A 72,089-nucleotide genomic window follows, 5' to 3' on the forward strand; every position below is an offset into this window, starting at 1 on the left:
TCACCTAATGATGTGATCCCGTTAATCAAATAACAACTCTTTGTTCATGGTTAGGAAACATAACCATCTTTGATTAACGAGCTAGTCAAGTAGAGGCATACTAGTGACAATCTGTTTGTCTATGTATTCACATATGTATTATGTTTCCGGTTAATACAATTCTAGCATGAATAATAAACATTTATCATGATATAAGGAAATAAATAATAACTTTATTATTGCCTCTAGGGCATATTTCCTTCAGTCTCCCACTTGCACTAGAGTCAATAATCTAGATTACACAGTAATGATTCTAACACCCATGGAGCCTTGGTGCTGATCATGTTTTGCTCGTGGAAGAGGCTTAGTCAACTGGTCTGCAACATTCAGATCCGTATGTATCTTGCAAATCTCTATGTCTCCCACCTGGACTAGATCCCGGATGGAATTGAAGCGTCTCTTGATGTGCTTGGTTCTCTTGTGAAATCTGGATTCCTTTGCCAAGGCAATTGCACCAGTATTGTCACAAAAGATTTTCATTGGACCCGATGCACTAGGTATGACACCTAGATCGGATATGAACTCCTTCATCCAGACTCCTTCATTTGCTGCTTCCGAAGCAGCTATGTACTCCGCTTCACATGTAGATCCCGCTACAACGCTTTGTTTAGAACTGCACCAACTGACAGCTCCACCGTTTAATGTAAACACGTATCCGGTTTGCGATTTAGAATCGTCCGGATCAGTGTCAAAGCTTGCATCAACGTAACCTTTTACGATGAGCTCTTTGTCACCTCCATATATGAGAAACATATCCTTAGTCCTTTTCAGGTATTTCAGGATGTTCTTGACCGCTGTCCAGTGATCCACTCCTGGATCACTTTGGTACCTCCCTGCTAGACTTATAGCAAGGCACACATCAGGTTTGGTACACAACATTGCATACATGATAGAGCCTATGGCTGAAGCATAGGGAACACCTTTCATTTTCTCTCTATCTTCTGCAGTGGTCGGGCATTGAGTCTTACTCAACTTCACACCTTGTAACACAGGCAAGAACCCTTTCTTTGCTTGATCCATTTTGAACTTCTTCAAAATTTTGTCAAGGTATGTGCTTTGTGAAAGTCCAATTAAGCGTCTTGATCTATCTCTATAGATCTTAATGCCTAATATGTAAGCAGCTTCACCGAGGTCTTTCATTGAAAAACTCTTATTCAAGTATCCCTTTATGCTATCTAGAAATTCTATATCATTTCCAATTAGTAATATGTCATCCACATATAATATCAGAAATGTTGGGTAACGTAGCAGAAAATAAAAAATTTCCTACTCGTTTCACCAAGATCATCTAGGAGTTCATCTAGCAACGAGTGAATAGATGCATCTACATACCTTGTAGATCGCGAGTGGAAGCGTTCAAAGAACGGGGATGATGTAGTCGAACACGACGTGATCCAAATCACCGGAGATCCTAGCACCGAACGGACGGCACCTCCGCGTTCAACACACGTACGGAAACAGCCACGTCTCCTCCTTCTTGATCCAGCAAGGGAGGGAGGAGAGGTTGAGGGAGATGGCACCAGCAGCAGCACGACGGCGTGGTGTTGATGGAGCTGCAGTACTCCGGCAGAGCTTCGCTAAGCAATAAGGAGGTGGAGGAGGTGTTGGGGAGGGAGAAGGAGGCAACCAAAGGCCAAGGACTCAAGGTATGAAGTCCCTCCTCTCCCCCACTATATATAGGGGTGCCAAGGGGGGGTGGCCGGCCCTAGGAGATCCAATCTCCTAGGGGGTGCGGCGGCCAAGGGGGGTTTCCCTCCCCCCAAGGCACCTAGGAGGTGCCTTACCCTCCTAGGACTCTTTCCCCCTTAAACCCTAGGCGCATGGGCCTATGTGGGGCTGGTGCCCTTGGCCCAAACAGGCCAAGGCGCACCCCCTACAGCCCATGTGGCCCCCGGGGATGGGTGGCCCCACCCGGTGGGCCCCCGGGACCCCTCCGGTGGTCCCGGTACAATACCGATAACCCCGAAACTTGTCCCGATGCCCGAAACAGGACTTCCCATATATAAATCTTTACCTCCGGACCATTCCGGAACTCCTCGTGACGTCCGGGATCTCATCCGGGACTCCGAACAACATTCGGGTTACTGCATATACATATCCCTACAACCCTAGCGTAACTGAACCTTAAGTGTGTAGACCCTACGGGTTCGGGAGACATGTAGACATGACCGAGATCGCTCTCCGGTCAATAACCAACAGCGGGATCTGGATACCCATGTTGGCTCCCACATGCTCCACGATGATCTCATTGGATGAACCACGATGTCGAGGATTTAATCAACCCCGTATGCAATTCCCTTTGTCAATCGATATGTTACTTGCCCGAGATTCGATCGTCGGTATCCCAATACCTCGTTCAATCTTGTTACCGGCAAGTCACTTTACTCGTACCGTAATGCATGATCCCGTGACCAAACACTTGGTCACTTTGAGCTCATTATGATGATGCATTACTGAGTGGGCCCAGTGATATCTCTCCGTCATACGGAGTGACAAATCCCAGTCTCGATCCATATAAAACAATAGATACTTTCGGAGATACCTGTAGTGCACCTTTATAGTCACCCAGTTACGTTGTGACGTTTGATACACCCAAAGCACTCCTACGGTATCCAGGAGTTATACGATCTCATGGTCGAAGGAAGAGATACTTTGACATTGCAAAAACTCTAGCAAACGGACTATACGATCTTGTGCTATGTTTAGGATTGGGTCTTGTCCATCACATCATTATCCTAATGATGTGATCCCGTTATCAATGACATCCAATGTCCATAGCCAGGAAACCATGACTATCTATTGATCAATGAGCTAGTCAACTAGAGGCTTACTAGGGACATGTTGGTGTCTGTTATTCACACATGTATTACGATTTCCGGATAACACAATTATAGCATGAATAAAGACAATTATCATGAACAAAGAAATATAATAATAATGCTTTTATTATTGCCTCTAGGGCATATTTCCAACAGTCTCCCACTTGCACTAGAGTCAATAATCTAGTTACATTGTGATGAATCGAACACCCATGGAATTCTGGTGTTGATCATGTTTTGCTCTTGGGAGAGGTTTAGTCAACGGATCTGCTACATTCAGGTCCGTATGTACTTTACAAATCTCTATGTCTCCATCTTGAACATTTTCACGGATGGAGTTGAAGCGACGCTTGATGTGCCTTGTCTTCTTGTGAAACCTGGGCTCCTTGGCAAGTGCAATAGCTCCAGTGTTGTCACAGAAGAGCTTGATCGGCCCCGACGCATTGGGTATGACTCCTAGGTCGGTGATGAACTCCTTCACCCATATTGCTTCATGTGCTGCCTCTGAGGCTGCCATGTACTCCACTTCACATGTAGATCCCGCCACGACGCTCTGCTTGCAACTGCACCAGCTTACTGCCCCACCATTCAAAATATACACGTATCCGGTTTGTGACTTAGAGTCATCCAGATCTGTGTCGAAGCTAGCGTCGACGTAACCTTTTACGACGAGCTCTTCGTCACCTCCATAAACGAGAAACATTTCCTTAGTCCTTTTCAGGTACTTCAGGATATTCTTGACCGCTGTCCAGTGTTCCTTGCCGGGATTACTTTGGTACCTTCCTACCAAACTTACGGCAAGTTTACATCAGGTCTGGTACACAGCATGGCATACATAATAGAACCTATGGCTGAGGCATAGGGGATGACACTCATCTCTTCTATCTCTGCTGCCGTGGTCGGACATTGAGCTGAGCTCAATTTCACACCTTGCAAAACAGGCAAGAACCCTTTCTTGGACTGATCCATTTTGAACTTCTTCAAAATCTTATCAAGATATGTGCTTTGTGAAAGACCTATGAGGCGTCTTGATCTATCCCTATAGATCTTGATGCCTAATATATAAGCAGCTTCTCCAAGGTCCTTCATTGAAAAACTCTTATTCAAGTAGGCCTTAATGCTGTCCAAAAGTTCTATATCATTTCCCATCAAAAGTATGTCATCTACATATAGTATGAGAAATGCTATAGAGCTCCCACTCACTTTCTTGTAAACACAGGCTTCTCCATAAGTCTGTGTAAACCCAAACGCTTTGATCATCTCATCAAAACGAATGTTCCAACTCCGAGATGCTTGCACCAGCCCATAAATCGAGCGTTGGAGCTTGCACACCTTGTCAGCATTTTTAGGATCGACAAAACCTTCCGGCTGCATCATATACAATTCTTCCTTAAGGAAACCATTAAGGAATGCCGTTTTGACATCCATTTGCCAAATTTCATAATCATAAAATGCGGCTATTGCTAACATGATTCGGACGGACTTCAGCTTCGCTACCGGTGAGAAAGTCTCATCGTAGTCAACCCCTTGAACTTGTCGATAACCCTTAGCGACAAGCCGAGCTTTATAGATGGTCACATTACCATTCGCGTCTGTCTTCTTCTTAAAGATCCATTTATTTTCTATGGCTCGCCGTTCTACGGGCAAGTCAGTCAAAGTCCATACTTCGTTTTCATACATGGATCCTATCTCGGATTTCATGGCTTCTAGCCATTTGTCGGAATCCGGACCCGCCATCGCTTCTTCATAGTTCGAAGGTTCACCGTTGTCTAACAACATGATTTCCAAGACAGGGTTGCCGTACCACTCTGGTGCGGAACGTGTCCTCGTGGACCTTCGAATTTCAGTAGGAGCTTGATCTGAAGTATCTTGATCATTATCATTAACTTCCTCTCTAGTCGGTGCAGGCACCTCAGGAACATTTTCTTGAGTTGCGCCATTTTCTGGTTCAAGAGGTAATACTTCATCAAGCTCTACTTTCCTCCCACTTACTTCTTTTGAGAGAAACTCTTTCTCCAGAAAGGACCCATTCTTGGCAACAAAGATCTTGCCTTCGGATCTGAGGTAGAAGATATACCCAACAGTTTCTTTAGGGTATCCTATGAAGACGCATTTTTCCGATTTGGGTTCGAGCTTTTCAGGTTGAAGTTTCCTGACATAAGCATCGCATCCCCAAATTTTTAGAAATGACAGCTTAGGTTTCTTCCCAAACCATAATTCATACGGTGTCGTCTCAACGGATTTCGACGGGGCCCTATTTAAAGTGAATGCGGCAGTCTCTAAAGCATAGCCCCAAAAAGATAGTGGTAAATCGGCAAGAGACATCATAGATCGCACCATATCTAATAGAGTGTGATTACGACGTTCGGACACACCATTACGCTGAGGTGTTCCAGGCGGCGTGAGTTGTGAAACTATTCCACATTTTCTTAAGTGTGTACCAAACTCGTGACTCAAGTATTCTCCTCCATGATCTGATCGTAGAAACTTGATTTTCCTGTCATGTTGATTCTCAACTTCACTCTGAAATTCCTTGAACTTTTCAAAGGTCTCAGACTTGTGTTTCATTAAGTAGACATACCCATATCTACTCAAGTCATCAGTGAGGGTGAGAACATAACGATAGCCACCGCGAGCCTCAACACTCATTGGACCGCACACATCAGTATGTATGATTTCCAATAAGTTGGTTGCTCTCTCCATTGTTCCTGAGAATGGAGTCTTGGTCATTTTACCCATGAGGCATGGTTCGCACGTGTCAAATGATTCGTAATCAAGAGACTCTAAAAGTCCATCAGCATGGAGCTTCTTCATGCGTTTGACACCTATGTGACCGAGGTGGCAGTGCCACAAGTATGTGGGACTATCACTATCAATCTTACATCTTTTGGTACTTACACTATGAATATGTGTAGCATTACGCTCGAGATTCATAAAGAATAAACCATTCACCATCGGAGCATGACCATAAAACATATCTCTCATATAAATAGAACAACCATTATTCTCGGATTTAAATGAGTAGCCATCTCGAATTAAACGAGATCCTGATACAATGTTCATGCTCAAACTTGGCACAAAATAACAATTATTGAGGTTCAAAACTAATCCCGTAGGTAAATGTAGAGGTAGCGTGCCGACGGCGATCACATCGACCTTGGAACCATTCCCGACGTGCATCGTCACCTCGTCCTTCGCCAGTCTCCGTTTATTCCGCAGCTCCTGTTGTGTGTTACAAATATGAGCAACGGCACCGGTATCAAATACCCAGGAGTTACTACGATTACTGGTAAGGTACACATCAATTACATGTATATCAAATATACCTTTGGTTTTGCCGGCCTTCTTGTCCGCTAAGTATTTGGGGCAGTTCCGCTTCCAGTGACCACTTTCCTTGCAATAAAAACACTCAGTCTCGGGCTTGGGTCCATTCTTTGGCTTCTTCCCGGCAGCTTGCTTGCTGGGCGTGGCAACTACCTTGCCGTCTTTCTTGAAGTTCTTTTTACCCTTGCCCTTCTTGAACTTAGTGGTTTTATTGACCATCAACACTTGATGTTCCTTTCTGACTTCTACCTCTGCTGATTTCAGCATAGCAAATACTTCAGGAATGGTCTTTTCCATCCCCTGCATATTGAAGTTCATCACAAAGCTCTTGTAGCTCGGTGGAAGCGACTGGAGGATTCTGTCAATGACCGCATCATCCGGGAGATTAACTCCCAGCTGAGTCAAGCGGTTATGCAACCCAGACATAGTGAGTATGTGCTCACTGACAGAACTGTTTTCCTCCATCTTACAGCTGAAGAATTTGTCGGAGACTTCATATCTCTCGACCCGGGCATGAGCTTGGAAAACCATTTTCAGCTCTTCGAACATCTCATATGCTCCATGTCTCTCAAAACGCTTTTGGAGCCCCGGCTCTAGGCTGTAAAGCATGCCGCACTGAACGAGGGAGTAGTCATCGGAACGTGCCTGCCAAGCGTTCATAATGTCTTGTTCCGCAGGGAGAACGGGTGCGTCACCAAGCGGTGCTTGTAGGACATAATCTTTCTTGGCAGCTATGAGGATGATCCTCAGGTTCCGGACCCAGTCCGTATAGTTGCTGCCATCGTCTTTCAGTTTGGTTTTCTCTAGGAACGCGTTGAAGTTGAGGACTACGTTGGCCATTTGATCTACAAGACATATTGTAAAAATTTAGACTAAGTTCATGATAATTAAGTTCATCTAATCAAATTATAATGAACTCCCACTCAGATTTGACATCCCTTTGGTCATCTAAGTGTTACACGATCCGAGTCGACTAGGCCGTGTCCGATCATCACGTGAGACGGACTAGTCATCGTCGGTGAACATTCTCATGTAGATCGTATCTTCCATACGACTCGTGTTCGACCTTTCGGTTTCCGTGTTCCGAGGCCATGTCTGTACATGCTAGGCTCGTCAAGTTAACCCTAAGTGTTTTCGCTGTGTAAAACTGTCTTACACCCGTTGTATGTGAACGTAAGAATCTATCACACCCGATCATCACGTGGTGCTTCGAAACGACGAACTGTAGCAACGGTGCACAGTTAGGGGAGAACACTTCTTGAAATTTTGTAAGGGATCATCTTATTTACTACCGTCGTTCTAAGTAAACAAGATGCATAAAACATAATAAACATCACATGCAATTATATAAAGTAGTGACATGATATGGCCAATATCATATAGCTCCTTTGATCTTCATCTTCGGGGCTCCATGATCATCTTGTCACCGGCATGACACCATGATCTCCATCATCATGATCTCCATCATCGTGTCTTCATGAAGTTGTCACGCCAACGACTACTTCTACTTCTATGACTAACGCGTTTAGTAATAAAGTAAAGTAGTTTACATGGCGTTCTTTAATGACACACAGGTCATACAAAAAATAAAGACAACTCCTATGGCTCCTGCCGGTTGTCATACTCATCGACATGCAAGTCGTGATTCCTATTACAATAGCATGAACATCTCATACATGACATATAGATCATTCATCATTCATCACAACTTTGGCCATATCATATCACAAAGCACTTGCTGCAAAAACAAGTTAGACGTCCTCTAATTGTTGTTTGCAAGTTTTACGTGGCTGAAGTAGGGTTCTAGCAAGAACGTTTTCTTACCTACGTGAAACCACAACGTGATTTGTCAACTTCTATTTACCCTTCATAAGGACCCTTTTCATCGAATCCGCTTCAACTAAAGTGGGAGAGACAGACACCCGCCAGCCACCTTATGCAACTTGTGCATGTTAGTCGGTGGAACCGGTCTCACGTAAGCGTACGTGTAAGGTTGGTCCGGGCCGCTTCATCCCACAATGCCGCTGAAGCAAGATAAGACTAGTAGCGGCAAGAAAGTTGACAAATCTACGCCCACAACCAATTGTGTTCTACTCGTGCAAGAAGAACTACGCATAGACCTAGCTCTGATACCACTGTTGGGTAACGTAGCAGAAAATAAAAATTTTCCTACTCGTTTCACCAAGATCATCTAGGAGTTCATCTAGCAATGAGTGAATAGATGCATCTACATACCTTGTAGATCGCGAGCGGAAGCGTTCAAAGAACGGGGATGATGTAGTCGAACACGACGTGATCCAAATCACCGGAGATCCTAGCACCGAACGGACGGCACCTCCGCGTTCAACACACGTACGGAAACAGCCACGTCTCCTCCTTCTTGATCCAGCAAGGGAGGGAGGAGAGGTTGAGGGAGATGGCACCAGCAGCAGCACGACGGCATGGTGTTGATGGAGCTGCAGTACTCCGGCAGAGCTTCGCTAAGCAATAAGGAGGTGGAGGAGGTGTTGGGGAGGGAGAAGGAGGCAACCAAAGGCCAAGGACTCAAGGTATGAAGTCCCTCCTCTCCCCCACTATATATAGGGGTGCCAAGGGGGGGTGGCCGGCCCTAGGAGATCCAATCTCCTAGGGGGTGCGGCGGCCAAGGGGGGTTTCCCTCCCCCCCAAGGCACCTAGGAGGTGCCTTACCCTCCTAGGACTCTTTCCCCCTTAAACCCTAGGCGCATGGGCCTATGTGGGGCTGGTGCCCTTGGCCCAAGCAGGCCAAGGCGCACCCCCTACAGCCCATGTGGCCCCGGGGATGGGTGGCCCCACCCGGTGGGCCCCCGGGACCCCTCCGGTGGTCCCGGTACAATACCGATAACCCCGAAACTTGTCCCGATGCCCGAAACAGGACTTCCCATATATAAATCTTTACCTCCGGACCATTCCGGAACTCCTCGTGACGTCCGGGATCTCATCCGGGACTCCGAACAACATTCGGGTTACTGCATATACATATCCCTACAACCCTAGCGTAACTGAACCTTAAGTGTGTAGACCCTACGGGTTCGGGAGACATGTAGACATGACCGAGATCGCTCTCCGGTCAATAACCAACAGCGGGATCTGGATACCCATGTTGGCTCCCACATGCTCCACGATGATCTCATCGGATGAACCACGATGTCGAGGATTTAATCAACCCCGTATGCAATTCCCTTTGTCAATCGATATGTTACTTGCCCGAGATTCGATTGTCGGTATCCCAATACCTCGTTCAATCTTGTTACCGGCAAGTCACTTTACTCGTACCGTAATGCATGATCCCGTGACCAAACACTTGGTCACTTTGAGCTCATTATGATGATGCATTACTGAGTGGGCCCAGTGATATCTCTCCGTCATACGGAGTGACAAATCCCAGTCTCGATCCATATAAAACAATAGATACTTTCGGAGATACCTGTAGTGCACCTTTATAGTCACCCAGTTACGTTGTGACGTTTGATACACCCAAAGCACTCCTACGGTATCCAGGAGTTATACGATCTCATGGTCGAAGGAAGAGATACTTTGACATTGCAAAAACTCTAGCAAACGAACTATACGATCTTGTGCTATGTTTAGGATTGGGTCTTGTCCATCACATCATTATCCTAATGATGTGATCCCGTTATCAATGACATCCAATGTCCATAGCCAGGAAACCATGACTATCTATTGATCAACGAGCTAGTCAACTAGAGGCTTACTAGGGACATGTTGGTGTCTGTTATTCACACATGTATTACGATTTCCGGATAACACAATTATAGCATGAATAAAGACAATTATCATGAACAAAGAAATATAATAATAATGCTTTTATTATTGCCTCTAGGGCATATTTCCAACAAGAAATGCTACAGAGCTCCCACTCACTTTCTTGTAAATACAGACTTCTCCAAAAGTCTGTATAAAACCAAATGCTTTGATCACACTATCAAAGCGTTTATTCCAACTCCGAGAGGCTTGCACCAGTCCATAAATGGATCGCTGGAGCTTGCACACTTTGTTAGCTCCCTTTGGATCGACAAAACCTTCTGGTTGCATCATATACAACTCTTCTTCCAGAAATCCATTCAGGAATGCAGTTTTGACATCCATCTGCCAAATTTCATAATCATAAAATGCGGCAATTGCTAACATGATTCGGACAGACTTAAGCATCGCTACGGGTGAGAAGGTCTCATCGTAGTTAATCCCTTGAACTTGCCGAAAACCTTTTGCGACAAGTCGAGCTTTGTAGACAGTAATATTACCGTCAGCGTCAGTCTTCTTCTTGAAGATCCATTTATTCTCAATTGCTTGCCGATCATCGGGCAAGTAAACCAAAGTCCATACTTTGTTCTCATACATGGATCCCATCTCAGATTTCATGGCTTCAAGCCATTTTGCGGAATCTGGGCTCACCATCGCTTCTTCATAGTTCGTAGGTTCATCATGATCTAGTAGCATGACTTCCAGAACAGGATTACCGTACCACTCTGGTGCGGATCTCACTCTGGTTGATCTACGAGGTTCAGTAGTATCTTGTTCTGAAGTTTCATGATTATCATCATTAGCTTCCTCACTAACTGGTGTAGGTGTCACTGAAACAGTTTTCTGTGATGCACTACTTTCCAATAAGCGAGCAGGTACAGTTACCTCGTCAAGTTCTACTTTCCTCCCACTCACTTCTTTCGAGAGAAACTCCTTCTCCAAAAAGTTTCCGAATTTAGCAACAAAAGTCTTGCCTTCGGATCTGTGATAGAAGGTGTATCCAATAGTCTCCTTTGGATATCCTATGAAGACACATTTCTCCGATTTGGGTTCGAGCTTATCAGGTTGAAGCTTTTTCACATAAGCATCGCAGCCCCAAACATTCAGAAACGACAACTTTGGTTTCTTGCCAAACCATAGTTCATAAGGCGTCGTCTCAAGGGATTTTGATGGTGCCCTATTTAACGTGAATGCGGCCGTCTCTAGAGCGTATCCCCAAAATGATAGCGGTAAATCAGTAAGAGACATCATAGATCGCACCATATCTAGTAAAGTACGATTACGACGTTCGGACACACCATTACGCTGTGGTGTTCCGAGTGGCGTGAGTTGCGAAACTATTCCACAATTTTTCAAATGTACACCAAACTCGTAACTCAAATATTCTCCTCCACGATCAGATCGTAGGAATTTTATTTTCTTGTTACGATGATTTTCTACTTCACTCTGAAATTCTTTGAACTTTTCAAACGTTTCAGACTTATGTTTCATTAAATAGATATACCCATATCTGCTTAAGTCATCTGTGAAGGTGAGAAAATGACGATATCCGCCACGAGCCTCAATATTCATCGGACCACATACATCTGTATGTATGATTTCCAACAAATCTGTTGCTCTCTCCATAGTACCGGAGAATGGTGTTTTAGCCATCTTGCCCATGAGGCACGGTTCGCAAGTACCAAGTGATTCATAATCAAGTGGTTCCAAAAGTCCATCAGTATGGAGTTTCTTCATGCGCTTTACACCGATATGATCTAAATGGCAGTGCCACAAATAAGTTGCACTATCATTATCAACTCTGCATCTTTTGGCTTCAACACTATGAATATGTGTGTCACTACTATCGAGATTCAATAAAAATAGACCACTCTTTAAGGGTGCATGACCATAAAAGATATTACTCATATAAATAGAACAACCATTATTCTCAGGTTTAAATGAATAACCGTCTCGCATCAAACAAGATCCAGATATAATGTTCATGCTTAACGCTGGCACCAAATAACAATTATTTAGGTCTAATATTAACCCCGAAGGTAGATGTAGAGGTAGCGTGCCGACTGCGATCACATCGACTTTGGAACCGTTTCCCACGCGCATCGTCACCTCGTCCTTAGCCAATCTTCGCTTAATCCGTAGTCCTTGTTTCGAGTTGCAAATATTAGCAACAGAACCAGTATTAAATACCCAGGTGCTACTGCGAGCATTAGTAAGGTACACATCAATAACATGTATATCACATATACCTTTGTTCACCTTGCCATCCTTCTTATCCGCCAAATACTTGGGGCAGTTCCGCTTCCAATGACCAGTCTGCTTGCAGTAGAAGCACTCAGTTTCAGGCTTAGGTCCAGGTTTGAGTTTCTTCTCTTGACTAGCAACTTGCTTGTTGTTCTTTTTGAAGTTTCCCTTTTTCTTCCCTTTGCCCTTTTTCTTGAAACCAGTGGTCTTGTTAACCATCAACACTTGATGCTCCTTCTTGATTTCTACCTCCGCAGCTTTCAGCATTGCGAAGAGCTCGGGAATAGTCTTATTCATCCCTTGCATATTATAGTTCATCACGAAGCTCTTGTAGCTTGGTGGCAGTGATTGGAGAATTCTGTCAATGACGCAATCATCTGGAAGATTAACTCCCAATTAAATCAAGTGATTATTATACCCAGACATTTTGAGTATATGCTCACTGACAGAACTGTTCTCCTCCATCTTGCAGCTATAGAACTTATTGGAGACTTCATATCTCTCAATCCGGGCATTTGCTTGAAATATTAACTTCAACTCCTGGAACATCTCATATGCTCCATGACGTTCAAAACGTCGTTGAAGTCCTGATTCTAAGCCGTAAAGCATGGCCCACTGAACTATCGAGTAGTCATCAGCTTTGCTCTGCCAGACGTTCATAACATCTGGTGTTGCTCCAGCAGCAGGCCTGGCACCCAGCGGTGCTTCCAGGACGTAATTCTTCTGTGTAGCAATGAGGATAATCCTCAAGTTACGGACCCAGTCCGTGTAATTTCTACCATCATCTTTCAACTTTGCTTTCTCAAGGAACGCATTAAAATTCAACGGAACAACAGCACGAGCCATCTATCTACAATCAAGCATAAACAAGCAAGATACTATCAGGTACTAAGTTTCATGATAAATTTAGGTTCAATTAATTTACTTAAAGAACTCCCACTTAGATAGATATCCCTCTAATCCTCTAAGTAATTACGTGATCCAAATCAACTAAACCATGTCCGATCATCACGTGAGATGGAGTAGTTTCATTAGTGAACATCACTATGTTGATCATATCTACTATATGATTCACGCTCGACCTTTCGGTCTTCGTGTTCCGAGGCCATATCTATATATGCTTGGCTTGTCAAGTATAACCTGAGTATTCTGCGTGTGCAACTGTTTTGCACCCGTTGTATTTGAATGTAGAGCCTATCACACCCGATCATCACGTGGTGTCTCAGCACGAAGAACTTTCGCAACGGTGCATACTCAGGGAGAACACTTCTTGATAATTAGTGAGAGATCATCTTATAATGCTACCGTCAATCAAAGCAAGATAAGATGCATAAAAGATAAACATCACATGCAATCAATATAAGTGATATGATATGGCCATCATCATCTTGTGCTTGTGATCTTCATCTTCGAAGCACCGTCGTGATCACCATCGTCACCGGCGCGACACCTTGATCTCCATCGTAGCATCGTTTTCGTCTCGCCAATCTTATGCTCCCACGACTATCGCTACCGCTTAGTGATAAAGTAAAGCATTACAGCGTGATTGCATTGCATACAATAAAGCGACAACCATATGGCTCCTGCCAGTTGCCGATAACTCGGTTACAAAACATGATCATCTCATACAATAAAATTTAGCATCATGTCTTGACCATATCACATCACAACATGCCCTGCAAAAACAAGTTAGACGTCCTCTACTTTGTTGTTGCAAGTTTTACGTGGCTGCTACGGGCTTAAGCAAGAACCAATTTTACCTACGCATCAAAATACACAACGATAGTTTGTCAAGTTGGTGCTGTTTTAACCTTCGCAAGGACCGGGCGTAGCCACACTCGGTTCAACTAAAGTTGGAGAAAATGTCACCCGCAAGCCACCTATGTGCAAAGCACGTTGGGAGAACCGGTCTCCCGTAAGCGTACACGTAATGTCGGTCTGGGCCGCTTCGTCCAACAATACCGCCGAACCAAAGTATGACATGCTGGTAAGCAGTATAACTTATATCGCCCACAACTCACTTGTGTTCTACTCGTGCATATAACATCAACATATAAAACCTAGGCTCGGATGCCACTGTTGGGGAACGTAGTAATTTCAAAAAATTTCCTACGCACACGCAAGATCATGGTGATGCATAGCAACGAGAGGGGGAGAGTGTGATCTATGTACCCTTGTAGATCGACAACGGAAGCGTTTGGTTGATGTAGTCGTACGTCTCCACGGCCCGACCGATCAAGCACCAAAACTACGGCACCTCCGAGTTCTAGCACACGTTCAGCTCGATGACGATCCCCGGACTCCGATCCAGCAAAGTGTCGGGGAAGAGTTCCGTCAGCACGACGGCGTGGTGACGGTCTTGATGTACTACCATCGCAGGGCTTCGCCTAAGCACCGCTACAATATTATCGAGGACTATGGTGGAAGGGGGCACCGCACACGGCTAAGAATATGATCACATGGATCAACTTGTGTGTCAAGGGGTGCCTATTGCCTCCGTATATAAAGGATCCAAGGGGGGGTGCGGCCGGCCCTAGTAGGAGGCGCGCAGGAGGAGTCCTACTCCTACCGGGAGTAGGACTCCCCTCCCTTTCCTTGTCTAATTAGGAGAGGGGGAAGGAAGGGAGAGAGGAGAGGGGGGCGCCGCCCCTCCCTCCTTGTCCAATTCGGACTAGGGGGAGAGGGGGCGCGCGGCCTGCCCTGGCAGCCCCTCCTCTTCTCCACTTTAGGCCCATGAGGCCCATTAACCCCCCGGGGGGTTCCGGTAACCCCCCGGTGCTCCGGTTTTATCCAAAACTTCCCCGGAACACTTCCGGTGTCCGAATATAGCCGTCCAATATATCAATCTTTATGTCTCGACCATTTAGAGACTCCTCGTCATGTCCGTGATCACATCCGGGACTCCAAACTAACTTCGGTACATCAAAACTCATAAACTCATAATATAACTGTCATCAAAACCTTAAGCGTGCGGACCCTACGGGTTCGAGAACAATCTAGACATGACCGAGACACGTCTCCGGTCAATAACCAATAGCGGAACCTGGATGCTCATATTGGCTCCTACATATTCTACGAAGATCTTTATCGGTCAGACCGCATAACAACATACGTTGTTCCCTTTGTCATCGGTATGTTACTTGCCCGAGATTCGATCGTTGGTATCTCAATACCTAGTTCAATCTCGTTACCGGCAAGTCTCTTTACTCGTTCCGTAATACATCATATCGCAACTAACTCATTAGTTGCAATGCTTGCAAGGCTTATGTGATGTGTATTACCGAGAGGGCCCAGAGATACCTCTCCGACAATCGGAGTGACAAATCCTAATCTTGAAATATGCCAACCCAACATGTACCTTTGGAGACACCTGTAGAGCACCTTTATAATCACCCATTTACGTTGGGACGTTTGGTAGCACACAAAGTGTTCCTCCGGCAAACGGGAGTTGCATAATCTCATAGTCATAGGAACATGTATAAGTCATGAAGAAAGCAATAGCAACATACTAAACGATCGGGTGCTAAGCTAATGGAATGGGTCATGTCAATCAGATCATTCACCTAATGATGTAATCCCGTTAATCAAATAACAACTCTTTGTTCATGGTTAGGAAACATAACCATCTTTGATTAACGAGCTAGTCAAGTAGAGGCATACTAGTGACACTCTGTTTGTCTATGTATTCACACATGTATTATGTTTTCGGTTAATACAATTCTAGCATGAATAATAAACATTTATCATGATATAAGGAAATAAATAATAACTTTATTATTGCCTCTAGGGCATATTTCCTTCAGTGATAACTTAGGGGCAACTTACCTGACGGCGAATCCAGTGTTTCATGCTCGGGCCAAACACATTGAGATTGATTTCCATTTTGTGAGAACGAGTAGCTGTTGGTAAACTGGAAGTCAGGTTCATCTCAACTGATGATCAGCTAGCGGATGTATTTACTAAACCCGCTACTCGACAGATGCTAGACCGCTTTAGAACCAATCTGAATCTTGTATGTAGTTCAGATTGAGGGGGCATGTAAAATATGGTCTAGCATATTATACATGTACACATATTTGTATACATATGTAACTGTATTTTGATCATCTATATATTAAGACGTGAGGCTGGATGTTAGCCACCCACGCAAAACCCTAAACCTACCTCTTCAACTGGTTACCCTTGACGAAAACACTTTCATGACACATCATTTATCGTTATGGAAGTTGGCACTTTCGTGATGAGTATTTTCATGGAACACTTCTACGACAACACATGTACGTCTATCTTGATTGTATCATAAAATCGTTGTACATGCATGACATAAAACATGTCCTATTGTGACAAACTCGTATCATCACAGAAGTGTTTTTTTGTAGTGCGGAGACGTCCTCAGAAATACCGACAGGTATAATGGTTGATTTGTCAGCCATTTGTAAAAAAAATTCAATAGGTGTCAACTTACTCAAATCAGCCTCAGGTATTTTCCTTTTATTACTAACAATAACTTTTATATATATAGCATAAGGATGCATTTTCATAGCATCAATCAAAGGTACTTGCAGAAATAAAGGTCTAAGAAATTCAACAAAACGATTGAAAGCATCTTCATCTTTAGTTTTCAAGGCTTTACTAGGAAAAGGCGTAGGTTTTTGAATATATGGTTTTCTTTTTTTTACCATGTTTTCTAGCAACAAAGTCTTTTTTATTATATATTTTATTCTTAGGTGGTGGGTTATCAAGCTCAACTTCAGGTTCTATTTCTATTTCATTATCAGATTCTTTATGTGGAGTATCAACATGATCATCATTATCATTATCACTACCTCATCTGGCACTACTAACCCCAACTCCTGGCAACTACCCACACAAATCGTACCAAAACTTGCTTGTTTGTCAGCATAAAACTTGCCTGCTGGTCAGTAAAAACATCTACCTCATGTGGCACTCCTAACCCCAACTCCTGACAACTACCCATACAAACTATACCAAAACTTGCTTGATTGTCAACATAAAACTTGTCTGTTGGTCAGCAAAAACATCTACCGCATCTGGCACTCCTAACCCCAACTCCTGGCAAACCCACACAAACCGTACTAAAACTTGCCTAATTGCCAGCATAAAACTTGCTTGCTTACCAGCATGACCATAAAAAGGCACTTCAAATAAATCTACAGCATGGGACGCACCCCCTCGCCCTCGCCCCTCTTCGTACAGAGCAATCCCACATTCATCATCGCATCACCAGGCCAAAAACACGCCACTGCATACCCTACATCGACCAACTCCCTCCTCGTCAACTCATCGATAGAACCCTACCTTGACCACGCCATCACGCGAAATGGAAATCCTAATGGAACGAATTGAATAAACGAGCACCACTGCGTACCCTAACCAGCACGGGAAGAACACGGACCCCCCTCCCCCCACCCACCAAATTGCGTACAAAATTTAGAGTGAAAACGAGGGGAGTTGGGAGGCGAGTTTATCAACGCACCGCCGAACCATCTCCTCGCAAGCCGAGAACGACGCCGACCTCACTTGGCCTCGCCCTCTTCGAGACGCTTCGCCCTAGGCAGACGTTTCGACCGCTTCCGGACGCTTCGCCTCGACCAGGTGTCACCTGGGCGCGATCGGTGATCGATCTGACGGCTCACGAAGGGTGTGCTCACAACACCCAGAAAATGCAACTGCACTAATTAGAATTTAGGTTCTATAATGTGCTGACAGTCGGTCCGTACATATGTGCTGCATAACACCCCCATCCCGGCCATTCCATGGAATCCTCGTTTGGATACGGCCTTAAGGTTAAAAATTATCCATATTACAGAGAACAAGGCACATTCAGGGATTAGGCACGGGGTTCGTTTGCGTCGAGCTTTACAATCTAAGGGTTTAAAATAGGCTTCACTCCTTCTACTCGGGCTCAAATAGAGACCCTCTCAGCCTAATAAAAAATACTCTAAATTTTATGAATATGAGAGTCGCAGGGAAGATCGATCGATCAACGAATTTTGTGCTCCTTGGGACTAGGCGTACGTGTTGGTTGGGACACAAATCGAGAAACACATTAACACGGGAAGCAGTAGCGCGCTGGCGATCGAAAAGGCTCTCGGGATGCTGGATGGATTTATTAATTTATTATTAGCGAGACGAGTGACACAAGATATATACCGGCCGGCCGGCGAGGAAGATACTACCATGAGACGAGACCGGCTTGTAGTACAGGAGTACTGTTGTTCAACGGACTTGTAGCCGGCAAGAATGGCGCCACCGTCCACACGCGCGGCGCTCGAGAACCTGACGCTGGCGGACGCCGATGCACTCGACTGCGGTGTCTGCTGCCTCCCGCTCAAGCCGCCCATCTTCCAGGTACGTACTCGCACGCACGCACGCGCCGACCCCCGTCCGTCTCTCCTTCTGCCCGAGCACTAATCGTACGTCGTAACAAGATAAATCTGCCTGCCATGTCTCCGGCCCTGCAGTGCGGGGTGGGGCACGCGCTGTGCGAGCAGTGTCGCGGTAAGCTGGCCTCGGCGCGGACCTGCCACGTGTGTCGCGCCCCGATGGCCGACGGCTACCGCCGGAACCACGACTTGGAGCGGCTGGTGGAGCCCATCCGCGCGCCCTGCCCCAACGCCGCCTACGGACGCGCCGCCAGACCGGTCTACTACGACGGGCCCCGCCACCTCGAAGACTGCCTCCACGCGCCGTGCCACTGCCCCGAGGAGGCCTGCGGCTTCGTCGGCTCGACGGAGATGCTGCTGGCCCACTTCGCCGGAGAACACGAGTGGCCGTGCACCACCGGCGCCCGCGCCGGGGAGTCCTTCTCCGTGGACCTCGAGGACGGCTTCAACGTCGTCATCGTCGGGGACGGCGCCAGGGAGCTGCTGTTCCTGGTGATGGTGTCGCCCGTGTCCCTCGGACGCGCCGTCTCCGCTGTATGCGTGTGCCCCCGAACTGACGGCGGCGACGAGATCTTCTACGGGGTCGAGCTCGAGTTCGAAAGATTAGGCGGCTGGTATGGTGAGCGCCTGAAATCTTTCTTCAACGTGGAATGCACGAATCTCTCCAGTGGCCTACCCGATCCCGACCACCGCTTCCAGTTCCTCCTGCCCAATTCTGTCAAGCCATATGAGGCAGAAACTATCAACATCCAAGCCTGCATTTACACCCAGATACAGTAATGATCCGTTGCTGCCTACTACGTACTAGCTAGTGTTACGAATCGCACTTGGTCGTCGGGCTGCATTGCATGCCAACGCTGTGTTTCATCCATGGTGAACCATTCGAAGTATTTGATTGATATTCCCGTCATTCGAGTCCTACCAATCAAAATGCTATGAAGTATGTTGTCTTTTCACCAGCTCAATCTTTTTATACTTCCTCTGTTCCAAAATATACGTCGTTTTAGCAAGCTGTTTTAGCTTGCTAAAACGACTTATATTATGAAACGGAGGGAGTATGAAGTAAAGCAAGTGCAAAGACATCCGATGAACCGGATGGTACATGCACTTGGGTGAACTGGATGTGTATGTTGCTCTATCAAAGGAGACACGTTTCCAACCACGGCACATTCAACTTAATTCATCATATAGACACTGACGCCACGGGTTAAAAACAGGGCATCATACTCGTACACACGTCAAACTGCCGAAACATAGAGAAATATATCCATTAACACACTGAATTTATTTGCATAGACATGGAACAAATCACGACACAACCACCAGTACCAGTAAATGTCAATGATTTTTGCAAGGTTTCACTGCAACGGTTCCGTTCATGATACAAGGGGACAACTGGCATCCTGAATATGCAGATTCTTCTCAACAACAGGCACGGAAATCAATGGACTAAAGACGCAGATTTATGTTCATAAACACTTAAATAACTGAGCGAGTACACGGATGTAGGCCGCCAAATGCTGGTAACGCCGCCAAGGCAAATGCACCTTGGGACGACTGTGTATGCACATACAGGGAAGCTTCAGAAATTGCGCTTGCACCGAGGCTGCAGATATGGGAGAGCCTGTGTCAGTCGTCTGCGGTATGTTGCTTGCATCCCCTGGGACCAAAATGCTGCGACGTCTTGAGGACAACCTTCCGGCACAGAGCACAGAAGTGTCGTTGGCATGCCCAGCAGTAGAGATGGTTGTTGTTTCCGATCTGCACCAAGTTACCAAAGCAAATAGAGAATCATGAGGAATGGCGGGGTATTGTGCAACATGGTAAGAACAATGATATTACGATCTGAGGTCGTTAAGATCTATGAATTCACACCCGTAAATGAATATCTGTGAATTCACTAGGAGTGTGTGGGGAATGGTTATAGCCTGACATCTGTTGACTGAAGCAAAAAAAAAAGGTAAACTGACCTAAACATCATGCTGATTTAATTACTAGTCATGGCTCAGAAGTTATTTGCAACTGAATCGGAACAAACAGTTAAACAAAGTAATCATGACTAGAGGTGAAAGCACCACCACGGGAGTAAAAATCCTGAATGGCAACTTTTTTAACTGTTTCTTGACGCAAAAGTAACCACAAGTATGTGAAATAGCACATTTTGGTTTCTTGACGCAAAAGGCAGGCAATTGCATCATTCTCATTATTACTAGAGATGCTGGTCCTGAGATACCTTTACAGATAAAGGATTTTGACAGTACCTTTGGAATTGGGTTGCGGCAAGTGGGACATGGGTAACCATATTCTCCTTCGAAGATTTCAGCCTGCGCTTGCGCAACTACTTGGCGTTGTTGCCTTTGATTCATTTGCATTTCCCATCTATCAATTTCCTCCTGATCAAATACCACACAATCACCCCTGGAAGCAACAACATGATTATTTGTCAAGTAACAGCTATGCCAATGAACATAATTAGATATTACTGAAAGAGAACATACTTGAAATGATCGTATCCACTGATTGCAGCATTACACTGGTAGCAGAAGAACCGCCCGCAGTTCCAACAGGTCATCTTATTGCATCCTTCTATCTTAGATATAGCCATCTTGCATCGTGGACACTGTTTTGCATCCTTCAAAATTTCCTTGATGCTGCGTACTTCATCCATAACCTTCTGGATATCTCCCTTAACTTGCCCAGACTTTTGACGTCTCTGTGTGAAATAAAAGTTAGGATGCCAATAAACACATGTGACTCTCCGGGAAGAATACAGTCTCATTGTTACCGAAGTTGGTCAAAATGTAAATTCTCTTCAACATAATCATCCAGTGGATGGATAAATAAAAACACATGTACATCATACTTGCAGACACCTAGCCATGAAGTGCGGTAATAACTGTTTAAAAAGATGGTCAAAACGCATTCAGTCTTATCACGATAAAATATGTTGGCAACTCAGACAATCATACTTATCTATCAAGCCTACAAGTAGAACACCATATAACCTCTTAGATTCGGGACTGATATTTAGATCCATATTGGAAAGCAATCACTTTAGAAACTTTCCATGTGAGTCACTAGTGGATACGATATCCCCAGATCCTCTTAACTGCACCCAAGGCCTATCAGCTTCCAATAGCCACCATACATGCCTTACCATAGTCACTAATCTCCATCCTACCAGGTCTCACCATTGGCCAGAATGTAGTAAATCAGTAATTTCTTGGCATGAACTTGTATCTCGTCCTTTGTTGAAATGGTTATACTAATCTATATTCAGGTCTTATACACTGTCCTAGAATGGAAACCAATGATTTAAGAACAGAAGAGACAGGATTAAAGCCTCAGCTTAGGGTAAAACATCTACTTCATCATGTATTGCTCGAATCAACACCTCGTTGCATGCCAGGATCCAAGAGGTACTGATTCTAGACGCTTCTAGTAAATTACTCCCTCTGTTCCCTAATATAAGACCTTTTATAGCTATTTCAAAATATTGACTATATACATACTAAAATGAGTGAACATGCATACTAAAATGTGCCTAGATACATACGAATCAAGGAAAAGCTAAAAGGTCTTATATTAGGGAACGGAGGGAGTACATGTCAGTATCTATTGAGAAATTGCTGCTAGTGTTAGTAAACATTTTCTATTAGTTCATGCTCAGGGACCGTGGGACATGATTTGCCAACCTTGGCCTACTGAGCCATATTCCGTTCCTAAATGTAATGTGAATTATTTTGTGCACGTTAAACAAGTCATAGGTTAAAAGGTGAATTTGAGACAATAGTACCCCTAACTAATTCGGTAATAAAAAAAACTAATTCAGTCATACATGCCATGATCCATGCATGGCATTCATATCTCCAATAATTCCCGATGGCCATATGGCACGCAACATGGAAAAAATAAATCGGAAAGATACTCCATGTAATTAACTTGCAAAAGCAAGCAGAATTGGCCCTTGCAAAAAAAGGAAGCAGAATTGGAGTAACTACTCCATGTACAACAACAACAACAACAACAACAACAATATGGAATTTTAGTCCAATATGGAATTTTAGTAAAAAGTAAATACTCCTACACCTTATATAATGGAACGAAGGGAGTATTTGCTAAATGTATGCATGTGAGATACAGTCCACCCACCTCCAAAATAATAAGTTTTTCTTCTGGAGATAAACATTCCACCCCAACATGACGGCGCTCTCTACAAAGTGTGCAGAAGCTGAATAAACAACTTGAGCACACAGCTTCATCACCTACATCTTCCAAGCAAGCAGTTTGACATCTCGGACAATAAACTACATCAGCCATGGCGTCAAGAGTTCTCTGAAGAAGCAATCCTTCCCAACGTTCAAACTCGTCTTCCCCCAGCAGCCTTTTCAATATATTGGGAGGAACAACACCTTCACATTTTGTATCAGGACACAGCAGCTTCACTACAGTTCCCTCCTTGACATGCATTTTGCAATATGTTTGCATGCATTTCTGGCAAAAGAAATGGTGGCATGGAAGTTTGATGAAATCGACACCTGATGAGGTAACAGATTAGACTCAGAAATATGGGTGCCCTTAATTCAAATAACACGGACAAACAAAAATGTAAATGGAGAACATCCAAGCTGGAGATGATGCATCACGAAGACCTCAGTATCGTGATTCTAAAGTTTACAATTTTACAAACAAGACAATTTCACACAGAACAAGGACAAATTGTTATCTCAAATGAGAACCTCTAACATGGCATCTAGATAATTATGTTACGGTTACCGTATCTAGTCATTTTCTTGTCAGAAAAAAAGGATAGTTTGGGAACCAAACTGTACTGAGTAGTAATACCTAGCCAAGAGAAGTTCCAAGGCGGCAATATAAAACAATTGTGGCAAGTATAACACATCACAAGACTCCTACAGCACTAGTGCAAACAGTTACTTGAAAATGGAAGAAAGAGTTACCAGGAAGCTCGCTGAAACAAATCATGCAGTCATGGATACCATGCAAAAAGGCTTCATGACGCTTATCATCATTGTATCTAATAATCCTTGGAATTGTCAAATCAGGTGGAGCATCATCTGGACAAGCACGGTTATCCCCACCATCTTCAACACACGTTAGATCACCCTTGCTTAAAACTATCTCATTATCAAACCCTAAGTAAGAAAGGGAAGAGCTTTGGAGCCATTGCACCCACTGATATACTACTTCCATGCCCAGTTGCTCTTCCCAAATCATATCCAGCATGTGACATAATGACGAAAGCATCACTTTGTCCAGCCATTCGGTGGATAGAGTGAAAAAGGGAGGCTGGTGGCTCGGGTATGACGAAGGCAGGAGACATGTCAGCAGGATTGGAGGTAAATGCTCAACTCTAAACTTGTAAACAAGATCATCAGAGGCATCTTCATCATGCGCTCCCTTATAATTTAGTGTTCCAGCACCAAAACTGAGCCTTGCCGATACACCTGTGCCATCTGGGATCTCAATATGCACGTGAACCTGTAATTACAAGTTTACAACGACAGGTGAAACACTTGCCCTTATAGGTAAGAAGAATATAGCCTGAAAATTGGTCGTGAGGGGTGTACCTGGAAAGTCCGCTGGCCTTCCTTTCTATTCAACATGACAACAGTGTCGCCAAAAATTGCTTCCAGGGCACATATCTGAGCATTGGATTTAGATTCGATCAGACTTAACGAAGTGATAACCGCACGTCCAATTAGAAACTAAGATAACGACAAAATAAGAGTTAACGGCATCCGAGGACTGCCTCTCAATGGTACGATTGGACAATTAATACACCTAGGCAATTGAATGTGCACGACACGGTTTAAATTTCACCGGTTCATTTCCAATGAATGGCGCGAACCCACCCAATCATAGAAATTTAGCAACGAGATTGACGACAAATGCAGGCATGACTGTTAAACTGCAGGGCTCTCAGTGTGTGTGCACCACATGATCCTTTGGCAGCCACTCCACATAGAGATGGCAAACAATTCCAGCCCTCTGTTGGACTTCAAGAATCAGCAGGTAAAGCAGCAGGAAAAAAGAATCGTGAAGCTCACTAGGGTGTCATGTCTATGATAGAAGCTACTCATTGCATTTATTTATTTGTAAGGCAATGAAGCTGATCAGTCATGCTTCGCCATATACTGAATAGCTAAGACAATTCACGAATCAGAGAGGGAGAGATTAAGCCGTCACCTCGTCGTCCTGCCTCTGATCGTTGGCACGCACCTCCTCCTCAGTCAACTCCACCTCCTCCCGACCAATCCCCACCAGCTCCCGCAGCCTCCTCAGGGCCCCTTCCTCCCGGCCCCCACCCGCCGCGGCGCTCCCAGACCCAGACGACGAGGCCTCCACCGGCGGCTGAGACGGCGGTGCCGGCGCGGGGACCTCGGGCTGGGGAGGAGACGGCGGCGTCTCCACCGGAGGATCCTCCTCGGCGGCCGCGGAGACGTCGAGGCGCTCCAGGGCCTCTGCGGCGGCGGCGGCCGCCGAGGCGTCGTAGGGGTACTCGTGGGCGGGGTTAGGGTATGGGGCGGCGGCGGACTTCCCGTGGGGCCTCTGCGCCGGGCCGCGGCTGCCGCCCTTGGGCTTCCACGACTTGCGAGGAGGCATCGCCGCCGAACCCCTTGGCGGCGGCGGCGGCGGGTAGGTTGCGCAGGGCCGGGGGTAGAAGAGAGAGAGGGGTCCGGTAGACTGCGTTTGGCGGCGGCGCGGCCCGGAATTTGACGGCGGGGAGTGAGGCGGTGTGGGGGCGCCGGCCGCGGGCCGGCACGAATCTCGGGGCGCGCGATTACAACTCTCTTCCGGCTCGACGCGCAGCTGGACCAGTTCTGGTTTCTGGAGCTGGGCTGGACCGCTGGAGAAGGGGGGTTTTGTGGAAGGCGTATTTCGCTCGAAGAAAAAAGTGGAAGGCGTACTTGCACTTCTCTCTCTCTTTGTTTTTAACGGGCAGCAGTGACTGTTCGACGCAAAACGTGGGTCAACGGTAAGCGGACGCATCCACGTCTGCTACGACGGATCCTCCGCAGCTGACAGGCTTGCTGCAGTTTTTCTTTTCCGGGATGCTGCAGTGGTTTGACCGCAAGCCGTTGACTATTCAAAGCAGATGTTTTGTGATTTTAGTTTGATTGTTTTGCATGAACCAATCTAAGCCGTTGACTATTCAAATGTGATTTTAGTTTGATTGTTTTTCATGAACCAATATATGGTTATATTATTAGAGAGACGGTGGTATTCCTAATTCATCAGAATTCAATTTCTGCATTGTTGTTGAATTTATTTTAAGATTTCCGGCGATGCACTTTCAGCGCTTGCATTTTTACTATATTATAAAAAAAAGTTTGATTGCTTTTTTTTTTTGTGAGATGATTTTAGTTTGATTGTTAATATAGGAGTGTGATTTTCTTGTGCTTTGCTAGTAAATTTTGGCTCGCTGCTGCATAGCTGACTACGACACTTCTCAATTCACATAAATTGTTTGTTTTTTTCAAATGGCCTGAAACAACTTTGTGTACTGCAAAAAAGAGTAAATTAAAAATAAGACACCATGAGCCCAATTTAGTCGACGCTGCGGTCCGACCACATGGCATGTATGATAAGCAACTTTTGAATGAAAACCAAGTTATGATTTAGATCGATATCTCTACTTTAGAAAAGTACTCCCTCCGTTCCAAAATAGATGACTCAATTTTGTACTAAAGGTAGTACAAAGTTGAGTCATCTATTTTGGAACGGAGGGAGTACATAATTCAAAGTAAAAAAGGTGACTGTTTCGGGGACAGTGATTATAGAGGCGGACCTATGTTGATGGGTGTGGGGGCATCTGCCCCCCCATTTGATTTTTTTCGTTCGCTTAGAGCATCTCTAGCAGACCTCTTAAAACTACAAATTGTAAAACTAAGATAAAAATTAAAAAAAAGGCATGTTAAGGGTCCATTTTAGCTACGACCGAACAGATACTGTAAAGCTCGGATAAGAGCTTCTTCCTCCAGCCCAGCCGGCGCCATCCCTTCCCTTAGCCGGTCGTGCCGCGCCCCGTTGCCACGTCGGCCGCACCCCGCCGGCTGTGCCCTGCTCTGTTGCCGGTCGCACCGTGAGGATTCTGGTGGCTAGGACGAGGTCACGGGAAGCCACGACGAGGTCAAGCTCGTCCAATTTGAACCGGCGGCGATCGATTTCGGGGTCCAACGACCTTTTTAGGTGTGCAGTGACGAATTCCGGCAAGTTTCGGGCGGGTTCTGACAAATTACACGGTTACGTGTTTGCTCCGACAAGGTTTGACCGGTATACGGGCCCCCCTCGATTCGACCTTCCAACCTTCAAAAATAAGGCTCTTGGCTGTGAATTTTCGGTGTCCTTTAAAAAATTTACGGGTTGTATCACGTTTACTTTTTCTATTCTTGACACTTTTTTTTGACCAAAACCTTAAAACGCAAAGAGTAAAGAGTTTGATCATTTTTAAGGGGTGTGCTAGAGATACTCTTATACCTGATCGGGGTATACAAGCTGTATGCCCCCACTTGTTAGCGTACGTTGCGCCCACTAAGACCTAGCTTCATTTGTTTTTTTAAAGCCCGTATAGTCTAACTGGCAGTCCACAAAAATAAAGACTTGATGGCCTGTGTACGTTTGCAACTTTGCATTAGGCCCTTTTTAAAAAAAGCGCGCGCGCGCGCGCACACACACACACAAAGGTTCATCCAGATTGAAGGAGCCAAACACCCTTCTGGTTACACAACATGATACAAGGATAATCATGATTCAGGAGTGAAGATACAAGATGGCCCATCTTATTGTTGCACAAATTTGATGGTGTATTATTCTGATATGTTTCTAAACGAGTTACATAATTCGTCAATCATTGTATCGTTGGATGAAGAAAGAAGGTACATTGCCCTCTTCAATGTTAGGTTATGTCTCCTTCTAGGGCCGGAGGGAGTAAATATTTCTGCCATCTCTTTTTCTTTTTTTTTTTTGATATGGAACACCTTGCATTCCATTAACATGTGGTCGCGACAAGATCGCCGGCCACTGCACGGGTTACGTGAAATACCCAAAACCCAAGTGGATCCCTGTTTATTCTAGATTTTTTTTGTTCTATGTTTACTTGGAAAGCAATTTTCATTACATGTTGAGAGCATCTCAAGAGGTTCCAAAGGAAAAAAACCAATAGATGGTTATCAGGGTTCTCCCAATAATACCCTTGGGGTTTGCAGGTGTGGTGCTTTATCAGAACCCCAAATAATCTCTTTTTCAATACTTAATCTAATCTAGATGTCTCAATTGTCAATGTGATGCCCCTCTCTCTGGAGGTGGCATGGAGGACTCCGACGGCGGTGGGCAGTGGACGGTGGCGACGTGTGGAGGTGACGGGCGTGGTGGGTATTTGCGGCAGCGACGGCGGAGCGCCAGACTCCATCGGCAGTGCACTGACGCGACATTTATTGGGAGAAGTATTGAGAGAGGGGTAAATTTTCTAATATGCTAGGGAGAGTTGGGTTGTTTTATCGAGAACTCTATATTTTTTTCTCGGAAAGGGGGTCTGCTCGAGCAGTCTTTTTCAACCGAACTTCTCAATATCAGAAATTTATTGGGGAAGCAAAGTCTATTGAAGACACTCTTAGGGCTTGTTTTGTACATTTGTTTTCTCCCCGGTTGTTTGATTTTGTATCGTATTTTGTAGACCTACTTTAACTTCACATATGCCAAGTTAGAAAATCCTTTTTGAAGGGAAGTATTGTTAGTTTCACAAGACAAGGGGCCTGTTGTGCATCATTGTCATTGTGTTGTGGCATCGCGTTTTTGCTGAGACACATTTCTGGTTCTTTTCTGCAACTCTTTTTGTGTGACCTGGTGGAAATAGCAATGGTGTTTTACTATTTTCGCATGCCAAAGCAACCGTGTGTATGCAAAGTTGCAGAGACGGTGCCGTCTGCGTGACAACCCCGGTGCTTGTTGTCTCCAGTGGGAGCACGACAAAAAGGAACGTCTATAGGCCAGCGCAACTCAGGGGAGGAAGGGGGCTCCTATATCTCACTTGACTCGAGATGGAAGGTAGCATTGCCTCAAGCGAGCATACGATGGGCCGGTCGATGTACGGTGAGGTTTGTTCTTTTGTTCTTCTCCTTTTTACTTTTGTTTACATTTCGTATTAAATATATTGTATATTTCAAAAATTAATTTACTCAAACATTTATCATGCATTTAAAAAATGTCAAGGGAGCGTATAAAAAATGTTTGCACAACTTTTAAAAATTTGATAGTCAAAAAGAATGTATATGACATTTTAACAAAATGTTCACTCGTCTCAAATTTTTCAAAAATGTTATTCAATGTAGAAATATGTTCGGGTAGTTTAACAAAAATGTTTCATACCATTCAAAAAATATGTACATGATATTTTTTAAAAATTGTCCACAATTTTTTTAAAATATGTTTGTGATATTTTTGAAAAAAAATTAGACAATGAAAAAATGTCCCTGCTATTTTTTAAATTGTTTTCATTTGTATTTAAATATATTTTTAACATGTATGTGAAAAATATGTTCTTAACATGTATTTGAAAATGTACATAATCTATTTTCAAAAATGTTTAATTTGTATCAAAAAAGTTCCACAAGTCTATGCAAAATGTACAATGTGGATTGAAAAAATTGGACATGTGATGAAAAATAAATAGAAAAAGTGACAAATAAATTAAATAAAAACCACAGAAGACCAATGCAGAAACGCTAGAAAACCGATGAAATGAACTGAAAACCAAATAAAAAAAGAAAGGAAAACCATGGGAAAAATGGACAGGGAAAAAACAAAAAAACTGCAGAAAACCAATAGAAAAACACACTAGAAAAAAAAATCGCGTAAAAGGTTTGAACTGGTCCGACCCACTAATGGAACTCCTGAGGCGACGTTACCTTCCAGGTCGCAATAAGCGACGTATAGGTTTTTATTTTTTTTATTTTTTTAGGGGAAGGCACGTATAGGGGGAGCTCCTATCTGCCGCAGAATGGCGGGGTTTCACGCGGGCAGTCCTCCGCCTGGCCGGCCCATCTACGTGCCGCTTCTTGTTTTCTGTCGCCCGACAGAAAAACATCCAACGGAGGCAGAATTCGATCCTCTGAGACCTCGCACTACGCAGGCTACAAACCACAAGCGGATAACCAATACACCAGACATCATCTAACAGAAATATAGGCGCAAAATGCAATAAGAACACATAGCACTCGTTGAGACTTGGAAAACATTTGTAAAACTTTTTTTTAAAAAATTGCGAACAGTTTTGAAATGCCAACTTTTTTGATATTCCAAAGTCTTCTTTTGAAAAGTGAATCATTTTTGTAAATCCATTTTTTCTAAAAACAGAACGAAAAATGCGAACTTTTTTGAAATTACCGAATATTTCCTGAGATTCTGAATAGTTTGTAATTTTGGAACACAAATTTGAAACAAGAACATTTTCTAAATTCAGAACAAAAAGTTAAAAATGTGAACAATTTTTTAAAAATGCAAACAAAATACGTATTGGTATGCTTTTTTGGAAATGTAAACAAAATTTGAAACATTGGAACATTTTTTGAAATTGCGAACAAAATGTTGAAACCGTGTGCTTATTTGAAGCATAAACATTTTTATGAAAAAATGTGAACAAATTTTGAAAACACGAACATTTTTTTAGTAAAATGCAAACATTTTTTTAAATACCCCAAACATATTGTGAATTTGTGAACAAACTTTAAAAACACGAACAAACTTCGAAAACAAGAAGAATTATTGAAATTCCCGAAAATTTTCTTAATTTGTGAACAAAATTTAAAAATATGAACATTTTTTGAATTTGTGAACACAATTTTAAAATGGGAACAGTTTTTGACATTCTTGAAGAAAATTCTAAAATGAAAATATTTTGTCAAATGTTGGACAAATTTAGCAAATTATAAAAAAATCGAAATTTGGAACATTTTTTGACAATAAGGGAACAACTTTTGAAATTCTAAACTTTTTTGAATGTTGAACATTTTTTCTATTTCCGGTCAAAAACTGAAAATAGGAACATTTTGTGAAATTTGGAACAAAATTTGGAAAATATGATTTTTTAAATAATTTCTGAACATATTTTGAAAAATGAAAAACTGAAAAAAGTAAAATAAGAAAGTTAAAAAAAGAAAAGAAAAATAGAAACATAAAAATAAGCAAAAAAAAGAACAAACAAAATGAAAAAAAAACAAAAAAGCCGGGAAAGCCCGAAAGGAAACAGCGCAGGAAAAAACCCGGTTCAGGGAAGGTTCCCAAAACCGTTGGCCGCACATCAAGTGGGCCGGCCCATGTCTGCTCGCTCGCATACTTGCGAAATCCCGACAATTCGCCGCAGAGAGCGGCCGATAGGGTTTTCCACGTATAGGTTTGGCGGAGGGGAGGGATCTGGGCCAGGACCAGGCGGTTAGTTCAATATATTAGAGACACGAGGCCGTTACAACTGGAGGCCCAAGCCCAAGTAATCGTCACGCTGCTCATCGGCATTCTTCGGCCAATTCGCTCGACCCCGACCAAAACCCTAGCCGCCGGGGCCGGCCAGCTCCGTCGCGGCGTCGGCGGATCTCGTTTCGACGAGGCGAGGCAACTGGATGGGATTCTTGATTCATCTGAGGCCATACCGAGTGATGCTTCCACCTAATCTCGCCGATATGATATGTCAAAAATGTCGTTGGAATGGTAGGTAGGTTCATGTATTGAAGTTCTATATTGATGTACTTTCTCTATTACCTGTCAGTGTTCCGTTTATTACTTCTGAATCAGTTCATGTTGTCTGTGTATTGGGCATGGGTCATCCCTAAATTAAGGACAAGGTTCTATAAATCTGCTGCTATAATTTGGTGCTTTAAGATTTTAGCATTGCCCCAAATTCTTTTTACAACTTTTGGAAGCTAATTTCTTCAAAATTAATCTCTGCTCTGAATATTAATTCCAGCTGAATATGGATGTTTTTTGATGGCCCACTTCATGTATGCCTTAAATAAAAATATCCGCAAAGGGGAAGACAACAGAGATGGAAGATACACAACCATGCCTGCATTTCTTTATGCGTAACCACTACCATCTCTTGCATTTCATCTGCATGGTAGTCTTCGACCCTTATTTTGAGGCTTTGGTTTGTTGAATTATCATTAGTAGCATATCGAGATATGTATACTGGTAGAGTTTGTGCTAACACTGCCAAATTGCACTTTGAGAAAACCACAGTGCTTCCTTGATGTTTGAACAATTAACTCTGCTTTTCCCCTGCCATCTTATAATTAGCAAAGCACATAGTCGCTTTTCAAGTACAGACCTCAACTCCACATAGTTTTATGCAGCCCATACTGATTTTAATATGCTTCTCGGTCTTGCAGGTTCTTTTATGCATTGAGTGCATCAACTTGAATCCAATTTGAGCTTGAAGGAAGCTGATACTTGGCCTGCCAAGGTATGTCCGTAAAAATACTACTCCTATGTCATATTTCTATGTGTTAATTAGATAAATGCCACTCCGATTATGGCGATTCATAAAAATGCCACTGCAATTTCCAAACTTTGAAAAATGCCACTGCAACTATTTTATTACTCCAAAGGGTAAAAACACCCAAACTTCAATTCCTCCAATGTACTCCAAAATTCAGCCTCAAGATGCCTGTGACCTGAGAAGGCCACAACTGAGTTGTGCAAGCACTCCACTACACCAAAGGACTTTGTCATTCACTGCCGTGTTGGCTGTTTCTACAGTGTCGATGGACACAATGAGCCTGGAAAGGTAAATCTACAGAATGGCTCAGACTTCCACCAACCATCTGCATGCAGAGATGCAGAAACAGTGTGGTCTGCGTGGAGACCATTGTTGTGCTGCAGTAGGTTAAAGCGTTAAATATTTAAGTGTTGCCAAGGTCTAGATGGATAAGTGTTCTGAATAGTTTGTTGTATGGCATACATTGATAATACAAAAGCTGGCTTGAAGCTGGTGAAACTGCTACTCAATGAGGCGTTTTGTGTTGGAGGCGATGGGTATTATGCCTTCCAAGGATGCTGTGTTGGCTGAGTATTTGTTTTCTACTGCTGGGTGTCTTGTTTACCAATTGGGGAGCTCCCATGAGGTGTTCCTTTTATACAAGATATAGAATGACTGAGCACCAAAACAAAGTTTTTTGTATCTTCTCTTGCCACTTTCTAGTTCCTGAATTTTACTGCCTTTAATTTCTTGCATCACTATTGTTTCTCTACATTTAGCTTAGCATCTCAAGTATTGCATTTCTTTGAAGTGTTTTATCCTTTAAATAATTGAACACTTTAAAATGTTTTATACCGAGAATAGCACGGTGGTAAGACCTCCACGAGTAGGACTAAGGGCTTGAACCTTGGTTCTCACAAAAGAAGGCCGCTTGCTGAGTTTGTTCCATGTGCGTATTAGGTGGAGCCATTGCTCTTGACGCAAAAAGCAATGCATCCAGGTTTCTTCCCCCAAAATTTTGTTTAGTGTTTTATACTACGAACATTGGATCAAGCCATTTTAGAACAAATAAATATGTAATACTCACTGCAAGCTTGTGTATGTGATATATTCTGGATGTGAATATTGTGATGTAAATGATTGGCCTAGGCTCAATATTTTCTGCTGAAGGTAGATCGCAAAGTTCCATTCAGATGGAAATTTTGGTACTCTGGGCTTCTGGCAATGGGTAGCCTGGGCTTTTGTTTTATCATCTAGCCATTCTTTTTCCAAAAACTTAAAATCAACCCTTTTAGCACTGCACTCATTTGACGCATCATTATTGCATCCCCAAAATTGTATCCTTTTGAGAACCATCGAAATCATATACTTGGCTATGCATGACGGCAAATGGCAACAATATCGTATAATTATCCAAGAAATATAAAAAGTAATACAGTGAATAACAAGATATAAAGAAAATTGCTCTGAACTTGTTTTACACTTGGGGGTGGGGGTTGCTTTGTTCTTATGCTGTTTCTTCACAAGCTTGTTCAGCGCTTTTCTGTGTCTTGATATACTCTGTGATTGCCTCAGCCAGGCAAGCTAGTGCACTGGTACTGACAAAGGATGTGTTGCCTGTCTTCTCGTCATCAACTTCATATTCGATGGTTGACCTTATTGTAGATGTTTTATCGGTTTGCCCTATAATCTCAATTCTCATCAAATATTTCTGAAATCCATAATCTAGAAGGCCTCCTTCTACTATTATGGCCTCCTTGACATAGTTTTCATGGTCAATCTTGATGAACTTTTCCTTTTGATATTCTAATGGAGCAACCCCTAGCAACACGGACCACGGAAATTGAAATTACTGAAGCTGATGCATATATTACGAAGCCAAAAAAAAGGCATAACTGAAGTGCATGTGTTCAGGTTCTAACCATGAGAAAAGGTGAGATGCAAAACTGTCCCAACACCGCCATCTCCTTCAACAAGCTCGGCCTTTTTGAAGATATCGGGAAGCAATTGAGGAACAACCTGGCTAATACGGAGACCTCGATACATCTCCCATACCTCCGCCGCGGGGAGGCCTGTCTCGAAGTCATGGCAAAGGCTACCTTTCATTGCTTCTATGAGCTCTGGGTGGAATGCCAAAGATTGCACGGTGAGTTCTAGCTTCTCGGTACACAGATTTATAGGTCATTACATTCTTAGAATATGTGGCTGACAGATTGAGGTGACACCCCCAGAACATGACAAGTCTGAATAGACAATGCGCTGTTTATATGATATAGTTAAAAATAAGGTGCCAGGTCTGCTTTCGCAAAAAAAAAAGGTGCCAGGCCTGCCAGGTTGCCATCAATCTGAGTTACATCTTATCTGTATTTGGCTTGACTGGTCATAATAACAACAAAATGCCTATGCACGAGTATCTTTTTCGAGGAAAGGCAGCTGCACTGCTTTAATTGTCTATATGATGTGTCACCATCAATCTAAGTTATATCTTGTCCTCGTTTGGCTTAACTGGCCTTAAGAACAAAATGCCTATGAATGTCAATGAGACTCGTTTCCTAGTATGTGATGATACATCATGAAATTTAAGGTAAATTTTATCATCAAAAAGAGTTACCCTAGCTTCATTAACGATAGGAAGTTAAGGTACATGGACCGCACAATATCTGTGTATCACTATGGGTGGCGTTCATATGCTCAAACATACTATCCTATTATGTTTCATCATTAGTCTGATCTGGCTCTCAAATTCGCACATAATATTTGTGCAAGGAAAATAACATGGAATCAGACTTTTATCTGTCAGTATAGACACATTTTGCGTTGAGTTATTGCAAGAATTAATTGCTCTGAGCAATCTTCTGCTACTTGATGTATCCTGCAATTTTCTCAGCAGTTGCAGCCATAGGTGCGGCACTAACCATACCTTCAAGCTCAGGGTTCCCTTCATCAATCTCATACTCAATAGTCGATCTTATTACTCAAGAACTGGGTCCTTTCCCAATGAATTCAAACCTGACCATGTAATAGAGGAACCCGAGCTTCAGAATGTCTCCGTTGATCATTTCTGCTTCCTTGATGTAGTTTTCATTGTCGACCTTGCTGAATTTCTCCAGGCCAGGAATCCCTAGCAAGCAGCAAGCAGTTACTTCGCCAATATACTCATTCGCAGCATCGCTCTGGTCTCTGGCCAGTCATGTTTGCAGATTGTGGTGTTCAACTTTGGCGGACTAGAAATGACACCGTTTTCAACAGAATACAGACTCCCACTGTGGTGATCAAAGTCAGGATTGTGACAACCTTAGGCTGTGGAACTGCCCTTCAAGGAAGGATTCAGAAAAGACCACGCTTCTTGCCTGGGTCAACAAATTTACAGTCGAATAGGGCATATTTTCCAGTTTTCAATTCAGCCTTCGGCCAGTTCTTTTGTGGTTTCTATTCTGTTCTCGTTCGTTTGGTTCTTCATTCCATCTTTTGGCTGTTCCCAGACCCCCAGTCTGTGCCCCTCTTTGTGCTTCCCGCCCCCTGTGGCTTTTCTGAATATAAGGTAGGGAGCTCTACCTTCTCTAAAAAAATATTTTAAGTATTTTATACTGAAATATCTTTTTTTAAATAAATGCATAGAGTTAAGTCAGTTTAGAAACAAAAAAGATGCAATACTTCATGCAAACTTGTATGTGCCCCTTGTATGTGAGATCATATTTTGGAATTTGGATGTGAATATGTGATGTACATAATTAGATTAGGCCCAAGAATTCCTGCTGAAGGTTGATCGTGAAATTCATTCAGACAGGAACTTTGGCAACCTGGGCTTCTTGCAAAAGGATATAGCCTGGGATTTTGTTTTATCAGCTATGTATTTTCCCAAGAGTATGAAATTGACCCTTTTTACCATCACATCATCTTCACCCTTAAGCGAATCATTGACGACCTCATACTCTGGACGCACCGGATCAAGAAGCCGGCGCACAAACAGGCCACCTCCTTATGGCATTCCTATTTCTTATCACGATTACACGTGCTTATGTAATTCACCTTTGTAATCAGGCAAACGTTGGGTTACAAAATTGAGAAATATAATCAGGTGGAGCCCCCCCCCCCCCCCCCCCCCCCCCTCTCCCCCGCATCACACCCATTTGATGCTTGATGCACCATTATTGTGTCCCCAAAGTTGCATCCTGTTGAGAACCATCGAAATCATCGACTACACATGACTGTAAATCGCAACCGCCCAAGATCATATAACCATCCAATATATATACAGTGAATAACAAGTCCAAGATCTACAAACAGCAATACAGCGAATAACAAGCTATAAAGGAAGTTGCTCTGAACTTATTTTACATTGTGGGAAATGCTTTGTTCTTACAACGTTTCTTCACGAGCTTGCTCAACGTTTTTTCTGTGCCTTGATATACTTTGTGATGGCCTCAGCAATATGAGCTACACCACTGGTACTGACGAAGGAAGCGTTATCTGTCTTGTCGTCATCAATTTCATATTCAATGGTTGATCTTATTGTGGATGTCTCATCTGTTTGCCCTATAATCTCATATCGTACCAAACATTTCTGAAATCCATGATCTAGAACGCCTCCTTCTACTACTAGTGCCTCTTTGACATAGTTTTCATTGTCAATCTTGATGAACTTTTCTTTTTGATATTCGAATCCAGGAATTCCTAGCAACATCAATCACCAAAATGAAATTACCTGAAGCTGATGCATATATTGTGAAAGCCAAGAAAAGGCATAACTGAAGTGTTTGTGTTCAGGTGCTAACCAGGAGAGTAGGTGAGATGCAAAACTGTTCCGACGCCGCCATCTCCATCAACAAGCTCGACCTTTTTGAGCATATCGGGAAGCAATTCAGGGGCCAACTGGCCAATACGGAGGCCTCCATAGATCTCCCATACATCGGCTGCGGGGAGGCCTGTCTCGAACTCATGGCAGAGGCTCCCTTTCATTGGCTGTGTGTCTTGCCAAAGATTGCACAGCGAGTTCTAGCCTCTCGCTACATGGATTTTTTTTCTGTGTAGAACACAAGTCATCGCAGTTGTTGGAATATGTGGCTGACAGGCTGAGATGTCACCGCCAGAACATTACAGTGTGAATAGACAATCTATGTTAAAAGAAACCTGGTGTTTATATGATATAGTCAACCGGAAGGTTTGCTTGTCTACTTGTTTCCCTATTCACGATGTCTCAAGAAAACACTAAGTTGTGTGATTTTATTAATACTAATAATAATGGTTTCATTAGTACTCTGATTGCTCCTCCCGCCACTAGTTCGGAGTCGTGTGATATTATTGCCGCTTTGCTAAATCTTGTTATGAAAGAACAATTTTTTGGTAGTCCTAATAAAGATGTTGCATGCCATCTTAACACTTTCGTTAAATTGTGTGACACACAAAAGAAAAAAGATATTGATAATGATATTGTCAAATTGAAATTATTTCCATTCTCATTACGAGACCGTGCTAAAACTTGATTTTCATCTTTACCACGTAATAGCATTGATTCTTGGGATAAGTGTGAAAATGCTTTTATTGCCAAGTATTTTTCTCCCGCGAAAATTATTTCTCTTAGAAATTAAATTATGAATTTTAAGCAACTTGAACATGAACATGTTGCCCAATCTTGGAAGATGATGAAATTAATGATAAGAAATTATGTACCCGTTGATTTCATTGTTCTTGATATTGATTGCAATCTGTCTTGTCCCATAATACTTGGTAGATCGTTCTTACGAACCATAGGTGTGATTATTGATATGACAGAAGGAAATACTCCCTCCGTTTCTTTTTAGTCCGCATATAAGGTTTGGTCAAAGTCAAGCTTTGTAGAGTTTGATTAACTTTATATTAAAAAATATAAACATTCACAATATGAAATCAATATTATCAGATGCACTATAAAACGTATTTTCATACTATGTTGTTTTAGTATTGTAGATGTTCATATTTTTTTATATAAATTTGGTCAAACTTTGTGTAGTTTGACTTTGACCAAATCTTATATGCGGAGTAAAAAGAAACGGAGGCAGTATAAGATTTCAATTTCCATTAAAGAAGGGTATGGAACACTTCCCTAGAAAGAAAATTAAGCCACTATATGAATCCATTATGAGGGCCACCTATGAAATCAATTTGGAAGATGACAACACTTGAAACTATGCATTACGCCTTAGCTAGGGGCTTAAAACAATAGTGCTAGTTGGGAGACAAGCCAATAGTTATCTTTAATTTTCTTGTTCTTTTTCTATTTTTGAGTGTGCACATAGTTATGCTACTGTTATGGTTGTGTTTTAATTAGTGTTTGTGCCAAGTAAAGCCTTTGGGATGATTTGGATGATAGTTGATTTGATTATGTGAAAAAAATAAAAACTTTTGCGCCCAATAGAAGAATTGTTTAAATACAAACTTCCCACGTTATCCTATTTTTTTAGAATTTCCAAAGTTACAGAAGTATAGTCATAATTCAGGTTACTATAGACTATTTTTGACAGATTCTGTTTTCGTTGCATTGTTTGCTTGTTTTGATGAAACTATGAATTGTATCGGGGTATAAACCATGGAGAAGTTGAAATACAGTAGGTATAATGCAATAATAAAATATGGATGGATTGACAATAATACCTAAAGTTTGTAATTTGGTTATTATACTAACAGATCTCACAAAGGTTTTGTTGAGTTTGTGTGCTGAAGGTTTCAAGTTTTGAGTGAGACCATGATGGATGAAGGAATAAGGAGTGTGAAGAGTCTAAGCTTGGGGATGCCCGAGGTACCCTAAGGTAATATTCAAGGGCTCCCATGAGCCTAAGCTCGGGGGTGCCCTGGAAGGTATCCCCTCTTTCTTCTACCAACCATCTGTAACATTACTTGGAGTTATATTTTTATTCATCACATGATATGAGTTTTGCTTGAAGCGTTGTGTATTATATGAGTCTTTGCTTTGTTTGCCTTTTAGTTTGTCACAATCATCCTTGTTGGACACACCTATTTGAGATGGACACACATTTATCGTGATTTGTTAAAATACTCCATGTGCTTCCACCACTAGGGAAAAGCCTAGCAGTAGCATAGGTCAAATGCCTAGCAGTAGCACGGGCACCTGCGCTACTAGTAAGGCGCTACTGCTATACCTACTTAACAATAGCGTTGTCCAAACCAGCGTTACTGCTAAGTGGCTTAGCAGTAGTGTTTTCCTGTCCAGCGCTGCTGCTAATTAGCTGTAGCGCTTGTTTATTGCGCTGCTGCTTCCTGCTAAAGAGTGCTACTACTATATTTTCACATTTTTTGGGTACGTATTTGCGATGTTTTGTACAGGTTCTATGCAGTATTCTAATCGTATCATAAACATGCAATATGCACACATAATAGTCTCATCATATCATCCAACACAAATCATGTCGTCACATCATAATCATGATATAGCGATACAAGTTAACTGACATGTCTCATCATACATAATGTAGTACTTCTTGAGGCGCCGGTTCGAATCCTTCTCTCGCACTAGCGTGAACCTAAACTAACTATTTTCCGCTTCGGCGCTGCCATCGAACCCTCTCTGGCTATCGCTCGGAAACCGATACACATGGGCCTGACACTTAGGCCACTCGTCGTATACTCCTGAAACCTTCCCTACGTTCACGGCGTAGCACTTCTTTGCCATCGATGAGCTATGTACCTGCATTGTCACATGATTCGACAATATGCAACATAATATATAGTTGAGCAACAGAAAGAGACAGAGCTAGCAAAAATAGAAGCAACATATCATAAACATAATAACAAAGTTCATCATACCCAAACTACCCTAACTAGAGTGCCTCTAGACTAGTTGAGGAGGACGATCTAAGTACATCACAAAGTTTCGTTGTGCATAAATTCAAAGATTCATCATAGAGAAAGTAGTGACTAAACGAACACATTGTCATCGTCAATCAATCCAACATGTCGTGCCAACCATCTAAATTAGGGAGGAAGTCCCCGAGCGAAGTGAAAGGCTTCAGGTCGAGACGTTGAGCGGACGCGTGTTTGGACGTCTTCCCGCGACATTTGCCCTTCTTTCTAGAAAATTCTTGTTTTTTCGAGGACCGCCTTCATGATGATTTGAGCAAGTTCACGCTGGATGTGATAGAACTTAGCTCAGAGTCGATGATCCGGGACATTTCCTAGATTCTTTGCCCATTGCAGAATATCGGCATCGCCGAATCTAGGTGACATGCGAAGGTTCTGGTGATCCCGTTTGTACTCCAGCATGTGGTGGAGGACATAGAATCCATCACCAAGAGTACCTCTTGGTTGCTGGATGCAGCAGAAGTTGGTCTTATGCTGAAGCAGGGCGCGCGGTTCCTTGTCTTCTTGATCATGATCTCTCCACCCCGTAGGTTGTAGCTTATGATAGCACTGTCGAGAACAGACTTGATGTGGGTGTAATCCTTTTTCTTCATGTTCTTCGACGAATCCAAGTAAAGAGCATGGGAGAATCGGGGGTAAATGATGATGAGGATGGCGTGCCCGTCACTGCACAAAGTAAGTACACCTCAAATTAGCCTCCACGCGTGCAAATGAATGATTGAAATTGAAGGAAGGATATCCGCGGATGACTTACATGGGATGATAAGGCAGGAGAATCATCTCCTTGTCCTTATTGCCGACCATGAAATTGGTGATGTAGTTCCTTGCTTATTCACGGTGCTCTTGGCAGAATGCCAAGAAGACCTCGTGCATGAAGTATGGGCCAGCGACATAGATATAAGGTATTTGCTCAATCCTGATGATGTAGTTCATGTACAAGGCAAAAAGGCGGACAAGCATAAAATCCAGCTTTTTCAAGTGAAACATGTCGAAGATGTAATCAAATCGAAGGAAGAACTTTTCCGCGGGGAATGTGTCGACATACAACCTTTGTTACGACATGTTAACCACGTAGAGCGGGTATCCTAGATTTTTTGAGGCGATCAAGCTTTTCTCTCTCCGCAACATATCGTCATGAAGTCTCCTTAGATCGTCGTATATGGCCTCTACCGCTGCCTTAGGTAGGATCGGATCACCGGGGATATGGTATTTCGCTGCACCTATGATAGGTATACGGTCTTCAACCCGAGGTTGCGGAGGCGGCCGACTCATAGAAGCAGCTTTGCCTTTCTTGGGTCTCTTCCTATGCTTCTTTGCTACTAGAGGTGAGCCTATCATACGTTCATCCTCTGGCAATTCCGGCACCAACTCATCACGCTCAAACTCTGAGTACTCATACTGCCGAGCCATCAATCCTCCGTCGTCATAGGCGCCGGTATTGAGATACTATAGAGGGTCATCATCCTCGTTGATGGCATCGTGCATTGCTTCTTCGACGATGTCGACGTCATCAACCACTAATGGAGCCTCTTCCTCACCCGGCACGACATGCGACACTAATTGGGTAGGTGGGGTGTTGGTGTTCATACCTTGCTGAGGCTACTTGGTCGTGGGTGTTCGCCCGGCCGCCTCCAAACGAAGCAGACTCTTCGGCCACAACAGGACCCAACTCCTGCAATCGCTAAGCCATCGCGGGGTCTCATCGTCATCTCCCCCTAGTGCTACCGGAGGAGCCAAATTCTCGTGGACCGGTTTGACACTGGCCACGGAAACCTTGAAGACGTCAGGGGGATCGGTCGGCTGTGGAACAATTCCTCTTTCGGCTTCACTATCGTCGCATTTCCCACGTCCACCTTCTGGCCGCTGATGGTGTACAATATGGTGCACGGGGTTACGTCGGCCTGCAAAGACATGTCTGCACCATGAGACATCCGAAAGGCAACGGAAACGGGAGATTATACATATATTGAAGAGGGCCGGTGTGATAGGTACCATGGGGGCGTCGAGCTTAGCCAAAGATGAAGCCCCGCCGAGCACGCCAGAGATGGAGGACGGGCTGCTACGAGTAGGTGCGGTTGCATGTGCGGTTGCAGGTGCAGGAGTAGGTGTGGGAGTAGGTGCGGTTGCGTGAGCAGGTGCTGGTGCAATGCTAAACAAGCTACTCCTGAAGAAGTTGGAAAGGGGAAAGTCCACTGCCTCTTTATCTGGATTTTGCTTGCTCCAATTAACGATAGCTGGAATCAAGACACTATACAAAGCTGCCATTTCCTCTCTTGCGGCAGCTACCGTTGCTTTGACTGTCTCAGCTGATTTCTTACCAACCTCAATCTCAACCTTCTTATCGATATTTTCTTCGTTTAACCTCCGTCTTTCCTTTCTCTCATCGGCGGTCTCACGGTAGTACTTCTTCCACGTGGCGTCGTCTTCGACGCCGTGCACGCATCCATACGACGGCCGAATGTCCATCGAGAGTCCTTTCAATATGTTCAAGGCCCGGTTGAATGGGGTGTCCCACTTGGGCCTCACCAATGCCTCAGACGGTGAGTCGCCTTCTGCCGCAATCCTGTGCTGCTCTTTCTGCAAAAGGAATGTGTATCATTTACAAATGTGACTAAATGTGCAGTCGAATTGATCAAAAGCTAAAATTAGGGGGTAAATTAATAATTATCAGCAGTCTCATGAACTCCTTCGTGACCGCGTCTGTATTGAAAACCTTGTTGACTGGGTCCCAACAGTACCGGGCCCTGATGATGTCACACTCCTTCGAGACGGTGAACTCCGCCAAGGGGTCTGGGATCCCCAGACTTTAGCGTTCTGCATCCTCCTTGGCCCATATGGGCCTCTTCCCCGCGTAACCACGGCTTCCGAGGTGGTGGCACCCCATGTTCCTCTCTTGAAGCCCCTTCATGTACTCCGACTTTTCTTTGGCAGCTTCGGCAACACAAGCCTTCTTGAATATTTCGAACTGCTCTTCTGTAATTGTCAGATTATCCTTTACAATCTCGGAGTAGGGTTCCTCTTTGTCGATGATCCGATGTTTCACCCTTACTTTCCAGGCGGACAACGCGCCGCTAAACTTGCCCATGGCGCGTCTGTTTATCTTCTTCAGTGATGGGTCTTGCCACGGTCGAGTATATTTGATTTCATCCCGGTCCGGGAACAAAAATTCATGGTGCATCTTCGTTAGGAGGGAGTGCTCCATATTTGGTATCTTCTTTAATTTCCCATCGTTGATGATGGCGGTTCCCCGTAGGATGCAACCTATTTGATTGCCATAGCACATGCGCGCTTCCGCAGCTTCTTTTGGCTTGAAATTGCCGGAGTCCACCTTCGTGACCACCAGTCTAGTAGTGTTGAGCTGGTTTGGGCGTCGTATCCTCTTCGGTTTCGGTTCTATATCAGCTACTTCGCCAGTCTTGGCACCGTCTCGGTGCTGGTGTCGGTCTCAGTGCCAGTCTCACCGGTCTTAGTCTCGGATGTGACAGGTGGGCACTACAACAACTGTTGCTCCTTGACATAGTTTAAATAGGTGTGTGCCGCCTCATAAACATTGCAATCACCAGAACCCTATCCTTCACCATTACTAGCCATGTTTCTTATGATTAAATCTAGTCAATTAATTCTAGACCTAATAAAATGAATAATGACATAAAAAAGGCCTATGTTTTGTAGGAATGTTGATTCGTTCCTGTTGCGGCAAATCCCAGGCACTCGATATGTCCTAGTTTTGCTACAAAGTGGACAAATCGAGCGCCTGAAATTTGCCGGAATGGAAATGAATCAACATTTCGGCAAAACATAGGCCACTCGGAATCATTCCCTACAAACAACAAAAGGCCACTCGGGCACAATCGAACCACTTCAATGTTGCATATAACGGTACCACTTAAGAACCTGTACATGAGCAACTACAACAGTAGATATACATGAGAAAACACTATTGAGGAATTTGCATATAACATGACCACTTCAAATTTGCATCTCCTAGTGTTTGACACTTCAAGAAAATCTACACAAATCTCATGCTCTCTCAAACTCAATTCAAAAACCAAATATAGATGGATGAACCCTAGAAACCTAGAACCTTTACATATTTCTACCCTAAATTGCTGTCCTAATAAAAATTATGTCCTAATATAAATTATGAACCCTAAAACTCAATTTCCGTCCTGAATTTCAAATTATGAACCCTAGAACTTAATTCAAATCATGTCCTAAATTTCCGTCATAATAAAAAAATCAATATCTACAAGTACTGAATTATATTTTTATATTGATTTTTCTCTAAACTAAACACTACTGCCCTAATTAACATCTAGTTAAACCCTACTATCCTAACATTTCTAGTTAGACCCTACTGCCCTAGTACTTAAGCATCTACAAGTACTAACTAATTAGATGAAGCCTAGCTAGCTACTTAAACATCTACAACTACTTAAGCACCCATTGATGAACCTTAGGAATTATACAACTACTTAAGCATACATTGGGTGTAGAACAACTATACAAGTGCTTAAGAAACTATACAACCCTAAAATATATTTTGTTAACTACTTAAGCATATAAAAATTTCACTTAAAATTATATTTAGTTAACTACTTAAGCATATACAAATTTGTCCTAAAAATTATATTTAGTTAACTACACTGGGTGCACAACAACTATACACAACTAAATCATCTACAAGTACTAGCTAATTTGATAAACCCTAACTAATTAGATGAACCCTAACTAATTTTATGAACCCTAAAATTTGATGAACCCTGGGAATCCTAGCTAGGCAAAGGTATGAGAGGAGGAGGAGGAGGAGGAGTAGGCGTGCTCACCTTGGGCGCCGACGGAGTTAGGGAGTAGGAGGAGGCAGAGCGACCGAGGGAGGGGCGCGCGACATTGAGGTTGGGGTTGGGGATCGGGCACGCGGCGAGGGCGGGCACCATACGGCCACCGAGGGGAGCAGACGGCGTGCGGAGGGCAACGGGAGGGTGTGCGGAGGCCGACGGTGATGTAGGACGGCGACGACAGCGACAACAGAGGGAGGATTTGGGGAAGTGGCCCAGGGGGGGGGGGAGGAAAACCGTGCGGGGGTTAAGTAAAAAATAGCGGTAGCGCCTGCTCAAAAAAGTGCTATAGCTAAATTAGCTATAGCGTTGGCGACCAGAAAGCGGTACTGCTATAGGCAATAGCTACTTATTTCCCTTTTTCTTTTCTTTTCCTTTCTTTTCTTTTTTCCTTTTCTTTTTTCCCTTTCTTATTTACTTTCATTTTTCCTTTCTCCTTTATTTAAGGAACTTATCTATAGCGGGGGTATACAGAACGCGCTACTGCTATATTAGTGATACGTCTCCGTCGTATCTATAATTTTTGATTGTTCCATGCCAACATTATACAACTTCCATATACTTTTGGCAACTTTTTATACTATTTTTGGGACTAACATATTGATCCAGTGCCCAGTGCCAGTTCCTGTCTCTTGCATGTTTTATGTTTCGCAGAATATCCATATCAAACGGATTCCAAATGGGATAAAAACGGACGGAGATTATTTTTGGAATATTCGGAGAATATGGGAAGGAAAATCCACGCGAGACGGTGCCCGAGGGAGGCACGAGGCAGGGGGCACGCCCCACCCCCTAGGCGCGCCCCTAACCCTCGTGGGCCCCCCATAAGGCGGTTCATGCCCTTCTTCGACCGCAAGAAAGCTAATTTTTCGGAAAAAATCACGGCGAAGGTTTCAATCCAATCGGAGTTACGGATCTCCATATATACACGAAACGGTGAAAGGGCAGGAGAACAGAACGCAGAAACAGAGAGAGACAGAGAGACAGATCCAATCTCGGAGGGGCTCTCGCCCCTCCCACGCCATGGAGGCCAAGGATCAGAGGGGAAACCCTTCTCCCATCTAGGGAGGAGGTCAAGGAAGAAGAAGACGAAGGGCCCCCCTCTCCCCTTCTCTTCCAGTGGCGCCGGAACGTTGCCGTGGCCATCATCATCACCGCAATCTTCACCAACAACTTCACCGCCATCATCACCAACTCTTCCCCCCTCTATGCAGCGGTGTAACCTCTCTCTTACCCGCTGTAATCTCTACTTAAACATGGTGCTCAACGCTATATATTATTTCCCAATGATGTATGGCTATCCTATGATGTTTGAGTAGATCCGTTTTGTCCTATGGGCTATTTGATGATCAAGATTGGTTTGAGTTGCATGTTTTATTATTGGTGTTGTCCTATGGTGCTCTCCGTGTCGCACAAGCGTGAGGGATTCCCGCTGTAGGGTTTTCAATATGTTCATGATTTGCTTATGGTGGGTGGCATGAGTGATAGAAGCACAGACCCGAGTAAGTAGGTTGTTTGCGTATGGGATAAAGTGGACTTGATACTTTAATGCTATGGTTGGGTTTTACCTTAATGATCTTTAGTAGTTGCGGATGCTTGCTAGAGTTCCAATCATAAGTGCATATGATCCAAGTAGAGAAAGTATGTTAGCTTATGCCTCTCCCTCTTATAAAATTGCAATAATGATTACCGGTCTAGTTATCGATTGCCTAGGGACGAATAACTTTCTCGTAACAAAAAGCTCTTTACTAAAACTAACTTAGTTGTGTCTTTACCTAAACAGCCCCTACTTTTTATTTACGTAATCTTTATTATCTTGCAAACCTATCCAACAACACCTACAAAGTACTTCTAGTTTCATACTTGTTCTAGGTAAAGCGAACGTCAAGCGTGCGTAGAGTTGTATCGGTGGTCGATAGAACTTGAGGGAATATTTGTTCTACCTTTAGCTCCTCATTGGGTTCGACACTCTTACTTATCGAAAGAGTCTACAATTTATCCCTTATACTTGTGGGTTATCAATTAGCTATAGCGCGTGTTCTGTACAAACGCTATTGCTACGCCTTTCTCCTTTAATTTTCTTTTCTTTTATTTTCCTTTACATTTTCTTTTTTCCTTTCTCCTTTTTCTATTTCTTTCATTTTCATTTACTTTTCTATCTGTTTTTCATTTTATTTTATTTTCATTAGCAGTAGCACTTTCCCAAAAGACGTGGTAGCGCATTTCCCCTAAGATCACTACTAGTATTCCTAGCCTGCCGAGAACACTGTGGGAATTGTAGTAGTAGCGCTTTTTCCTGCAGAGGCACTACTACTACCACAATAATTGTAGCGTGTTTCTTGACCCAGCGCTACGGGTAAATAGCAACAGTGCTTTCTTTTGACCAGTGCTACTGATAATCCTCTGTGTATAAGGTTTTCCTTAGTAGTGTTCACTTATATCTTTTGAGCTAGGCAGTTGCTCTAGTACTTCACTTATACCTTTTTGAGCACGACGATGATTATATTTTGAATAAATACATGCACTCTCATGCTTCACTTATATTATTTTGAGAGTTGATAATAGTGATGGTGGTATGCACAAGATATGAATTTGGTCCTAATGTGATGGATATTCAAGAAGGATATAATAAAAACTTTCATATACTGAATATGATAAGCTTGATTCCTTGCAATAGTTTTGCGATATGAAGATGATAATATGTGAGTGGTACTAGTGAGTAATTGTGGTTTAGTAAGAATATTGCTGTTAAGGTTTGTGATTCCCTATGCATGCACATAAAGTCAATAGTTGTGCAATGAAGTTATATCCTACTTATGGTGCGTTATTCAGTGTTAGTTATGTTCAATGCATGTTTATGGATGTTTTTGTTTTTCGGTTGGTCGCTTCTCAATCTATTTGCTAGCCTCCATTTGTACTAAGAAGGAATGCTGCTTGTGCATCCAATTCCTTAAATCTTAAGTTGTGCCATATGAGTCCACCATACCTACCTATATGCAGTATTTACATGTTGTTCCAAGTTAATTTGCATGTGCCAACTCTAATCATTCAAAATAATTTTCCGTTTTGTGTGCCCGTACCGCTCATGAAGCGACAAGGGGTAGCCAATATCTTTCATGCTAGGCGGGTATTCTCACGATGAGTGTTTATTCACTTGTCATTGCATGAGAAAGTAGCAGGTAATAGGGATGCCTAGTCGCACAATGAATAAATAATAATAATAAATTCTTTGGAAAGTTGAAAGTTTGGAAGGCACCCGTGGATACGGCTAGCCATGGATTGTGAAAGAATTAACTTTATTTTCTGTTTGGGAACCGCCTATAATGTGTCTAGCATGAAAGATGCTGGGAACTTTCGGTCGTGACGTTGACAAGAAAAGCATGCCTCTCAAAATATTTTTATCTCTCTATTTTAAACTTTGAGCTCTGGCACCTCTGCAAATCTCCGCTTCCCTCTGCAAAGGGCTTATCTATTTTAATTTTATGCAATTTTATTTTAAATTTGAGTCTTCACCTTCTCTTATAAACACCAACTAGGGAGCACTATTGTCATACTTGTGCATTGGATGTAGTTAATATTGAGCGTGTTCCATGAATGGATCAATGATTGACATTACGGGCTAGGGATAACTTTCTTTAGCGTTGATATTTTGAAAGATACGATTATTTGTTGGTATCCTTGGGTATTTATATCTTTATGTCAAACTACAGACTGTTGCTTTGAATCATTCAGATCTCAATATTTATTCCACAAAGGAAAGATTACATGATGAATATGATAGGTAGCATTCCACACAAAAATTATGTTTTTATCATTTACCTACTCGAGGATGAGTAGGAATTAAGCTTGGGGATGCTTGATACGTCTCCAACGTATCTATAATTTTTTATTGTTCCATGCTATTGTAGTACCAATCTTGGATGTTTTATATGCAATTATATATCATTTTTTTGGGACTAACCAATTAACTTAGTGCCAAGTGTCGGTTGCTATTTTTTTCTGTTTTTGGTTTTCTAGAATATGAGTACCAAACGAAGTCGAAATGCCATGAAATTTTTTGGAGATTTTTTTCTGGACAAAAGAGACCCTGGAAGCTTCGGGGGGGGGGGGTGAAGATGAAGGAGTAGCCCACAAGGCACCAGGGTGCACCCAGGGGGTAGGCGCACCCTGGTGGCTTGTGGGGCCCATGTTTGGCTATTTGCCCTAATTCCACCTCTAAATTCTCAAAATTCAAGAAACCAACAGAGAGCCACCCAAAATACTTTTTCCGCCACTGCAAGCTTACGTTCTCTAGATATCCCATCTAGGGCCTTTTCTCGCACTCTACCAGAGGGGGAATCAACCACGAAAGGGCTCTACATCAACCTTGCTGCCCCTCCAATGATGTGTGAGTATTTTACCACAGACCTACAGGTCCATAGTTAGTAGGTAGATGGCCTTTTCTCTCTCTTTGATCTTCAATACAATGTTCTCCTTGATGTTCTTGGAGATCTATTCGATGTAATCACTTTTTGCAGTGTGTTTGTTGGGATCCGAATTGTCAGTTTATGATAAGATTATATATGAATATTATTTGGGTATTCTCTGAATTGTTTTATGCATGATTATTATAGCTTTATATTTCTCTTCGATTTATTGATTTGGTTTGGCCAACTAGATTGATTTTTATTGCAATGGGAGAGGTGCTTTGTGATGGGTTCAATATTGCGGTGCTCAATCCCAGTGACAGAAAGGGACATGACACAATTTGTATTGTTTCCATTAAGGATAAAATGATGGATTTATTCATATTAATTGAGTTTACTTTCTCTACATCATGGCATCTTGCTTAAGGCATTACTCTGTTCTTTATGAACTTAATACTCTAGATGCATGTTGGTTAGCGGTCGATGTGTGGAGTAATAGTAGTAGATGCAGGAAGGAGTCAGTCTACTTGTCTCAGACGTGATGCCTCTATACATGATCATTGCCTTAGATAACATCATGATTATTCACTTTTCTATCAATTTCCCAACAGTAATTTGTTTACCCACCATATGCTATCTTCTAGAGGGAATCCTCTAGGGAAAACTATGGCCCCTGGGCCTATCTAAATCATATATTAAAATCTGAAAATATATTTCTGCACTTTTTATCATGTTATTTTATTTTTTGTTTTATTTATTTATCTATCACTACGAGATTTGATCCTTGCAATTAACCTCTAAGGGATTGACAACCCCTTGTTTGCGTTTTGTGTTTGTTATTTTGTGTGTAGGTACTGCTAACGAGTTGTTGAGTGATTCTCCAACTGGATTGATAACCATGGTTTCTAACCGAGGGAAATATTTATCTCTATTGTACTGCATCATCCCCTCTTCTTCGGCAAAATCCCAACGCAACTCACAAGTAGCATGCCCCCAGGCTTGTGGGCCCCTCGTGGCACCTCTTGACCTAATCTCAACTCTATAAATACCCAAATATTCCCCCAACATTAGAGATCCACCCGAAATACTTTTCCACCGCTGCAAGTTTTTGTTCTCATGAGATCCCATCTAGAGGCCTTTCCCGACACTCTGCCGGAGGGCGGATCGACCACGGAGGGGCTCTACATCAACCTTGATGCTCTTCAGATGATGTGTGAGTAGTTTACCATAGAGCTACGAGTCCATAGCTAGTAGCTAGATGGCTTCTTCTCTCTCTCTCTCTCTCTCTCTCTCTGATCTTCAATGCAATGTTCTCCTTGATGTTCTTGGGGATCTATTCGATGTAATCACTTTTTGCGGTGTGTTTGTTGGGATCCGATGAATTGTGAGTTTGTGATCAGATTATCTATGAATATTATTTGAGTCTTCTCTGAACTCTTTTATGCATGATTAGTATAGCTTTGTATTTCTCTCCGATCTATTGATTTTGTTTGGCTAACTAGATTGATTTTCTTGCAATGAGATATGTGCTTTGTGATGGGTTCGATCTTGTGGTGCTCAATCTCAGTGACAAAAGGGACATGACATGTATTTGTATCATTGCCATTAAGGATAAAAATATGGGGTTTATTCATATTAATTGACTTTGTCTACATCATGTCATCTTGCTTAAGGAGTTACTCTGTTCTTTATGAACTTAATACTCTAGATGCATGTTGGATAGCGGTCGATCACTATTGCAGGATGCTGCTAACGCGACACTACGACCTGAGACCCTTTGACAAAACTATTTGCGATGCATTAATCACAAACGGTGATGTAAAAACGCTAAAAAAGATGCAAAATGTTTGCGATGAATGATACATCAAACATAGTTCCGATTTTAGTTGAGTGTGCGATGCGGGGCATACAGTTGATCCATATGAACTATTTGTGATGAGACAGAACAACAAATAAGGGCAGCCAGATCAAGGTGTGTGCGATATACGACATACAGTTCGCTCTGATGAACCATTTGATCAAGGTGAACACAAATGATTCAGCGTAACAAGATGTGTGTGATACCCGACAAACAGGTCGGTAATCAGAATTGTGTGCGATCATTATAGACAGCCCATACGGTCTTTTTTGTGAATTGTGTGCTCGTCAGGGCACACAGTTCAAGAAACCAACCCATGGGCGATAATGTAGAAGATTTCTGTCGAATACGTATTACTAACCATCAACGATGAGATTGATAGTATAATTAAACAAAGGACGCTTAATTTAGTCCTTGTTGTTGTTGTTGTTGTTGTTGTTGTTGTTGTTGTTGTTGTTGTTGTTGTTGTTGTTGTTGTTGTTGTTGTTGTTGTTGTTGTTGTTGGATGGCCCCGCGACATCGTCTTGGCGAGGACGCTTCTTGCCGCTGGCCGTTGGCTTTTCATCGCTGCCGCCGTTGTCATCGTCGTTGTTGTCATCGTACTCCTCCTCCTCGTTCAACCATTCCCCCTCCTCATCATCATCGTCCTCTTCTTCGTCCTCCGGCGGCTCCTCGTCCGTCTGGTTGTCGTCTGACGACTCTGGAGGCGGCTTCCCTTCCATTATCTAGATATAATCGAGGTCTGGGCTCGATGCCGGACTCATGGAAGACGAGCAGGATGATTCCGATGTTGACCTATCATCGGGCGCCAGATTGCTGGCCGAGCTGTCGTCCTCATTGTCGCTCGACATGGCTGCGGCCGTATAAAAACCACAAGAAAGCGAAATTGCAAAGTGTGTGCAAGTGCGTAGCGCGGCCTGCCGAGGACGATGAAGATGGTGGACACTTAATCAAGGTATGCAGAGAAGAGGAAATGCAAATTGAAGCGGGGGTTGACGTATTATCTAACCGCTGATATAATCAACCGCAATTATTTGTACCCAGTCGCTCCAAATTCCTGGGGTTGCGTAGTTCTCAACGTGATAATTAATTACGCACACGCGTTGGAGCATCCAAATATGAAACAAGCATTTTTCTCAGTACTTCTACTCGCTCCGTACCAGCGACCTAGGTGGGGGGGGGGGATGAGAGAACTTGATGATTACTCTCTCCGTCCCAAAATAAGTGACTCAACATTGCACTAACTTTAGTAAAAAGTTGAGTCACTTATTTTGGGACAGAGGGAGTATTTGGTAATCAATACCATTGCATGCAAAGAATTGACCATTGCATGCATGTTATGCTAAGTAGTTTGAAGTCATTGAGTGCATACTAGCCACAAGACTCCTATTGGCTGGTTTATTTTTTCAGGACAAAAACAAGGAATGAGTTTTGGGATTATGCACCGGTACTGGTACGAATGGAGTAGGACAGTTGGCAAGCAATACATTGAGCTCTTCTTATTGATGAAGCCAGTAATAATCAAACTACAAAGGAAAAGAAAAAAGAAAAAGGAAAATCTGCATGAATCTTCGCGTAACATCAATGGCATAGGACCTAGATGTGCATTACTTAGAGCATATCTAGTTGTGCTTTAGCAATACTGTCAAACAAAACCCCTAATCATCATTGCAAATAACGCATAGAACATGGCTAATGCGACAACCACAACTACACATGCTAGTTCCTTCTTGTCTCTTGCTTTCATCTGTTGCCTATGATTGATTTCTTTTTGCTTCATCGTACTGATTGTATATTCCGAGCCCTGCCATGCCATTCTTCATCTAGCAAGTTAACAAAGGCACAAGCATCATATCCCTGTCAATGTTAAATAATATTCAGGATGAGCGGTGGCACTAACTCAAGTAAAATGATGAACTTAGCACTAACCTCTAAGGGGCAACTGAGAAACCGCCTGACAATGTCGAATCCCTCCATGCATACACGTCGAGCAGGAGTGTGCCAATGCACACAACTCAGCTTTTGGTACTTCTCGGTGGCGCAAAACTCGGAGTCGAACTCATGTTGCGGGAGTCTAGAGTCATGCTCCGGATCTGGTGGCAGATCGCTTTCCTGGTGGGGGGGTGTCATTCAGGACGGATTCAACAAGGAGCTACTTTGGACATGCTAAAAAAGATCGGGATAGATTGGAACCTGTCAGGACGATTCAGATCCGTAGTACACCTGCCTTCTCATAACCTTAGGCAAGTGCTCGGCGGCGACCGCCGTTGTGGCGGCGCTGCCGAGAGCGGCGACACGAGCAGGAGTAGCCGCACCGAAACCATCAGCACCACTCATCCGCATTCCCCCAATGTCAGCGCCGCGTGAGGGAATTTGGAGGCTATTTAGGGATTTGGGGGAAATGGGTAAACTGTGGGGATAAGCTAACGGCCAGGAACTACTTATAGCACTATAGTTGTATACGGCACACTGTTTATACATGTCATTTGTGTTAGGTATTACAACTTCACACACGATTTCCACACCAAACCGTGTGAGAAGACAACAAAGGTGAGACACGGTTGCCATTATAAACTGTATGTGATGTACTACCCTGTACATATAATTGAGTTACAGTGATACCGTGTAAACAACCACTCCGCGGATATCCGTCAAAAAATAAAACAGCCACTCCGCAGATAGAGATGGCGGCGGCGGCCTAGGCAGCGACTACCGGATAAGAGGTCAATCCTCGGTCGGTGGGCGGTGGCGGCGTCATAGGAGATCAATCCTTGATCTGTGGTAGGAGATAGGAGGAGCTCAACCATCGAGGTCAGCAGCGGCGTGATTGGAGCACATCCATCATGGTCAATGGCGGGATAGTGGAGGTCGAACTTCAGGCGACATCCGCACTAAGCTTTGCTCCTCAACCATGCTGTCTTAGCGTGCCGCCGCATCGCGCTTCTCTGTCTGCTAGGTGGAGGTCGCCGCGCGACTAATTAATTAAGGTATTCTTTTCGTGAGTGGCTTAATTAAGGTATTCAATTCCTAAGGGTAGTGTTGTAGTACTCTGCATGTAAATTGACTGGCCATTAATTTTTGTCATTGCACGTCTAGATAACAATATGGAGCGCCCTTAGAAATTATGAAAATAAAACCATGTGATTTATGCACACATCTTTGGGCATCATTTAATCCGTGTATTAATGTTGTTTTGTTTTTAATTACCATTCGTGTGGTGCAGATGGAACGGTCTCAATGGATGAAGAATTGGAGAACCACATATTTTATCAGTGGCGTGACAGAGTTCATGAATTTGGCTGAAAGTACAAAGAGGAGAATTGGTGATGCGGATTACTTCCTGTGTCCATGTACTCATTGTGCCAATATAGAGTCACGTGAAGTTGGAGATGTCCAGTGGCTCTTATTCTCTCGGGGATTCATGGATGGATATACACATTGGACCAGACAGGGTGAAGAGCAGGTCATGGATGAATATACCCAGGGCTGCGAGATGCCAAACCCCAGTCAGTGTCACATGGATGTTGAATCTAACATCGGGGCAGAGACTTCAAGCTACCAATGGAACACCGGAAAACCAAGACGTCGACCCAGATGACGACGATCTTGATATGCAAGATTTTGCTGCTATGATTGCAGATTTCAAGGGACCAAAAAAGGATATGATTGGGTACAAGGATCTTCCAACCATTGATGCGGACTCCAAGAAAGAATTGTATCCAGGTTGCAAAAAGAAATATTCCAAGTTGAGTGCCACCCTGGCGCTTCTTAGATTTAAAGCAGCAAACGGTCTATCAAACAAGGGCTTCACAAAGATGTTAGTTTTTTTCAAAGAAATTCTTCCGCAAGATAATTGCTCCCCAGAAGCATGAACGAAGCGAAGAAAATTGTTTTCCCATTGGAACTTGAAGTACAGAAGATACACGCTTGTGTGAATGATTATATATTGTACCATGGTGAGTACAAAGATTTGCGTGCATGTCCCACATGCAAACATGCACGATACAAGCGCAAAAGAGCAAATGACAAGTACAAATTGGACAACGAGATCAAGTCAGGAATCCCGTTCAAGGTTGTTTGGTACTTGCCTTTAATTCCAAGGTTGAGGCATTTTTTTGGAAACCCTAGAGAGGCAAAGAGGTTGTGGTAGCATCATGATAAGAGAAATGCAGATAAATATATGAGGCACCCGAAAGATGGGGCTCAGTGGGAATTAATCTACAACAAGTTTGAAGACTTTGCCAAGGATCCTAGAAGTATAAGGCTCGGGGAGTGTACTGACGGGATGAATCCTTTTGGCGATATGAGCACCAATCACAGCACATGGCAGGTGTTTCTATGCATATATAACCTAGCTCCTTGGTTGTGTATGAAGAAAAAAATACATTATGATGTCAGTGATTATCCAAGGCCCGAAGCAACCTGGAAATGACATCGACATTTACTTTGAGCTACTGGTAGAAGAACTGCTGATAGTGTGGATAGATGCGCCAGCTGTAAAAATTTATGATGCTTACAAAAAGGAGATTTTTGATCTACATGCGATGCAGGTCCACACCATTCAAGATATGCTGGCATTAGGCAACACATCGGGGCAGAAAACAAAGGGAGATGTAGGGTGTGTCACATGCATGGATAGGACAGCTAGCAGATTTCTTCCCAACTCGCGCAAAACCATGTATTTGCATCATCATAGGTTCTAACGGAGAAATCACCCATACCAAAAGATGAAAGCTGAATTTGATGGTACGACAGAGGTAGATGTGGGCCTAAGACCCTATGATGGTATTGGGAAACATTGCATGGAAAACAAAAATTCTACGCACACGCAAGATCTATCCTTGGAGATGCATAGCAACGAGGGGGAGAGTGTGTCTACGTACCCTCGTAGACCGTAAGCAGAAGCGTTTAGTAACGTGGTTGATGTAGTCGAACTTCTTCGCGTCCAACCGATCAAGTACCGAACGTACGACACCTCCATGTTTTGCACACGTTCAGCTCGGTGACATCCTCTGCCTTCTTGATCCAGCAAGACGGGGAGGTAGTATATGAGTTCCGAAAGCATGATGGTGTGGTGACGGTGATGGTGAAGTAATCTCCGCAGGGCTTTGCCTAAGCACTACGGAAAAATGACTGGGGGTGTAAACGGTGGAAGGGGGCGCCGCGCACGGCTAGGCAATTGTCTGTTGTGTGCTATGCGCCCCCTCCCCCCCACCCCCCCCCCCCACACACACACACATATATATATATATATATATATATATATATATAGGTGGGAGGGAGGGAGGAGCAGCCAAAGGGGGCACCCAAGTAGGAGGAATCCTACTTGGGGTCTCTCCCAAGCCGTGCCCCGGCCCCGTGCCTTATATAGGTGCGGGGGAAAGGCAGGGGAGGGTGGTGTCCCCCCTTTCCTTCCTCCCATGAGAGGGAAAGGCAGGAGGGGCTAGCCCTCCCCCTTTCCTTCCCTAGGGCTGGCCGACTAGGGAGAGGGGCACACCAGCCCCCTGTGGGCTGGTCTGTCCCTCCCTTGGCCCATTAAGCCCATAACACCTACCAGGGATGTCCGGAACCCCTTCCGGTAACCCGATGGCGACCCGGTGCATCCCGAAACCCTTCCGGTGTCCGAATACCTTCGTCCTATATATCAATCTTTACCTCTCGACCATTTGGAGACTCCTTGACATGTTCATGATCTCATCCGGGACTCCGAACAACATTCGGTCACCAAATCATATAACTCATATAACACTATATCGTCAACGAACGTTTAAGCATGCGGACCCTACGGGTTCGAGAACTATGTAGACATGACCGAGACACCTCTCCGGTCAATAACCAATAGCGGAACCTGGATGGCCATATTGGCTCCTACATATTCTACGAATATCTTTATCTATCAAACCGTTATGACAACATACGCAATTCCCTTTGTCCATCGGTATTGTTATTTGCCCAAGATTCGATCGTCGGTATCTCCATAGTTCAATCCCGTTACTGAGAAGTCTCTTTACTCATTCCGTAATACATCATCCTATAACTAACTCATTAGTCACTTTGCTTGCAAAGCTTCTTATGATGTGTATTACCGAGAGGGCCCAGAGATACCTCTCCGATACTCGGAGTGACAAATCCAAATCTCGATCTATGCCAACTCAACAAACACCTTCGAAGATACTTGTGGAGCATCTTTATGATCACCCAGTTACGTTGTGATGTTTGATAGCACACAAGGTATTCCTCCGGTATCCGGGAGTTGCATAATCTCATAGTCGAAGGAATTTGTATTTGACATGAAGAAAGCAATAGCAATAAATTGAACGATCAATATGTTAAGCTAATAGATGGGTTTTGTCCATCACATCATTCTCCTAATGATGTGATCCCGTTATCAAATGACAACACATGTCTATGGTTAGGAAACCTTAACCATCTTTGATCAATGAGCTAGTCTAGTAGAGGCTTACTAGGGACACGATATTTGTTTATCTATTCACACATGTATTTAAGTTTCCGATCAATACAATTCTAGCATGAATAATAAACCTTTATCATGAATAAGGAAATATAAAATAACAACTTTGTTATTGCCTCTAGGGTATATTTCCTTCAGTCTCCCACTTTCACTAGAGTCAATAATCTAGATTACATTGTAATGAATCTAACACCCATGGAGTCTTGGTGCTGATCATGTTTTTCTCGTGGAAGAGGCTTAGTCAACGGGTCTGCTGCATTCAGATCCGTACGTATTTTGCAAACTTCTATGTCTCCATCCTTGACTTTTTCACGAATGGAGTTGAAGCGTCTCTTGATGTGTTTGGTTCTCTTGTGAAACCTGGATTCCTTCACCAAGGCAATTGCTCCAAAACCCGATCATTGGACCCGATGCACTAGGTATTACACCTAGATCGGATATGAACTCTTTCATCCAGACTCCTTCATGTGCTACTTCTGAAGCAGCTATGTACTCCGCTTCACATGTAAATCCTGCCACGACGCTCTTTTTGGAACTGCACCAACTGACAGCTCCACCATTCAATATAAACACATATCCGGTTTGTGACTTAGAGTCATCCGGATCAGTGTCGAAGCTAGCATCAACATAACCATTTACGACGAGTTCTTCGTCACCTCCATAAACGAGAAACGTATCCTTTGTCCTTTTTAGGTACTTTGGGATGTTCTTGATCACTGTCCAATGGTCCACTCCTGGATTACTTTGGTACCTTCCTGCCAAACTTATGGCAAGGCACACATCAGGTCTGGTACACAGCATAGCATACATGATATAACCTATGGCTGAGGCACACATCATTTTCTCTCTATCTTCTACAGTGGCCAGGCTTTGAGTCTGACTCAACTTCACACCTTGTAACACATGCAAGAACCTTTTATTTTACTAATCCATTTTGAACTTCTTCAAAACTTTATCAAGGTATGTGCTTTGTGAAAGTCCTATTAAGCGTCTCGATATATCTCTATAGATCTTGATGCCCAATATATAGCCAGCTTCACCAAGGTCTTTCATTGAAAAATTCTTATTCAAGTATCCTTCTATGCTATTGAGAAATTCTATATCATTTCCAATCAACAATATGTCATCCACATATAATATCAGAAATGTTACAAAGGTCCCACTCACTTTCTTGTAAATACAGGCTTCACCGTAAGTCTATATAAAACCATATTCTTTGATCACACTATCAAAGCATATATTCCAACTCCGAGATGCTTGCACCAGTCCATAGATGGATCGCTGGAGCTTGCACACTTTGTTAGAACCTTGAGGATCGACAAAACCTTCTGCTTGCATCATATATAACTCTTCTTTAAGAAATCCATTGAGGAATGCAGTTTTGACGTCTATTTGCCAGATTTCGTAATCATAAAATGCGGCAATTGCTAACATAATTCAGACAGACTTACGCATCGTTACGGGTGAGAAAGTCTCATCGTAGTCAACTCCTTGAACTTGTCGAAAACCTTTCGCAACAAGTCGAGCTTTGTAGACAGTAACATTACCATCAAATTCTTTGAACTTTTCAAATGTTTCAGACTTGTGTTCCATTAAGTAGATATACCCATATCTGCTCAAATCATCTATGAAGGTCAGAAAAAAATGATACCCGCCGCGTGCCTGAACACTCATTAGACCGCATACATCGGCATGTGCTATTTCCAATAAGTCATTGGCTCGCTCCATTGTTCCGAAGAACAGAGTTCTAGTCATCTTGCCCATGAGGCATGGTTCGCAAGTATCAAATGATTCATAATCAAGTTATTCCAAAAGTCCATCTGCATGGAGTTTCTTCATGCACTTTACACAAATATGACCTAAACGGCAGTGCCACAAATATGTTGCACTATCATTATCAACTTTGCATCTTTTGGCATCAATATTATGAATATGTATATCACTACAATCTATATTTAATAAGAATAGACCACTCTTCAAGTGTGCATGACCATAAAAGATATTACTCATATACATGGAACAACCATTATTCTCTGATTTAAATGAATAACCGTCTCACACTAAACAAGATCCAGATATAATATTCATGCTCAACGCTGGCACCAAATAACAATTATTCAGTTCTAAAACTAATCCCGAAGGTAGATGTAGAGGTAGCGTGCCGACAGCGTTCACATCGACATTGGAACCATTCCCGACGCGCATCGTCACCTCATCCTTAGCCAATCTTCGTTTAATCCGTAGCTCCTGTTTCGAGTTACAAATATGAGAATTAGTAAGGTACACATCAGTAACATGTATATCAAATATACCTTTGTTCACTTTGCCATCCTTCTTATCCGCCAAGTATTTGGGGCAGTTCCACTTCTAGTGACCAGTCCCTTTGCAGTAGAAGCACTCAGTTTCAGGCTTGGGTCCAGCTTTGGGCTTCTTCTTGGGAGTGGCAACTTGCTTGCCATTCTTCTTGAAGTTGCCTTTCTTTCCCTTGCCCTTTTTCTTGAAACTAGTGGTCTTATTAACCATCAACACTTGATGCTCCTTCTTGATTTCTACCTCCGCGGCCTTAAGCATTGCGAAGAGCTCGGGAATTGTTTTGTACATCCCTTGCATATTATAGTTCATCACGAAGCCTTTGTAGCTTGGTGGCAGTGATTGAAGAACTCTGTCAATAACACAATCAGTTGGAAGATCAACTCTCAGCTGAGTCAAGTGATTATAATACCCAGACATTTTGAGTATGTGTTCACTGACAAAACTGTTCTCCTCCATCTTGCAGCTATAGAACTTGTTGAAGACTTCATATCTCTCAACCCGGGCATTCGCTTGAAATATTAACTTCAACTCTTGGAACATCTCATATGCTCCATGACGTTTGAAACATCTTTGAAGTCCCGGTTCTAAGCCGTAAAGCATGGCACACTGAACTACTGAGGAGTCATCAGATCGAGCTTGGCAGACGTTCAAAACATCAGCTTTTGCTCCTACATCAGGCCTTTCACGTAGCGGTGCATCAAGGACATAATTCTTCTATACAGCAATGAGGATAATCCTCAAGTTACGGACCCAGTCCGTGTAGATGCTACCATCATCTTTCAACTGTTTCTCGAGGAACGCATTAAAATTCAGGGAATGGTAGCTCGGGCTATTGATCTACAACGTAGATATGCAAAACTATAAGACTAAGTTCATGATAAATTAAGTTCAATTAATCAATTTACTTAAGAATTCCCACTTAAATAAACATCCCTCAAGTTATCTAAGTGATACATGATCCAAAACAACTAACCCATGTTCGATCATCACGTGATATGGGGTAGTCATCAATGGTGAACATCTCTATGTTGATCATATCTACTATATGACTCATGTTCGACCTTTCAGTCTCTAGTGTTCCGAGACCATGTCTGTACATGCTAGGCTCATCAAGTTTAACCCAAGTATTCTGCATGTGCAAAACTGTCTTACACCCGTTGTATGTGAACATAGAGTCTATCACACCCGATCATCACGTGGTATCTCGAAACGATGAACTGTAGCAATAGTGCATACTCAAGGAGAACACTTTTATCTTGAAATTAAGTGAAGGGATATTTTATAATGCTACCGCCATTCTAAGCAAAATAAGATGCATAAAGGATAAACATCACATGCAATCAAAATATGTGACGTGATATGGCCATCATCGTCTTGTGCTTTTGATCTCCATCTCAAAAGCATCGCCATGATCTCCATCGCCACCGGCTTGCCACCTTGATCTCCATCGTAGCATCGTGGCCGTCTCACCAACTATTGCTTCTACAACTATTGCTAACGCATAGCGATAAAGTAAAGCAATTACATGGCATTTGCATTTCATACAATAAGGAGACAACCATAAGGCTCCTGCCGGTTGCTGATAATTTACAAAACATGATCATCTCATACAATAACATATATCACATCATGTCTTGACCATATCACATCACAACATGCCCTGCAAAAACAAGTTAGACTTCCTCTACTTTGTTGTTGCAAGTTTTACGTGGCTGGTACGGGCTTCTAGCAAGAACCGTTCTTACCTACGCAAAAACCACAATGGTGTTTCATCAAGTTTGCTGCTTTAACCTTCTTCAAGGACCGGCCATAGTCAAATTCGATTCAACTAAAGTTGGAGAAACAGAAACCCGCCAGCCACCTTTATGCAAAACTAGTTGCATGTCAGTCGGTGGAACTGGTCTCATGTGCATGGACATGTAAGGTTGGTTTGTGCCGCTTCATCCCACAATATCGCCGAATCAAAATAAGACATTGGTGGTAAGTAGTATGACTACCACCGCCCACAACTCTTTGTGTTCTACTCGTGCATATCATCTATGCATAAACCTGGCTCAGATTCCACTATTGGGAAACGTTGCATGGAAAACAAAAAAAATATACGCACACGCAAGATCTATCCATGGAGATGCATAGCAACAAGGGGGAGAGTGTGTCTACGTACCCTCATAGACCGTAAGCGGAAGCATTTAACAATGCGGTTGATGTAGTCGAACTTCTTCGCACTCCAACCGATCAAGTACCGAACGTACGGCACCCCCGCATTTTGCACACATTCAGCTCGGTGACGTCCTCCGCTTTCTTGACCCAGCAAGATGGCAAGGTAGTAGATGAGTTTCGGAAGTACGACATCATGGTGACGGTGATGGTGAAGTAATCTTCGTAGGTCTTCACCTAAGCACTACGAAAATATGACCAGGGTGTAAACGATGGAAGGGGGCGCCGCACACGGCTAGGCAATTATCTGTTGTGTGCTAGGCGCCCCCTCCCACATATATATAGGTTGAAGGGAGGTAGGAGCAGCCAAAGGGGGCACCCAAGTAGGAGGAATCCTACTTGGGGTCTCTCCCAAGCCGCGCCCCTGCCTTATATAGGTGCGGGGGAAGGCAGGGGAGGGTGGCTCCCCCCTTTCCTTTCTCCCATGAGAGGGAAAGGCAGGAGGGGCTATCCCTCCCCCTTTGGCTGGCCGGCCAGGGAGAGGGGTGCACCAGGACCCCTGTGGGCTGGTGTGTCCCTCCCTTGGCCCATTAAGACCATAACACCTACTGGGGATGTCCGGAACCCCTTCCGGTGACCCGATGGCTACCCAGTGCATCGCGAAACCCTTTCATTGTCTGAATACCATCATCCGATATATCGGTATTTAACTCTTGACCATTCAAGACTCCTCGTCATGTCCATGATCTCATCCGGGGCTCCGAACAATATTCGTTCACGAAATCATACAACTCATATAACACTATGTCGTCAATGAACATTTAAGCGTGCGGACCCTACGGGTTTGAGAACTATGTAGACATGACCTAGACACCTCTCCAGTCAATAACCAATAGCGGAACCTGGATGCCCATATTGGCTCCTACATATTCTACAAAGATCTTTATCGGTTGAACCATTAACAACATACGCAATTCCCTTTGTCCATCGGTATGTTACTTGCCCGAGATTCGATCGTCGATATCTTCATACCTAGTTCAATCTCATTACCGACAAGTCTCTTTACTCGTTCCGTAGTAAATCATCCTGTAACTAACTCATTAGTCACTTTGCTTGTAAGGCTTCTTATGATGTGTATTACTGAGAGGGCCCAGAGATACCTCTCCGATACTCGGAGTGACAAATCCTAATCTCGATCTATGCCAACTCAAAAAACACCTTTGGAGATACCTATAGAGCATCTTTATGATCACCCAGTTACATTGTGATGTTTGATAGCACACAAGGTATTCCTCTGGTATCCGGGAGTTGCATAATCTCATAGTCGAAGCAATATGTATTTGACATGAAGAAAGCAATGGCAATAAACTGAACGATCAATATGCTAAGCTAATGGATGGGTCTTGTCCATCGCATCATTCTCCTAATGATGTGATCCCGTTATCAAATGACAACACATGTCTATGGTTAGGAAACCTTAACCATCTTTGATCAACGAGCTAGTCTAGTAGAGGCTTACTAGGGACACAATTTTTTTATGTATTCACACATGTATTTAAGTTTCCGATCAATACAATTATAGCATGAATAATAAACCTTTATCATGAATAAGCAAATATAAAATAACAGCTTTATTATTGCTTCTAGGGCATATTTCCTTCAGATGGGGAGGTGGTCCACAAGATGGCTAAACAAATTAATCTTGTGCTTGCTAAGAAGCATGCTTTGACGGTGAAACAAACACCCAAGGGTCAAGTGTTTAAGAAGAAATCGGTGTTCTGGAAATTACCTTACTAGGAGATTCTATGTGTGCATCACTGCATTGATGTCATGCACATACAGAAGAATGTATGTGAAAGCATCCTTGGTACACATGTCTATGGTTAAAACAAAGGATGGTGACGGTGCACGGCTCGATACGCTTGCTGATCAATCAAAACGCAAGAGTGAATCAGAAGATGATGACAAATTCATGAAAGCTCACCAGAGTTACAATTTCAGTACAAAAGAAGCAACAAAGTTCTTGTCCTATTTGTTGTCAGTTAAGACACCCTCTTCCTACTTCGCAAACATCAGAAGTCTCGTGGATGTGAGCTCAGGTAGAATGTAGTTGGGACACATGAAGTCACATGATTGCCACGTAATGTTGACACAAATCCTCCCGGTGGCCATCAGGAATCTGATGGACAAAGATATAAGAAACACACTCATTGAGCTCTATGATTTCTTCAACCAACTATGGCAGAAAGTTGTAGATCCTGAAGAGTTGGATCATATGCAAGAGGATGTTGCAAGAATATTGTCCAACCAAGAGTTGTTTTTCCCACTGTCATTCTTTGATGTCATGGTCCATCTCACTATGCACCTTGTTGATGAGATAAAGTATTGTGGTCCTGTGTTTCTTCGCAACATTTATCCCTTCGAGAAGTTCATGGGAATACTAAAGCGCTATTGTCAGAACCGAAACCATCCAAAGGCAAGCATCCTACAAGGTTATACCGCGGAGGAGGTCACTAAAAAAATACACTTCCGTGATGATATGTGTTTGTCATGGAAGGTCACATTTGCTGTCATGCATGTACATCCATGAGATTTTATGATAGAATCAAGATAGTCATACCTATTGTCAGTGTCAAAACCGGCGGATTTCGGGTAGGGGGTCCCGAACTGTGCGTCTAAGGCTGATGGTAACAGGAGGCGGGGACACAATGTTTACCCAGGTTCTGGCCCTCTTGGTGGAGGTAATACCCTACTTCCTGCTTGATTGATCTTGATGATATGAGTATTACAAGAGTTGATCTACCACGAGATCGTAGAGGCTAAACCCTAGAAGCTAGCCTATGATTATGATTGTTGTTGTCCTACGGACTAAACCCTCCGGTTTATATAGACACCGGAGGGGGCTAGAGTTACACAGAGTCAGTTACAAAGAAGGAGATGTACATATCCGAATCGCCAAGCTTGCCTTCCACGCAAAGGAGAGTCCCACCCGGACATGAGACAAAGCCTTCAATCTTGTATCCTCATAGTCCAACAGTCCGGCCAAAGTATATAGTCCGGCTGTCCGAGGACCCCTAATCCAGGACTCCCTCAGTAGCCCCTCAACTAGGCTTCAATGACGATGAGTCCGGCGCGCAGATTGTCTTCAGCAAAGTGTAGGGGATCGCAATAGTTTTCGAGGGTAGAGTATTCAACCCAAATTTATTGATTCGACACAAGGGGAGACAAAGAATATTCTCAAGTATTAACAACTGAGTTGTCAATTCAACCACACCTGAAAACTTAATATCTGCAGCAAAGTGTTTAGTAGCAAAATAATACGATAGTAGTGATAATGGTAACAAAAGGAAATAGTAGTAAAAGTAATGTTTTTGGTATTTTGTAGTGATGATAGCAATAGCAACGGAAAAGTAAATAAGCGAAGAACAATATATGGAAAGCTCGTAGGCAATGGATCAGTGATGGAGAATTATGCAGGATGCGGTTCATCATGTAACAGTCATAACCTAGGGTGACACAGAACTAGCTCCAGTTCGTCAATGTAATGTAGGTATGTATTCCGAATATAGTCATACGTGCTTATGGAAAAGAACTTGCATGACATCTTTTGTCCTCCGTGGCAGCGGGGTCCTTACAGAAACTAAGGGATATTAAGGCCTCCTTTTAATAGAGAACCGGAACAAAGCATTAACACATAGTGAATACATGAACTCCTCAAACTACAGTCATCACCGGTAAGTATCCCGATTATTTTCACTTCGGGGTTAACGGATCATAACACATAATAGGTGACTATAGACTTGCAAGATAGGATCAAGAACACTCATATATTGATGAAAACATAATAGGTTCAGATCTGAAATCATGGCACTCGGGCCCTAGTGACAAGCATTAAGCATAGCAAAGTCATAGCAACATCAATCTCAGAACATAGTGGACACTAGGGATCAAACCCTAACAAAACTAACTCGATTACATGATAGATCCCATCCAACCCATCACCCTCCAGCAAGCCTACAATGGAATTACTCACGCACGGCGGTGAGCATCATGAAATTGGTGATGGAGGATGGTTGATGATGACGATGGCGACGGATTCCCCTCTCCGGAGCCCCGAACGGACTCCAGATCAGCCCTCCCGAGAGGTTTTAGGGCTTGACGGCGGCTCCGTATCGTAAAACGCGATGATTTCTTCTCTCTTGTTTTTTCTCCCTGAAACACAATATATGGAGTTGGAGTCGGAGAGGCAACAAGGGGCCCACGAGGTAGGGGGGCACACCCTAGGGGGGCAGGCGTGCCCCCACCCTCGTGGAGAGGTGGTGGCCCCCCTGGCCTTCATCTTTTGCAAGTATTTTTCTTATTTTCTAAGAAGTTGCTCCATAAAGTTTCAGGTCATTCCGAGAACGTTTGTTTCTGCACATAAATAACACCATGGTAATTCTGCTGAAAACAACGTCAGTCCGGGTTAGTTCCATTCAAATCATGCAAGTTAGAGTCCAAAACAAGGGCAAAAGTGTTTGGAAAAGTAGATACGACGGAGATGTATCAACTCCCCCAAGCTTAAACCTTTGCTTGTCCTCAAGCAATTCAGTTGATAAACTGAAAGTGATAAAGAAAAACTTTTACAAACTCTGTTCGCTCATATTGTTGTAAATATGTAAAGCCAGCATTCAAGTTTTCAGCAAATATTATAACTAACCACATTCACAATAACGCATAGGTCTCAAGTTTACCCATATCAATAGCATAATCAACTAGCGAGCCATAATAATAAATATCGGATGACAACACTTTCTCAAAACAATCATAATATGATATAACAAGATGGTATCTCGCTAGCCCTTTCTGAGACCGCAAAACATAAATGCAGAGCACCTTTAAAGACCAAGGACTGACTAGACATTGTAATTCATGGTAAAAGAGATCCAGTCAAGTCATACTCAATGTAAACTAACAGTAATGAATGCAAATGACAGCGGTGCTCTCCAACTGGTGCTTTTTAATAAGATGATGATGACTCAACATAAAAGTAAATAGATAGGCCCTTCGCAGAGGGAAGCAGGGATTTGTAGAGGTGCCAGAGCTCGGTTTTGAAACAGAGGTGAATAATATTTTGAGCGGTATACTTTCATTGTCAACATAACAACCAAGAGATGGCGATATCTTCCATGCTACACACATTATAGGCGGTTCCCAAACAGAATGGTAAAGTTTATACTCCCCCTTCCACCAACAAGCATCAATCCATGGCTTGCTCGAAACAACGAGTGCCTCCAACTAACAAGAGTCCCAAGGGGAGTTTTGTTTGCAAGTATTTTGATTTAGTTTGCATAAAGCATGGGACTGGGCATCCCGATGACCAGCCATTTATCCCGTGAGTGAGGAGCGGAGTCCACTCCTCTTGAGAATAAGCCGCCTAACATGGAATATACAGACAACCCTAGTTGATATATGAGCTATTAGAGCATACAAAACAGGATATTTATTTGAAGGTTTAGAGTTTGGCACATACAAATTTACTTGGAACGGCAGGTAGATACCATATATAGGTAGGTATAGTGGACTCATGTGGAATAACTTTGGGGTTTAAGGAGTTTGGATGCACAAGCAGTGTTCCCACTTAGTACAAGTAAAGGCTAGGAAAAGACTGGGAAGCGACCAGCTAGAGAGCGACAACAGTCATGAACATGCATTAAAATTAATCAACACCGAATGCAAGCATGAGTAGGATATAATCCACCATGAACATAAGTATTATGAAGGCTATGTTGATTTTGTTTCAACTACATGCGTGAACATGCGCCAAGTCAAGTCACTTAAATCATTTAGAGGAGGATACCACCCTATCATACCACATCATAACTATCTCAATAGCATGTTGGCATGCAAGGTAAACCATTATAACTCATAGCTAATCAAGCATGGCATAAGAAACTATGATCTCTAGTTGTCATTGCAAACATGTTTATTCATAATAGGCTGAATCAGGAACGATGAACTAATCATATTTACAAAAACAAAAGAGGTTGAGTTCATACCAGCTTTTCTCATCTCAGCCAGTCCATCATATATCATCATAATTGCCTTTCACTTGCACGACCGAATGATGTGAATAATAATAATAGTGCACGTGCATTGGACTAAGCTGGAATCTGCAGGCATTCAATAAACAAGAGAAGAAAAGTTAATATGGGCTCTTTTGTCAGATAAACAATAATGCATATAAGAGCCACTTCAACAATTTAATTATGGTCTTCTCCTATCGACCCCCAAAGAAAAGAAAAGAAATAAAACTATTTACACGGGAAAGCCCCCAACAAGCAAAAGAAGAACATGAAATCTTTTTTGGTTTTCTTTTTAATTACTACTACAAGCATGGAAAGTAAATTAATTAAAAGCTACAACTATTTTTTTGTTTTTCTTAAGGTTTATCAAACATACGAGAAGAAAGCATAAAAAGGAAAATAAACTAGCATGGATGATACAATGAAAAAGTATGAGCACCGACATCTAGCAATGAGTGTGTGAGCATAAATGTAATGTCGGTGGGAAATACGTACTCCCCCAAGCTTAGGCTTTTGGCCTAAGTTGGTCTATGGCCACGGCTGGCCTGGCGAATATCCATAATAATAGCTGGGGTCGTACTGCGATGCAGCAGCTATCGCCTGCTGAGCTGCAGCGTGGCGACGAGCAGCCTCCGCTCTCCTCTCGTACTCATCTGCCTCCTCTCTGGTGATAGTATATCTTCCTCTTGCCTGATAATCAAAGAAGGCAGGAGCAGGGAGACTAATATGGACATCACGACATCTGTCAAAGATTAGTCGATACTGGAGAGGCGATTCATTCCTCTCGACAAACTGGTGGTGAACCATAGCATTAAAGTCTAGGTAAGCAGGAGGTAATTCAATATCATCTTCGCGTATGGCTACACCAAGAAAATTAGCTATGCGGGTTGCATAAATTCCACCAAAGAAATCTCCATTAAATCTATTAAGATGCAACCTACGTGCAACAATGGCTCCCAAATTATAAGATTTGTCTCCTAACACAGCACTCCGAAGAATACTGAGGTCAGGGACACACATGTGACATGCCTCATCTTTACCATTAATGCATCTACCTATAAAGACAACAAAATAATGTATAGCAGGAAAGTGAATGCTCCCTATGGTGGCTTGTGTTATGTATCTAGATTCTCCCACAATTATACTATCAAGAAAATCTCTAAATTCAGATTTGCGAGGATCCCTTATACTACCCCATTGTGGAAGTTTGCAAGCAGTGGTAAAATCCTCTAAGTCCATAGTGTAAGAATTATCATAAAGATCAAACAGGACAGTTGGAGAATTACGTGAAGTTGAAAATTCAAACCTCCTCACAAAGGTACTGGTGAGGTTGTGATACTGGCTGCACTTCTCTTCCTCGAAGCTCACAAGATCAGCGTTACGCAAATATGCGTTGAATTCTTCCTTAATTCCCACTCGATCCATAAAGTTCTCAGAAGGCCATTCACAAGGACACACTGGAGCATCTCTTGGTGGCTCGTCATCAGCATCACGCATTGCAAGCCTAGGTCCTTGCTTCCTTGAAGAACCACCTTGGAACATTTTCCTAAGCATATTTCTTCCTCTAAAAAATTCTGAATTTTTTAGTAACTTCAAAATAAAAGTGAACCAAACTCAATAATATTGATAACAACTACTCCTACAAGTGCCTAGAGCCTATATCATGCATCAAAACTACTTGGAACCATATAAATTTGACATGCAAGCTCAAGAATAGGGTCACCTAAGCAGCAAAAATTTGCAATGAATAAAGCACTAGAACAAAAACTAATTGGACCAATGGAGGAGTCACATACCAAGGAACAATCTCCCCAAGCAGTTTTGTGAGAGGTGCTTTGAGCAAGGAGATCGAAAATGGCAGCAAGATGAGCTAGAACTCGTGCTTGAGCTGGATATCTGTGTTTGTGGGAGGAAGGAGTGTATGGGTGAAAGGATAAGTGGAGGAGGGCCAACGTGGGCCCACGAGGCAGGGGGCGCGCCCTCCACCCTCGTGGGCAGGTGGTTGACCCCCCTGCTGTGTTCTTAGTGCCAAATATTCTCAAATATTCTAGAAAAAAATCATATTTAAATTTCAGGGCATTTGGAGAACTTTTATTTTTGAGGTATTTTTATATTGCAGGGATAATCAAATAACAGACAGAAAAATATTTATTTTCATTTTATTTAATATAAGTAACAGAAAGTAAAAGTGGGGTACAGAAGGTTGTGCCTTCTAGTTTCATCCATCTCATGATCATCAAAAGGAATCCACTAACAAGGTTGATCAAGTCTTGTTAACGAACTCATTCCGAATAACATGGAACCGGAGAAATTTCGAATAACACTATGTTACCTCAACGGGGATATGCACATCCCCAATAATAAGAATATCATATTTCTTCTTTACAATAAAAAGAGGAAATTCAAAACCTCCAAATATAATCGATGGCATTTTCCCAATAGAGTTGATACTATGAACTTGAGGTTGTTTCCTCGGAAAGTGTACTGTATGCTCATTACCATTAACATGAAAAGTGACATCGCCTTTAGTGCAATCAATAACAGCCCCTGCAGTGTTCAAAAAAGGTCTTCCAAGAATAATAGACATACTATCGTCCTCAGGAATATCAAGAATAACAAAGTCCGTTAAAATAGTAACGTTTGCAACTACAACAGGCACATCCTCACAAATACCGACAGGTATAGCACTTGATTTATCAGCCATTTGCAAAGATATTTCAGTAGGTGTCAACTTATTCAAATTAAGTCTACGATATAAAGAGAGAGGCATAACACTAGCACCAACTCCAAGATCACATAAAGCAGTTTTAACATAATTTCTTTTAATGGAGCATGGTATAGTTGGTACACCGGGATCTCCAAGTTTCTTTGGTTCCACCCTTAAAGGTATAATTAGCAAGCATGGTAGAAATTTCAGCTTCCGGTATCTTTCTTTTATTTGTAATAATATCTTTCATGTACTTAGCATAAGGATTGGTTTTTAGCATATCAGTTAATCGCATACGCAAAAAGATAGGTCTAATCATTTCAGAAAAGCGCTCAAAATGCTCATCATCCTTTTTGTTGGATGGTTTGGGAGGGAAAGGCATGGGTTTCTGAACCCAAGGCTCTCTTTCTTTACCATGTTTCCTAGCAACAAAGTCTTTCTTATCATAACGTTGGTTCTTTGATTGTGGGTTATCAAGATCAACAACAGGTTCAATTTCCATGTCATTATCATTACTAGGTTGAGCCTCATCATGAACATTATCATTAGTTTCAGGTTCATTACCAGATTGTGTTTCAACATCAGAAATAGAAATACCATTTGGATTCTCAGGTGGTTCAATAACAGTTCACTAGAAGCATGCAAAGTCCTATCATTTTTCTTTTTCTTCTTTTTAGACGAACTAGGTGCATCTATATTATTTCTCTGAGAATCTTGCTCAATTCTCTTAGGATGGCCTTTAGGATACAAAGGTTCCTGAGTCATTTTACCACTTCTAGTCATAACTCTAACGACATTATCATTATTCTTATTATTCAATTCATTAAGCAAATCATTTTGAGCTTTAAGTACTTGTTCTACTTGAGTGGTAACCATAGAAGCATGTTTACTAATAAGTTTAAGTTCACCTTTGACATTAGCCATATAATCACCCAAGTGATCAAGCATATTTGAATTGTATTTCAATTGTCTACCAAAATAAGCATTAAAAATCTTCTTGCTTAGCCATAAATTTATCAAACTCATCTAAGCATGGGCTAGCAAATTTAGTAAATGGGATTTCAGCTTTATCATATCTATAGAGAGAATTTACCTTTACTACCTGTGTCAGGTTATCAAGACCATGAGTTTCTTCAATAGGCAATGGATTAAGATTATATATTTCTTCAACAGGCAGTAAATTAAGACCATGCATTTCTTCAACAGGAGGTAAATTCTTAACATCTTCAGCTTTAATACCTTTTTCTTTCATAGATTTCTTTGCCTCTTGCATATCTTCAGGACTGAGAAATAGAATACCCCTCTTCTTCGGAG

At 42.8% G+C, this 72,089-nt stretch overlaps 3 protein-coding genes and 1 long non-coding RNA gene across 5 annotated transcripts; 1 reads left to right on the forward strand and 3 right to left on the reverse strand.

The window, feature by feature from the left end:
- Positions 1–19,860: 19,860 nt before the first annotated feature.
- Positions 19,861–25,460, reverse strand: LOC123190346 (E3 ubiquitin-protein ligase RNF14). Its single transcript, XM_044602971.1, has 7 exons — positions 24,827–25,460; positions 24,208–24,282; positions 23,578–24,118; positions 22,769–23,154; positions 21,115–21,329; positions 20,878–21,034; positions 19,861–20,377 (listed from the first exon to the last, which is right to left on the reverse strand). Exons 1-7 carry the CDS (start codon positions 25,241–25,243, stop codon positions 20,246–20,248), a joined length of 1,923 nt encoding a protein of 640 aa, XP_044458906.1. The 5' UTR covers positions 25,244–25,460; the 3' UTR covers positions 19,861–20,245.
- A 5,662-nt stretch (positions 25,461–31,122) lies between these two features.
- Positions 31,123–37,101, forward strand: LOC123190350 (uncharacterized). Of its 2 annotated transcripts, none has more exons than XR_006496285.1 (4): positions 31,123–31,343; positions 32,017–32,090; positions 34,020–34,251; positions 36,873–37,101. It is a non-coding gene; the product is annotated as an uncharacterized lncRNA (long non-coding RNA). The 2 variants fall into 2 exon arrangements; XR_006496284.1 differs by having other exon boundaries at positions 31,123–31,339.
- On the reverse strand, positions 33,486–34,300 carry LOC123190347 (norbelladine synthase). The gene is made up of 2 exons (XM_044602972.1): positions 34,028–34,300; positions 33,486–33,926 (listed from the first exon to the last, which is right to left on the reverse strand). The coding sequence occupies exons 1-2, from the start codon at positions 34,209–34,211 to the stop codon at positions 33,613–33,615; spliced, it is 498 nt and encodes a 165-aa protein (XP_044458907.1). The 5' UTR covers positions 34,212–34,300; the 3' UTR covers positions 33,486–33,612.
- On the reverse strand, positions 36,334–37,144 carry LOC123190348 (norbelladine synthase). The gene is made up of 2 exons (XM_044602973.1): positions 36,881–37,144; positions 36,334–36,779 (listed from the first exon to the last, which is right to left on the reverse strand). The coding sequence occupies exons 1-2, from the start codon at positions 37,062–37,064 to the stop codon at positions 36,490–36,492; spliced, it is 474 nt and encodes a 157-aa protein (XP_044458908.1). The 5' UTR covers positions 37,065–37,144; the 3' UTR covers positions 36,334–36,489.
- Between the last annotated feature and the right edge of the window lie 34,945 nt (positions 37,145–72,089).

Source organism: Triticum aestivum, chromosome 2A (genome assembly GCF_018294505.1).
Source record: "Triticum aestivum cultivar Chinese Spring chromosome 2A, IWGSC CS RefSeq v2.1, whole genome shotgun sequence".
Classification (NCBI taxonomy): Eukaryota; Viridiplantae; Streptophyta; class Magnoliopsida; order Poales; family Poaceae; genus Triticum; species Triticum aestivum.

Bases quoted from the DNA above. Each gene is read 5' to 3' on its own strand.
- LOC123190347 (XM_044602972.1), bottom strand. From the start codon at position 34,211: ATGAAAGGTAGCCTTTGCCATGACTTCGAGACAGGCCTCCCCGCGGCG. The intron at 33,927-34,027 runs GTTAGAACCTGA...CCGTGTTGCTAG, and splicing joins GCATCTCACCTTTTCTCATG to GGGTTGCTCCATTAGAATAT.
- LOC123190346 (XM_044602971.1), bottom strand. From the start codon at position 25,243: ATGCCTCCTCGCAAGTCGTGGAAGCCCAAGGGCGGCAGCCGCGGCCCG. The intron at 23,155-23,577 runs GTAACTCTTTCT...TTACCTCATCAG, and splicing joins TTGTTTCAGCGAGCTTCCTG to GTGTCGATTTCATCAAACTT. The intron at 21,330-22,768 runs GTGGGTGGACTG...TATTTCACACAG, and splicing joins AAAAACTTATTATTTTGGAG to AGACGTCAAAAGTCTGGGCA.
- LOC123190348 (XM_044602973.1), bottom strand. From the start codon at position 37,064: ATGAAAGGGAGCCTCTGCCATGAGTTCGAGACAGGCCTCCCCGCAGCC. The intron at 36,780-36,880 runs GTTAGCACCTGA...TGATGTTGCTAG, and splicing joins GCATCTCACCTACTCTCCTG to GAATTCCTGGATTCGAATAT.